This window comes from Schistocerca nitens, chromosome 1 (genome assembly GCF_023898315.1).
Source record: "Schistocerca nitens isolate TAMUIC-IGC-003100 chromosome 1, iqSchNite1.1, whole genome shotgun sequence".
Taxonomy (NCBI): Eukaryota; Metazoa; Arthropoda; class Insecta; order Orthoptera; family Acrididae; genus Schistocerca; species Schistocerca nitens.
This window is the reverse complement of record NC_064614.1, coordinates 360,394,311-360,466,399: the sequence shown is the minus strand read 5'-3', so window position 1 is coordinate 360,466,399 and position 72,089 is coordinate 360,394,311. Positions and strand designations below refer to the sequence as shown.

The 72,089-nt window shown below is 44.7% G+C and overlaps 1 protein-coding gene across 1 annotated transcript; it reads left to right on the top strand.

The window, feature by feature from the left end:
• The first annotated feature begins 37,041 nt into the window (after window positions 1-37,041).
• On the top strand, window positions 37,042-69,219 carry LOC126248880 (bromodomain-containing protein 4). Its single transcript, XM_049950334.1, has 2 exons — window positions 37,042-40,720; window positions 65,515-69,219. The coding sequence occupies exons 1-2, from the start codon at window positions 37,428-37,430 to the stop codon at window positions 65,570-65,572; spliced, it is 3,351 nt and encodes a 1,116-aa protein (XP_049806291.1). The 5' UTR covers window positions 37,042-37,427; the 3' UTR covers window positions 65,573-69,219.
• The last annotated feature ends 2,870 nt before the right edge of the window (window positions 69,220-72,089 follow it).

Genomic DNA, 72,089 nt, shown 5'->3' with positions numbered 1-72,089 from the left:
GACCAGCCCGGTATTCACCTAGCGGGATGTGGAAAACCGCCTAAAAACCACATCCAGGCTGTCCGGCACATCGGCCCTCGTAGGTAATCCGCCAGGCGGATTCGATCCGGGGCCGGCGCGCCTACCCGAGTCCAGGAAGCAGCGCGTTAGCGCTCTCGGCTACCCTGGCGGGTAATCATTCTAGCAACGATAAGTGGTGCAAATACGGGAATCCGCCGACTTAAGCGACTTTTTCAAAAGCTAGATTGGTGTGGCCCAGTGCCTGGGAGCGATCATCTCGGAAACGGTGAAGATGTCGTCTGTTCTCATGCTACTGTCGCGACAATCTATCCTGAAACAACAAGTAGGCGACAGGAAACTGGAAGGCCGTATCCCACCCATCACAGATCGCAGGGATCAGAGGCTTTGCCGCTCTCTAAAGCAGGAAAGGCGCTGATCTGTGGCAGATCTAACGACCGAGTACTGCGCTGGCGCGGCACAAGCGTTTTGGAGCACACTGTTCAGCACACAGTGTTGAACATAGCGTTCTGCAGCAGAGGACCCCTACGTGTTCCCGACAACATTGTCAATTATGATTACAATCGACTCGGGATCATCGAGATAGGACCGTGGATCAATGGAATCGTGTCGTGTGATCGGATGAATCCCGTTTGTTGTTAAACCAGGTCGATGGTCGTGTCCAGATACGCCATCATCCAGCCGAACGGATGCTCGAAATAGGTATTGTGCCACGGAAGCAGCCGATGGGAGCAGTATTATGTTATGGGGGACATTCACCAGGGCTTCCCTGGGGCCTGCGGTAGTAATCGAAGGCGCCATGACAGCTGTGGACTACGTGAACAGCCGGCCGAAGTGGCCGCGCGGTTCTGGCGCTGCAGTCTGGAACCGCGAGACCGCTACGGTCGCAGGTTCGAATCCTGCCTCGGGCATGGATGTGTGTGATGTCCTTAGGTTAGTTAGGTTTAAGTAGTTCTAAGTTCTAGGGGACTAATGACCTCAGCAGTTGAGTCCCATAGTGCTCAGAGCCATTTGAACCATTTTTGAACTACATGAACATTATTAGGGGCCACCTGTAACCCCTTACGCTTCATGTCTTCCTCAACCGCGATGGCAGCGTCCAGCAGGATAACTGTCCGTATCTGAAGGACAGAATCGTACTGCAGTGGTTTGGGGAGCATGATAATGAACTCACGTTGATGTCTTGTCCGTCAGATTCGGCTTATCTGGATCCGATGATGCCCAGCTGGAACACTATCGGGCGACAGCTCCGCACCCACAAACCAACCGCCCGGAAATTAGGGGAAGTGTGTGACACGTGCGTAGGCACCTGATGCCACTAACCTCTGAAAACCTGTGAAGTACTTGTCGAATCCATGGCACACACAATCACTGCTGAACTGCGTTCCAGAAATGAACCAACATGCTTTTAAGTGGGTGGCCATAATGTTTTGGCTGATCAGATCTACATCTACGTCATTACTCTGCTATTCACAATAAAGTGCCTGGCAGAGGGTTCAATGAACCACCTTCACGCTGTACCTCTACCGTTCTACTCTCGAACGGTACGCGGGAAAAACGAGCTCTTAAATTCTTCTGTGCGAGCCCAGATTTCTCTTATTTTGTCGTGATGATCATTTCTCCCTATGTAGGTGGGTGGCAACAGAATGTTTTCACAATCGGAGGAGAAAACTGGAGATTGAAATTTCATGAGAAGATCCCGTCGCAACGAAAAACGCCTCTGTTTTAATTATTGCCATTCCAATTCACGTATCATGTCTGTGACACCATCTCCCCTATTTCGCGATAATACAAGACGAGCTGCCCTTCTTTGTACTTTTTCGATGTCATCCGTCAGTCCCACCTGATGCGGATCCCACGCCGCACAGCAATACTCCAGAATAGGGCGGACAAGCGTGGTGTAAGCAGTCACTTTAGTAGACCTGTTGCTCCTTCTAAGTGTTCTGCCAATGAATCGCAGTCTTTGGTTTGCTCTACCCACAATATCGTTCCAATTTAAGTTATTTGTAATTATAATCCCTAAGTATTTGACTTAATTTACTGCCTTCAGTGTATATTACCCGTCTTTCCCTATAGCATACCCCCTCTCACAATTTTGAACATCTTGCATCATTTGACATTGTCGCAAGCTTTTCCAGACCGAGAAATCCTATAAACGTATCCTGATTTTTCTTCAGTCATGCTTCCATTATCAGTCGCAACGTCAGAGCCCCTCTCTGGTGCCTTTACCCTTCCTAAAGCCAGATTGACCCTCTTCTAACTGATCTTCAATTTTCTTTTCCATTCTTCTGTATGTTTGTCAGCAACTTGGATGCATGAGCTGTTAAGATGGCAGTGCAATAATTCTCGCACTTGTCGGCTCTTGCTGTCTTCGGAATTGTGTGGATGATGTTTTTCCGAAACTCAGATGGCATATCACCAGACTCACACATTTTACCTACAAAAGTAAACAGTCGTTTTGTTGCCATTCCTCGTTGTACTGTAGCATATGTGTATTATTTTGTCGATTGTTCATTAGCTATTCAGACAAAAGTGTGTGGCCGAGTGATAAAGTCTCAGTCACACAACGAGTTCTCGCTGCAAGATGGTAAAAACAGTCAGCCACAGGAACACAAACTGATTTTTTATTTAGTATAACTTATACAAGTTTTGGTGACAGATCTCAGTTATTACCATTAAGAAAAACGAACAAACGATGCGAACATGTAAAGTTTCCTTTCGAAGCATGGACTGAAATTCATACAATTTTGTCATAGGCGACTATTTACACTCATTGAGCTATCTTTTCAGAATTTCCGACTCATCTGTTTCACAACTAATTCCAGAACTTACTAAAGCTTTGTATGACTTCTTCAAAGACAACTTTTTATACTGTAAGTTCTATGTGTACATCTGAAATTTCCATGTGTGCTTTTTACATTCGTCTTCAGCATCACGAATTTCTTCTGTTTAATTGTTTTTCTTTTTTCTTTTGAATTCATTTTGCATCCCAGATTGTGCAGATTTCTACCTACGTCTCCAACAATTGTCTCTAGAGATTCTATAACAGCTTAAAATGCTTCGCACTGTCGTTTCCTGTCCCAACCTGTGATCATTGGTCTATTTCAGAACTAGGGACGCGACACAACAAGTTCAATCTAATGGTATATTTTCTCATTGTCCCATACAAAACTCATAACTACGTTTTCAAACCTCCACGAGATATCCGCTAAGTGTTCGCAGAGCGCGAGACGCGACAGCTATGTGAGATGTGATACGCACAAAGGTTGCTGTGACCAGAATGCCGTGTGCGGTACGCTTGTCTCTAGCTTTGTCGGTCTAGCTATGGCTTCAGGCTGTCTCCGCGTTTGCACTTGTAAGGCTCTCTGAGTGTTCTAGCGAGAGCATCTCAATTGGGAAAATGTAGTGAAGAGTGCCTTTACTTTTGGCCCTAACCAGTCGGATCACCACTAGCAATACAGAACGAGATGCGCAAGTTCAGACAAAACTTTAGACTTTTGCTGTCTCGCTCAATGATTATAAATTAACCAACACGTTTTAGAAATGAAAAGTACATTCAGAACACTGAAATTCTTCGCCCTCGCTACGAACTTCCCACTGTTAAATAACTATGATGTATGCCTTGTCAGGTAATTGCACAATTCCAAAAGGAAGACATGCAAAGCGTTATAAGTAACAGCAAGAAAGAAAGTATTTCCGTAAAATAACATTTTCCCATCCATCCACCGAAGCTTTCCTGGTATCAGAAACGTAACACTGTCTCACGTTAGGATAATTATGGATTACTTCCTTAACTCAGCTTAGAATTTATCATATGTTAACGTGGAGGAGTATCACAAAAGTCTCACTGCATATCATACTATGCTTCGTCTCGTTCTGCGTTCCTGTCTGTTTCTTGAAGGCGGGCACGGGGACATGAACCTCGCATCACTCACACTTCGCTTGTCTGTTTGCTTATCCGTCAGCTTCGACAAGCGTGCCATCTACAGATCGCAAAGAGGTCAACCGTTAATCTGTCTCAAAAATATCAAAGTTAAATGTATGATGGAGGCAGCAATAAGTGAAATGCTGCTGAACGGTAATGTGATGCAAACAGAGAAGCAAGCTAAGCTACTGTGCGGCCCGTTGTTCGTCATAAGAGTGTAACGTTGGAGTTCGGATGAAGTAATTAAACCACGGCGAAATGAGACAAGTTCTGGATAATGGGATCAGTTTGGCTTCTGTTATTGGACTACTGTAGCGCGGATGCATCGCAATAACATAGCTTTGGGGTTAGCGGCTTATAAGCATGCAACATACCCAGCAATTTTTCAATCAGTGTCAAACAATAATCTGAAAGTGCATCTGTGCTCTCCCTCACCAATTAGTAATAATGACTTAATAATGAGACATAATGAAACATCTCCCAGTAATCGTTCAAACCCCACCTATTCACGACGTTTCGCCTTACATTGGTTCAAAATCTTTGAAACCAGTGGCTCGGCGGCCTGTGAGACCCTTCAGCTCAGGAACGGAAGGCAGTTACGTAATTCCACGTGATGCTAAACGTGTGCTATACGGCTTGTGCAGTGCACATGCATGGCTTCCCACGATCTGGGTCCGGAGCTGGTGGTCTAGTGGCCAGCGTTGCTGGATCACGGGGTCCCGGGTTCGATACCCAGCCTAGGTGGAGATTTTCTCTGCCTGGGGACTGGGTGTTTGTGTTGTCCTCATCATTTCATCATCATTATCATTTGTGACTGTGGCTAGATTGGACTGCGTAAAAAAACTGGACTGTGTAAAATTTGGGACTTTGTACGGGCGCTGATGAACGTGCAGTTGAGCGCCTCACAAACCAAACATCATCATGATCTGTTGGCAGCCTGTTTTCCTCGTGGAGCAGTTTTCACGCCCATGAGGCGGTACTGAGCAAGTGTAAGTCCAGAGCAGGCTAGTGTTTGGCGACATTGATACACAGTTCCCCGATGAGTCATAGCGGAGTTAACTACGGAGAAAATGTAATGTAGGATCAATATATAATATATCTGAGAGGAATTAATGTATTGATGTTGACTGCTTTCATTTTAGATGACGTTTCATTAATATGGGAAAAATTTTTCGTATGTCGTCTACTGGCAAGTTATGTAGCAGCATCCTTTTCATTCTCACATCTCTGTGTCCGTCGATCCCTTGTACATTGTTCACCCCGCCCTTACCGTCTCTGCTGACGTCCCCCCTTCTTCTCTGTGTCCGTCTTCGTCTCCCTCCTTCTCCCTCCCCCTCCCCCTTCGACGCTCGTTTGTGTGTGTGTGTGAGAGAGAGAGAGAGAGAGAGAGAGCAGCCACACTTACACAGCACGCCGTGAGTAAGAGAGGGATTGCAGGTGGTCGATGGGGGAATTACGCCGGCTGCAGGCAATTTGGGCGTCGCGCCGGTGTAATTGAGTTGCGAGTAGGCCAGAGCAGCGGCCCGGACGATTAGGGCGGGGTTACCAGTAAGCCCCCGTGTTACGGGAGCTGCGCGCTACCTGAACGCCGAATCCACAACGCGGGCACGGACGCGTACCCTGCCCACACCGGCAACGGGAGCGTCAAACCGCTGAAACACCAACTTCGGCAGCACACGTTGCTCGGCGCGCCGGCTGTTTGCTGCAGGCTATTCGAACCGAGTGTGTCCAGAGCTTTTCATGCCAATAGGGGCCAACACATTAGTAATTTTGTGGAAATAGTTATCTGCTCATCATTAGCTCCTTTACTTTCTACACTGCATTTCTAGTACACGTTCATTGTTATAAACATTATCAAGCTAGCTGTATAATTACAGTAAAACCCATTTTATATTCTCAAGTTTTACGTTTTCCCATAATTTACGTTATTTTCTGTTGATTCCGTTGTAAGACCTATTCTCTCAACTAATTGTTTTCTTGCTATTAAATATTTCGCATAAATAACATTTTCAACATTTTGTGCTTTTGAACTAATACAATACACTTCAATGTCGAATTTCAAATCGATTTGTGTAGAAACTACGTCGAGTTCCCACTCATACAACCTGAGGGGTAATCCATAACATACAATTGTACCTTTTTAAAGTATTACTTCATTTTTTAAAAATAGTTATGTTTAACTTCCACTTGTGATGCAACAATTCATTCTTTTAATGTTGGCAAAAGCAAACAACGCACACGTCTCCGGAAAAAACGCAGTTGCGTAAGAACATATTCGTACATGTTGTAAACAAACTGATGGCTCATCTGCTTATTGTCGCTGTCGCACCACTTACTGTAGTTAACCTGTAACAGCTACTGGTATTAAAACAAAAGTAGCGACATTGTACCAAACTTTATGCCTGTTCTGGTACTTGAGTGTTTATTTTTTAGTTTCGTTTCTGAAACTAAAGGAAAATATGAAAGTGCACGCTTCACTTGTTTCAGCAAATGTACAAAATTTTTCTAACTATAAGCACGGATTGTCCGACAACGCTTTCGAGACCTCTGCACGCTGACTGTCGTACGCTGCCATAGGTGGTTATACAATAGTTTTCGTACATCGTCAAAGAATGAGTTAAAAAAAACGCAGCGATTTTAAATTAGTTATCTTTTTTGTAATTTCAGTTCCAATTCCCTTTATGGTTTTCCATTATTCAAGTTCATTTATTGGTCAAATGTTTGGATGGAGCGAAAACTAAACTCACCACAAATTACAAAGTGGATTTTTGTACGAGTTTTAAAGCCAAAAAAATGGGAAGCTGACAAATAGGGTATCAAATTGATCAATATGAGGTCTAGTTTTGCAAAACCGAGTTTATTTGCTTGGAAGTAATCAGGAGATAAGAAAACTGAGTCAGTGATTCGAGCTAGATCTGAAATATTTCATAAACAGCTGCCTCTTCAAGGCCTATTTACATTTACACTGAAGAGCCAAAGAAACATCCCCCCCCCCCCCCGAGCATGCAGAAATGTGTCTTATGTAGGCGTTGTCTTATATAGGCGTTGCCGACCGCAGCGCCGTATTCTGCCTATTTGAATAGGCAGGCCTATGCCAGTTTCTCTTGCGCTTCAGTGCAGTAAATATTACGAAGACATGAGAGAGACAACATGGAAAGGAGAAGGCAGTAGGGAACCGAGGAAAGGTTACAGACGGTATTGAAGTGTAAATGAAAAAAAGAGGACGAAAGGGAGGTTAATTTATTGAGCGAAAGAATAGTGAAGGTCCGAATAATGACAAAGGGAAGAAGTATGGTGGTGGTTCAGTGTTTGCCCCTCAAGAGAAGGATAACTTTGAGGAAGAACTACAAAAACAGTTGAATGAACAAAAGATAATAGTCGTAGGAGATTTGAATGCACACCTAGGGAGCGAATGACAAGGGTATGAAAATGCTCTGAGAGTAGAAGGACAGAGAAATAGAAATAAAGAAGGAAAGGGATAGCTAGAATTTCGGAGGAGAAATGGTTGTTTAGTGCTAGGATTTCGGAAACAAGAGAGCGACATAGTATCTTGGTATAGCAGGAATCTAGCGCAGTAATTTGTGGTAGATTACATTCTCTATGATTGGGAAACGAAGAGGACTGTAATGGATGTAAAGATACTAGCACTTGAGGCACTAAATAGACACCACCGATTACTTGTATTGAGCGTGAGAGTCATGAAAGACTCGAAGAACACAGAGAACCACGAAAGAAAAACTGGAGAACGGAAACCGAAGGAAAAGGTCAAGGAAGAGTGCCTGGATATTATAAGCGAAAGGTTATCAAAGGTTGAACCAGAATCAGAAGAAGAAGAACAGGGACAATATATAAATAATATGCTACAACCTGCAATAACTGTAAGCGGAAGGAAAAGTGGCAGAAAATGGTGGAAGGAGACACCAAGGTGGAATGAAACAGTCAAAGAGATAGTGGGTAGTAGAACAAGGCCTTCAGACTATGGCCCGAGAAAGGCCGAATTAGTTAGAGAGGAGTATAAGAAAAAGGAAGAAAGAGGCCATTGTCACCTCACCACTTCGTTTTGGTCTTGGATGAGATAATGACTAAGGTGGCATAAAAAACTGGAGTAGTCAAGATAAAAGCACTGGTGTTCGCAGATGAACTGGGGAAACTGTGGGTCAGAATGGAATGAAATTTATTGTAAACAAATGTGAGATCCTGGTTGCAACTAGAAAGAAAGATAGACCAGCTAGCGGAATAAGGACTGAATATCTGAAGAGGGTGGAAAGCATCAAGCACTTGGGCCGCGCGTGGTAGCAGGGCGGTCTAGGCGCCTTGCCACGGTTCGCGCGGCTGCCCCCGTCGGAGGTTCGAGTCCTCCCTCGGGCACGGGTGTGAGTGTTGTCCTTAGCGCACGTTAGTTAGATTAAGTAGTGTGTAAGCCTAGGGACCATTGACCTAAGCATTTTGGTCCCATAGGAACTTACCAGCAAGCAGTAAAAGAAACAAAAGAAAAAATTCGGAGTAGGAATTAAAATCCATGGAGAAGAAATAAAAACCTTGAGGTTCACCGATGATATTGTAATTCTGCCAGAGACAGCAGAAGACTTGGAAGGGCAGCTGAACGGAATGGACAGTGTATTGAAAGGAGGATATAAGATGAACATCAACAAAAGCAAAACGAGGCATGGAATGTAGTCGATTTAAATCGGGTGATGCTGCGGGAGTTAGATTGGGAAATGAGACGCTTAAAGTACCAAATGAGTTTTGCTATTTGGGGAGCAAAATAACTGATGATGGTCGAAGTAGATATGATATAAAATGTAGACTGGCATTGACAAGGAAAGCGTTTCTGAAGAAGAGAAATTTGTTAACATCGAGTATAGATTTAAGTGTCAGGAAGTCGTTTCTGAAAGTATTTGTATGGAGTGTAGCCATGTATGGAAGTGAAAGGTGGACGATAAATAGTTTCGAAAATAAGAGAGTAGAAGCTTTTGAAATGTGGTTCTACAGAAGAATGCTGAAGAGTAGATAGGTTGATCACATAACTATTGAGGAGGTATTGAATAGAATTGGAGAGAAGAAAAATTTGTGGCACAACTTGACGAGAGGATCACCAATTTAGTGCTGGAGGGCAGCGTGGAGGGTAAAAATCGTAGAGGGAGACCAGGAGATGAATACACTAAACAGATTCAGAAGAATGTATGCTGCAATAGGTACTGGGAGATGAAGAAGCTTGCACAGGACACAGTAGCATGGAGAGCTGCATCAAACCAGTCTCTGGACTGAAGACCACAACAACAACAGGAACCTACCACAAATTTCCAAATTTCTAGCATTTGGCAGAAATGAGAAATAGATCACGGAACGTGGCAGACAGGCAGCAGCAATACGTGGAAGTGTTAGGAGCCTCGACTGGAACAAAGACTTCCCACAAAAAATCAAAGAAGTAATATATAGAACTTACCACATCCCAGTACTGACACATGCATCTGAAACATGGGTAATGAAGAAAAAAGGTGTAAGCAGATTGCAGGCTTGTATGATGAAGTTCCCCAGGATGAAAGTAATAAGGAAAGATAGGCTGAGGAATGAAGGGTAAAGGAAATAGTGAAAGAGGAATCCTTGCAGAGGAGGATAGAAACCTCATGGTTAAGATGATGTCGACACTTAAGGAGACAACAAGAGAAGTCGAAAAGAGATAAACAAAATCGAGGTGCGAAGTAAACGACCAAGAGGAAGACCAAGGGATAGACGGCTGAAAGATGTCGAGGAGTGTGTTAAAATAGAAGCGAGGACTGGATCAGAGTGAACACAGGAAGATGGTAGGAAAAGAAGACTAGATGGCGATACTTGTGTTCCAAATAGACCCAGCCTGAGCGCTGGAAACTCTTCAAGATAATGATTAAGACCAGTCAAGCTGGTAGTGGGGCACAGAACTTTCCAATTGGGAGTAAATGGACGGGGTCTACCGGTTCCAGCATTTGCTGAGCGACTGAGAAGCATCTCACAAAAACCTTCTCCGGAACCAAAGAGCTACAACTATTTTCTATCATTTCTGCGAAAACGTTTTGCTTTGTCCCAGACAAAAACTAAAATTGTGTGTACTGCATTATGTATGTGTGTGTATGTTCCTCTGTACGTTGATCGTGGTAGAACGGGGGGAGGGAGGGAGGTAATGAACAGTCTTCAGTTTCCACGCGCTTTGACTTGTTTGTGTAGTCATCTCGACTGCAGCTGTTCTACCTCTGTGTGCTCCTGTTGCAGTAGGTCATGTCAACTCGAGCGGAAGACAGTTTTCCTCTTTTCGTTTCGTAGCTCACCATAACGGATCCTTCTAGTGACGATTCTGCATTTTATCCACATTTCCCATCCACCTAATCCAGTTTCTCAACAGGAAAGATGATGCATCTTGTCGATTCAGCTGAGAAGAGCCAAAGGAAAAGAATATGTGAATTTCACAGTACTATCAAAGACGACCGCTACGGTCGCAGGTTCGAATCCTGCCTTGAGCGTGAATGTGTGTGATGTCCTTAGGTTAGTTAGGTTTAAGTTGTTCTAAGTTCTGGGGGACTGATGACCTGAGATGTTAAGTCCCATAGTGCTCAGAGCCATCTGAACCAATTTTAACTATCAAAGAATTGTGTTGCTCACTTTCGATAGAAAAAGGGTGATCTATATTAACGACATAGGAGACAATCTGAGTAGCCGTCTTAGATTGTTTGCAGATGATACTGTAATTTACCGTCTTGTAAGGTCATCAGGTGATCAAAACGACTTGCAAAATTATTTAGATAAGATATCTGCATGGTGGGGGCAGTGGCAATTGACCCTGAATAAGCAAAAGTGGGAAGTTATTCACATGAGTACTAAAAGAAATCACCTAAATTTCGATTACGCGATAAGTCATACAAATCTGAAGGCTGTAAATTCAACTAAATACTTAGGGATTACAATTACAAATAACCTAAATTGGAACGATCACATAGATAAACCAAAGACTGCGATTCATCGGAAGAACACTTAAAAGGTGCATCAGGTCTACTAAAGAGACTGCTTACACCACGCTTGTCCGCCATATTCTGGAGTACTGCTGTGCGGTGTGGGATCCGCATCAGGTGGGACTGACGGATGACATCGAAAAAGTACAAAGAAGGGAAGCTCGTTTTGTATTATCGCGAAATAGGGGAGATAGTGTCACAGACGTGATACGTGAATTGGCAATCATTAAAACAAAGGCGTTTTTCGTTGCAACGGAATCTTCTCATGAAATTTCAATCACCAGTTTTCTCCTCCGATTGCGAAAACATTCTGTTGGCACCCACCTACATAGGGACAAATGATCATCACTATAAAAGAGAAATCAGGGCTCGCACAGAAAAATTTAAGTGCTCGTTTTTTCCGCGTGCCGTTCGAGAGTGGAACGGTAGAGAGACAGCTTGAAGGTCGTTGATTGAACCCTCTGCCAGGCACTTTATAATGAATAGCAGAATAATCACGTAGACGTAGGCAGACGTAGACGTAGACGTGCAGTTCCTCCGACTGTTCATTCTCTTTTAGTATAAGATGTGCTCTCTCTGCGGCAGTGTTTCTGTTTGGCATCTTCAACAACGAATCGTAACTTTATGATGTTTCGGACTTTGTTAGATGAAATAAAATTCACAACATGAATGATATGAATGAATACGGGACAGAAAAGCGAGTGCTTTCATTGCCGCTAGGTTGCACATTGCATGCGCTGATATCATACCGGCACAATATTGATTACTGGCTGCACTCACCGGCCCTTGTTACCGAAAACCAATTGGCTAATCAGAGGAGGCGCAATAATCAACAGTCTATTGAAGAGCGTGCAGATGAACATTTGCTTCAGCTACACCAGGAGTATCAATGTCCTCACCAAACAAGTCGCCTGTTCTTTCGTTTCTATAATACGCCTCCCACGTATAGCGGAATTTTCTGCGGACGTGTACGACCTATATGACATACAGTGTTTTTTATGGAAACTACACCGTAACACGTTACCACTTGACGTGCCGTCGATACCGAGAACATTGGAGTCGGCGTATCACGTCAGTTGCATAAAGGCTGCCAGACTCCGTCGTGGTCTCCTGGAAGGAACCAGTCCGATATTTCTCTTTAATTATTTTGGAAAAACGTGGAACAACTAAATAAAATGGCCTGACGCAGATACGAAGGTTACTGCTGACAGATAAGAACTCAGTGCGTTAACCTTTAGGCAACCTCGCTCTCTGAAACTTAATATGCCTGCCGGGTACCACTTCTCTTCTCTGCTCTCCTGTGTCACTCTCTTCATCTCACAAGTCGCACTAACAACCAACATCCTATCACAAATGGACCTTGTAACAGATGACTGTGTGACGATCTATTTCTTTACTCTTCTCGTCAAGAGAGAAATACCATGCTACATGTCATCTGGAGAAGCTGTGTCTGTTCTCACTGTTTTATTGTAATTGTACATCAGTCTTTTTAGAAGGTGTGCGCATCTTACGTGACAGTTATATTGTTATCTGCACCGAAATAACTTTCGCCACTGTTATGACATTACGATTGTTACTTGCTTTCTCCTTATATTTTTTATTCTATTCGACCGTAATACGCAGAATGAACCAGATAGAATTTTAGCATTCACGTGCAGGGTTAAACGAAATAATACCCCGTACTTTAATCTGGTTGTTGGTCAAATGCAAACTGGAAGAGATGGTGTAGGGTGATTCCGCGATGATGGTACAAACTCTCAGGAATGACGGACAAGGGGAAATGTATCATTGTGATGTAAGTAACCGTGGTGCCAAAAGTTATAAATGAAAGTCGTTCTGACACCTCTGACAGTGGAATACACGCATCGATACTGTTGTTTCGCCGGCCGGAGTGGCCGAGCGGTTCTAGGCGCTACAGTCTGGAGCTGCGCGATCTCTACGGTCGCAGGTTCGAATCTTGCCTCGGGCATGGATGTGTGTGATGTCCTTAGGTTAGTTACGTTTAAGTAGTTCTAAGTTCTGGGGGACTGATGACCTCAGAAGTTAAGTCCCACAGTGCTCAGAGCCATTTGAACCATTTGATACTGTTGTTTCGAAGACTGTAGCGAGGGCAATTTTCAGAAGCGGTAGTATGGACCAAATCAAGAAAAAAAGTCGTAAACACCGGCCATAAAATGCATAATTTACAAGCTATTGGCACTTGTTTAGTGGAAGAGATGTGTTTCACAGCAGCGAAGATGAGTAAGTGCTCCTAGCTCTTAAGGTAGACGCTTCAGAACCCTTGTTTACTAAACATTTTTTTCTTGATTTGGTCCATATTAACTCCTCCAAAAACATGCTAAACAAACATCCAGCAGTAGAAGAAATGTGGTCTACGGTATCGAAGATGACCAAGTGCTCGTAACTCCTCAGGCAAGCATTTTAGAGAATTTTGTTTCGGTCCATAATGCCGCCTCTCAAATTCGTGTACCCTGCAGCTTTAAGCCATCGGCAAACAAACCGTGCTGTCGAACGTCAACGTTGCGCGTTCCGACTTCAGCGCTCTGTCGAACGCTCAGCAGCAATGCGACTTATGCGTACAGTACGTGGTCCCCAACGTGGTATACGCGATCTCAACGCACTCCAGCGGCAGTTGGCGATAGTATCTGGCTCGCAAATCACACTGTTTACGAAATGGACATGCCCAAAATACCTATATTAGCTTTATTAAAACGTACTTTCCTCCGTTGTCCATATACTAATCAGGCTGTTTTTCTGTAGCACACATAAATAAAACCTTCAAGGTCCGTGACAGTACTACAAGGCAAGAAGGAAAGTTCCACGTCCAGTCAATAAGGACATCGCATTATAAAAATTCCATTACAAATAATGCGATACACATGTACATAAGATAAAACTTATTTCATCAGTCTCACTTTTTAGTAAAACCCTAAGCTCGTTCTTACTTGACTACTGTTCCTACTCAGCAGCAGAATATGTTCAACATTTGAATTACAAAACTTTAAATAAAAAAGGGCAACATTTCTTGTGCAAGTAGTGCAAGGTGTCCTGTACATTAAGCCAATCGAATGTACTCTCTCTTCAAAAAGAGCACACTTATATTTACATAACATCGAATGTTATAATATATACTTATATTAAACTAATAAGAAAATATCAGAACCTATTAAAAACTCGAAGGTTAGGAAAAAATATTCGGAGGTTGTGAGACACGAATCACCAACATATAATAAAATTCTCCATGGACAGTGACGCTAGTCATTGCGCTTTTTTTTTCGCGAGCGGTCTCCTTAGCTTTTTTATTTTTTTGACGCTACCGCTTTTTTACCGATTTTTTATTTACATGTTTTTATTGATTTTGTTTTGTAAGGAGATGGACCGGTGGGTGCTGAGGGAGCGGAGTTGGCAGGGGTCTGGCCACAGTCAACGCTGTCGAGCCCACGGAGTACACGAGAGTGAGAGACACAGGAGTCAACAGAAGTGGAAGGCTTTGTTTTTGTTTATTTATTTCATATTTCTTGTAATTTTTACTATTCTTATGGAATTAGTGGAACAGACGTCATCCACATAAAAAAGACAAAGACTGGGTAAAAGAAAAGAAAAATAAATAAGATCCACGCATTTATGGCGCGCTCTCCCATCCGTGGAAGTCGTGGAAAATCGATCATAGGCGGCTTAAACTCAGATACCGTCGGAGGACGGGTAGATGCCCTCATCTCTAGGCACTCCCCAACTGATCTAAAAAAGACCCCTCGAAGATAGTTGGCAAATAACGTTCGGTAACGTGGCGTGTTTTCGAGCGACGCATCGTCTGTTTGCAAACGGCTCCAGACGTCGAGGCGGGATTTAGGTCCTTCACGGAATAGGTTACCGATCACCCACCCCTCGACCCACGTAATGGCGTGAAATTTGGCAGCGGGAAAATGTTTGTCCTTCCGGAATAGAAACATAAGCGGTTCTATCGTATCTACTGAAACGACCACGGATTTTAAGAGACCTTAAGTTGCTTGTTATTGTATCCTGAAAGCTTTAATCGGTGCCGGCCGGTGTGGCCGTGCGGTTCTAGGCGCTTCAGTCTGGAACCGCGTGACCGCTACGGTCGCAGGTTCGAATCCTGCCTCGGGCATGGATGTGTGTGATGGCCTTAGGTTAGTTAGGTTTAAGTAGTTCTAAGTTCTAGGGGACTGATGACCACAGATGTTAAGTCCCATAGTGCTCAGAGCCATTTGAACCATTTGAACCTTTAATCGGTGCTGTGTTAGTAATTCAAATTTAAGGGGGGGTTAGGACGTCAAACGGGCCGACTTGGAGCAGGAGAGGCAACACACGACATTTTAGTTTCCAGTGTCTATGCTTTTACAAATAAATTCATAAAACTTTGTCAGCATCACCAGAAAGGATTCAGGATTCACACTCATTGCAGTGGAAGTTCGAAAACGTAACAAATTATTTTTTTTACGTATGAAATTTCATCATTTTTTTCACTTACTAATGGCTGCATTTGTTGCTATAGGTACACTTTTCTTCGTAAGTTAGAGAAATTCTTTGATTAATTTTGCACAGAATACATACCATACTTACAGGTGTATGAAACTCTAGAATTTATTTAATTTATGAAAAAACGAATGATCTATTGTATTTTAAACTTCATGTTTAGAAAAAACACAAATTTTATAGTGAATTACCTCAATTTTTACCACAGTTTTTAATAGATTTGGAAAATTCTAGAGTTTCGTACACCTTTAAGTATGGTTTGTATGCTGTGCAAAATGCATTGAACCATCTCTCTTACTTATGAAGAAAAGTTGACCTATAGCAACAAATGCTACCATTAGTAAGTGAAATGTAAAAAAATTAATTCCTTATGTTTTCGAACTTCCACTGCTATGAGTGTGAATTCTGAGTCCTTCCTGGTCATGCTGACAAAGTTTTATGAATTTATTTGTAAAAGTATAGACAGTGGAAATTAAAATGTCCTGTGATGCCTCTCCTGCTCCAAGTCGGCCCGTTTGACGTCCTACCCCCCTTAATTGTAACAAATTGTACCAAGAACAATTCGTTTTTAATGTACCTCATCATGCCATTACCTTCAAATGGCATACTCTCATAACACGCAAGTTCTAATTCTTTTACGACGAATCTCACGTTTCTCGTCATTTTATTACACTGAGCCACGCAATTCGCGGCAGGATTTCGAGAGCTCATTAGCTTGCTGGTGCTGAGAAACTGCGTATATGCACACGCGCTTCAACTGAAAGTCAGTATGGCTCCCCACAACTATACTCCGAAGGGAGCTGGCGTGCATGTGACTTAGGTGGCGTTCTGCCATCTCACTGGTCAACGTTAAAATGCACGCTAAGAATATCTGACATACTAGATACTGGCTATGCACGTTCGGAGCAAGTCCCCAACGTGCTATTCCATGCTATGACGTCAGAAACTCACTCAGCGCTCAACGCTCAACGTTTGGATGCACGGTCCGTGTGTGGCTTCAGGAATAAGAGTACGGTTTAAGCATTCCCCAGTCAGAGGCATTAGAACCGTTTTCTCTTATAGCTTCCGAGAATGTGCCGCACTAGTTGTCGTTAATTGGACTGAAATATCCTTTTATGCCGTACAAAAATACCTAGGGATTTGCAGAGTCGCAAAATTATTTCATTAGCTATCTATGAGTGTACAAGTAGTTGATACTGTAACCGACAATACAAGGCAAGACATGTGTCTTCTATACAGACTTGTATCTGTGTAGAAGACACTTGTCTTGCCTTGCATTGTCAGTTACAGTATCAACTATTTTGTATACTCATAGACAGCTAGTGAAATATATATTTTTTTAATGGAAATGGAGATGAAACTGAGACTGAAAGGATGCAAATGGAATCATACGAACAGTCCTGGCCTCCTTTATTTCTCCACTCCTGTCAAAATAAATGGCAATATATGTGTGTGTGTGTGTGTGTGTGTGTGTGTGTATGTGTGTGTGTGTGTGTGTGTGCATGTATGTGTACTTTTAAAGAACGTAGTTGTTAACAATTGCAGTACAAAGGGTGAAAATAATGTAAAAGCTTTCCGAAATTCACGCTGATGTACAGCTGCTATGCCACAACACGCTGCTCCCTGCGAATCTTGCAGGCTGCAACCAGTGCGACACAAATGCTGATCGCCCTTCCCGTCTACATCCACGCAGAAACACTGCGTTCCATTCTGCTTTGTACAATGTGTATCCATCGTTCTCCTGCTCGTCAACCCCTTCTCTCGTTCTTTCGTATGTAGGAAGGAGGGAGAGGAGAGGAATGGCAGAAACACGCACTTTATATCTAGTATCTTGTCCTGGTCTTCCTTCTAAATCTACAGTGACAGCTGAAGAATTTTCTTCCGGTCTATCTACGATATAAGTTTTCTAAATCTACACAACAACCTCCTCGGGATAAGAATATCACTTTCGTCGAGAGTTCCCATTTACCTTTGTAAGGCGGCTGCGTATCACTTACATAAGGGTTAAACTGGCCATGTGTGTTTATCTCTGAATTCTGTCTATCGCTGCCATATTCAACAGTCTCTCGAGAGAGATGGCACAGTGATACCGAAACACCCTCGTATTCATGCTGATACAGTTGTTTACTTGATGTCCCTAAATCACCTAGGGCGAAAGGAGAGATGATGCCTATAAGCAGGATACGGCCAGTTCCTGTATCCATTCTATACAAACTGAGTTTTTGCTCTGTCTCCAATACACTGAATCGCCAAACAAACGTACAGGCATGCGTATTCAAATACAGATATATGTAAACAGCCAGAATACGGCGCTGCGGTCAACAATGCCTAAATAACACAAAAATTGTCTAGCGCAGTTGTTAGATCGGTTACTGCTGCTACAATGGCCGGTTACCAAGATTTAAGTGAGTTTCAAAAATGGTTCAAATGGCTCTGAGCACTATGGGACTCAACTGCTGTGGTCATCAGTCCCCTAGAACTTAGAACTACTTAAACCTAACTAACCTAAGGACATCACACACATCCATGCCCGAGGCAGGATTCGAACCTGCGACCGTAGCGGTCGTGCGGTTCCAGACTGTAGCGCCTTTAACCGCTCGGCCACTCCGGCCGGCCAAGTGAGTTTCATCATGGTGTTATAGTCGGCGCACGAGCGATTGGTTCAAATGGCTCTGAGCACTATGGGACTTAACATCTGAGGTCATCAGTCCCCTAGAACTTAGAACTACTTAAACCTAACTAACCTAAGGACATCACACACATCCATGCCCGAGGCAGGATTCGAACCTCCGACCGTATCGGTGGCGCGGTTCCAGACTGAAGCGCCTAGAGCACGAGCGATGGGACACAGTAGCGATGAAGTGGGGATATCCCGTACGACCATTTCAGAAGTGTATCGTGAATGCCAGGAATCCGGTAAAACGTCAAATATACGACATCACTGCGGCCGGAAAAAGATCCTGCAAGAACGGGACAAACGACGACTGAAGAGAATCGCTCACGTGACAGAAGTGAAACCCTTCCGCAAACTGCTGCAGATTTCAATGCTGGGATGTCAACAAGTGTCAGTGTGCGAACCATTCAACGAAAATCATCGATATGGACTTTCGGAGCCGAAGGTCCACTCGTGTACACTCGATTACTGCACAACACAAAGCTTTATGCCTCGACTGGGCCCGTCAACACCGACATTGGACTGTTGATGACTGGAAACATGTTGCCTGACAGGACGAGTGTCGTTTCAAATTGTATTGAGCGGATGGACGTATGGGTGTGGAGACCTCATGAATCCACGGAGCGTGCATGTCAGCTGTTGACTGTTCAGATTTGTAGAGGCTCTGTAATGGTATGAGGTGTATGCAGTTGGAATGATATGGGACCTCTGATACGTCTACATACGACTGTGACAGGTGACACGTACTTAAGTATCCTGTCTGGTCACCTGCATCCATTCATGTCCACTGTGCATTCCGACGGACTTGGGCAGTTCCAACAGGACGATGCGACACCCCAAACGCCCAGAATTGCTACAGAGTGGCTTCAGGAACACTCTTCTGAGTTTACTTCCGCTGGCCACCATACTCCCCAGACATGAAAATTATTGAGCATATCTGTCATGCCTTGCAACGTGCTGTTCAGAAGAGACCTCCACCCCATGGCCTTTTGCGAGGTACCTGACTCCAAATGTCCTTTGCATACCATTCCCTTCGGAACGTTTGCTGGGTTTCTGACCAATTGTCGTTGACGAGGGATAGCACTTTTCACTAGTCAATTAAGATCTTTTTACGATCACCGTTCGTATACCGTGTTTCATGGCTACGAGTGGTGCATTGCTTTTAGACACGTGGGAAAATCCGCGTTGACGCAGCAACAAATCGGCATCTGCGTTCTCGGTGCGGTCATGGGAACGTCCAAACACGTCGATCCAACTTGCGGCACTGATCCCTTGCAACCGGTTGGCTCACACGCTCCACTTCACTGCAACGACTTACGGCAGCAGTGAAAGGTCACATGACCATCTGGTTTGTTCCACAACATCTACATCGCTCCACAGTGACCAGCGTACACTGTTGAGGGATGTGCTCCGTATTTTGTCTGTTGAGCTTGTTTACCTTCTGTTTGCTCTATGTATTCCAACTTCTGTCTTCCTCTACAGTTTTTACCCTCTGCGGTAGCCTCTAGTATCATAGAAGTTAATCCCTGATGTCTTCACAGATGTGCTATCATTCCATCCCTTCCACATATTCCTTCCTTGACTATTCTGCGGAGAATCTCTTCGTTCCTTACCTTATCTGTCCACCTAATTCTCAACATTCTTCTGAACCTCCACATCTAAAATGCTTCGATTCTCTTCTGTTCTGGTTTTCCCACATTACTTGTTTCGCTGCAGTACAATGCTGTGCTCCAAAGTACATTCTCTGAAATTTCCTCCTCAAATTAAGGCCCATATTGGTACTAGTAGACTTCTCCTGTCCCAGAATGCTCTTTTTGCCAGTGCCAGTCTGTTTTTTAAGTCCTCCTTGCTCCCTCCATCATGGGCTATTTTGCTACCCAGGTAGTAGAATTCCTTAACTTACAGTACTTTACGGTCCTCAATTTTAACGTTAAGTTCCTCGCTGTTCTCATTTCTGTTACTTGTCATTATTTTCGTCTTTCTTCGTTTTACCCTTTGGTCCACGTTCTGTACTCATTAGGCTTTTCATTCCATTCCACAGCTCCTGTAATTCTTCTTTACATTCACTCAGGATATCAGTATCATCAGCGGATATTACCATTGATTTCCTTTCATCCCAAATTTTAATCCCAATCTTGAAACTCTCTTTTATTTACATCATTGGCACTTCAATGTATAAATTGAACAGTACAGGCGGTAGACTACAATACAGTCTCACACCCACTTTAATCCGTTCTCCAATGTTATTGTCGCTTTTCCCTATAGTCTTCCCCTACTGTTCTCAGAATTTTGAACTTCTTGCGTCATTTTACATTGTCGATCGCTTTTTCCAGTTCGACAAATCCTGTGCAGATTTTTTGCTTTTTCTTCAATCTTGCTTCTATTATCAAGTTCAACGTCAGAACTGCCGCTCTAGTGCCTTCATCTTTTCTAAAGGTGATATATATATATATATATATATATATATATATATATATATATATATATATAGTGGGCTTTAAGTACCCCCGCCCCTTGATAGCATGCGTTATGAAAACTGCGTTGGTATTGCTATGGCTAAACGTTTTTACTCAGGCTAGAGTCACTGCCTTAGGAGAAAACTGTGACGATCTTGTAAACGGAATTCTTTAAACGTACAGGTTACAGCACAATTAACAGTGAAAACTGAAGAGGTCGGAAATAAATGATAATAGGAGCAAAAGCGATTCAGTAAACGTGAGTCTGAGAACGAACATTTGTGAGATAGTTGCGATTTTGTGGTTCCAGCAGCTACACTAGTATGCAATATCCTTCTAAGCAGTGAGTTACAGATGTATGAAACACCCCTGGATCTTGACAAGGCTGTATAATTTGACTCAACTCGAATGTTGTGCACCTCATAGTTTCGACTTCTCAGTAAGTCGTCATCTCATGAGTTGAATACGTTACATAGAAACTCATCAAAGTACAACTGAACAGCCCACGAGAGAGCGACCGGTCTGGCTTTTTCAGTTGTACTTCGAAGCGCTACTACACTATTTGGCCAAAAGAACTCACCCAGCCCTATACAATGCGTAGCTGACCACTACACGACACGAGCGACAAACCCAAAATTATAAAAGCAGGCGGGAAGTATTTTGTTGTCAGTAGACTAACAACAGAACGGGTCGTTCAGGAGAGCTCAGTGACTTCGAATATGGACTAGTCACTGGACGTCACCTGAGCGACCCGTCAGGGTAGCCGAGTGCGCTGACGCGCTGCTTCCTGGATTCGGGTAGGCGCGCCGGCCCCGGATCGAATCCGCCCGGCGGATGAAGGACGAGGGCCGGTGTGCCGGCCAGTCTGGATGTGGTTTTAGGCGGTTTTCCACATCCCGCTAGGTGAATATCGGGCTGGTCCCCAGTCCCGCCTCAGTTACACGACTCGCAGACATCTGAACACGCTCGCACCGTTTCATTAATTACACTCGACGCAGACAGTAGCGGTACACTAATTCCGTCCCGGGGGGCGGCAGGAAGGGCATCCGGCCACCCCTTTCCACTAACTTTGCCAAATCCGTTCCTAACAACGCCGACTGTGCGTCTGCGTGGGACATGGCACCAGTGAAAGAAAGAAAGAAAGACTGGATGTCACCTGAGCAATAATCCGTCAAGGACCAGGCAGACGTCATGGACTTGTAACGGATCGTTTACGGGCTGCGACCGTCGGCAAGTAATGGGCACTGTTGCGAGTGCCAGCGCCAGTTTCCGAGTGACCGGGGAACTGTGGCTGTTCTCCAGACAGAACATGTAGGTTTGGGTTCCACTACTCCTGCGTGGCCAGGCGCGGCAAGGTGGTCTCTACAGGAAAGCGTGTTCCCACAGAATGACTAGCGTTTCGTAGTACCCTTTGGGGAACAAACTTCTGAAAGTATGGGCAGGCAGCGGCACTTAACGGTAGTACGATGAGCGTCAGCAGGAAGTGGCCAATCGCACGGCATCGTCTCTGCTCTGGAGGCTGATTGGCCGAAACGTCTTCGTGTGAAAAGAGTGTCGCCGGGCTGTGGGTAGCTGTCGAATTGCAGGAGTCGGTCAGTGGCCCTGGTAGGCTGCAGGAGACAAACTGGAGACATCTGAGGCAGAGGTGGTGTGGAGGCGTACTTCGGAAGTTCGTAGTCACGTAGCAGTAAGTTTGTTCTCTAGATGTGGGAAGTTCAGAAGTGTTTGGAAGTACGTTCCCTTTCGCGCGCGTGGAAAACGTCTTAATCTATTGCTAGTTTTCGAATTGAGTGTTGATGTTGGCCAGCTGATACGGACTGTTAAGTAAGTGACCGATTAACAGAGTGTGGAGCAGCTGGCTAGCTGGAAGCATTCTGTATTTATTTTTATTTATTTATTTATTGTTCCGTGGGACCAAATTAAGGAGAAGTCTCCATGGTCATGGAACGAATCAATACATAAAATTATATCACGATAGTAGAAACAGATAAAATGAAATATAAAAAAACATATTTAGGCGACAAGTCGTAAATTTAAATAAAGAAAATCAACAATGTAACACTGGAATTTGCTTAATTTTTTAGCTCTTCCAGGAGCTCCTCGACAGAATAGAAGGAGTGAGCCATGAGGAAACTCTTCAGTTTGGACTTAAAAGAGTTTGGGCTACTGCTAAGATTTTTGAGCTCTTGTGGTAGCTTATTGAAAATGGTTGCAGCAGAATATTGCACTCCTTTCTGCACAAGAGTCAAGGAAGTGCATTCCACATGCAGATTTGATTTCTGCCTAGTATTAACTGAGTGAAAGCTGCTAACTCTTGGGAATAGGCTAATATTGCTAACAAGAAACGACATTAAAGAAAATATATACTGTGAGGGCAATGTTAGAATTCCCAGACTATTGAATAGGGATCGACAAGAGGTCCTCGGACTTACACCCCCATATAGCTCGAACAGCCTGTTTTTGAGCCAAAAATACCCTTTTTGAATCAGAAAATTTACCTCAAAAAATAATACCATATGACATAAGCGTATGAAAATATCCGAAGTAGACTACTTTTCGAGTTGAACTGTCACTTATTTTAGATACTGTTCTAATGGTAAATAAAGCAGCATTTAGTTTCTGAACAAGATCCTGAACATGGGCTTTCCACAACAGCTTACTACCTGTCCGAACGCCTAGGAACTTGAACTGTTCCGTCTCGCTTATAATATGCCCAATCTGTCTGATCAAAATATCGATTCTTGTTGAATTGTGAGTTAGAAACTGTAAAAACTGAGTCTTAGTATGATTTAGCATTAAATTATTTTCCACAAGCCACGAACTTACTTCATGAACTACATTATTTGAAACTGTTTCAATATTACACACAAAATCCTTCACTACCAAGCTGGTGTCATCAGCAAACAGAAATATTTTTGAATCACCTGTACTACTAGAAGGCATATCATTTTAATAAACAAGAAACAGCAGTGGCCCCAGCACCGACCCTTGGGGAACGCCCCACTTAACAGTGCCCCATTGGGACTGAACATCACTACCACTCTCAATATTGCGGAGAATTACCTTCTGCTTTCTGTTCTTAAAGTAAGAGGCGAACCAATTGTAAGCTGCTCCCCTTACTCCATAATGGTCCAACTTCTGCAGTAATATTATGTAGTCAACACAGTCAAAAGCCTTCGTTAAATCAAAGAAAGCACCTAGCGTTCGCAACCTTTTATTTAATCCGTCCAAAACCTCACAGAGAAAAGAGAATATAGCATTTTCAGTTGTTAAACCATTTCTAAAACCAGACTGTACATTTGACAGCAAATTATGTGAATTTAAATGCTCCAGTAACCTTGTATATACAACCTTCTCGATAACTTTAGCAAACACCGATGGCATAGAAATAGGTCTAAAATTGTCAACATTATCCCTGTCTCCCTTTTAATAAAGTGACTTCACTACCGAGTACTTTAATCGGTCAGGAAACCGACCACTCCCAAAGGAAAAGTTGCAGAACGAAGCTGACTAGGTGAGAGTTGTTTGAAGAAGAATAATTTGAGTTTTGCTCCAATAGAAATTTGAAACATGGAGTTGTCATGCATGTCCTTACCCTGTTTGACTTTAGATTGTGTTCTTGTTTTTTTGCAGAAGAGGTGGGGGAAACCGGTTGGTGATGGTGTGTTGACTCATTGCGGTGTCGGTTGTCCAGTCCAGTGGTCGGACGTGGGAGCTTTTGAAGGTAGTCAGGTGGCTTCAGGCTGTTGCGTAGTGGTGTAGCGTGAGTAACTGATTTAACCCTCATTTGGGTTATAGCATAGGTGTAGTAGGGCCTAGAAATTATTCGGATCCGCCAACAGACCTTTGGGAGGAAGTCTACGGAGCAATATCTCACGTGATTTTTCTCGCGCACCGCACAACACCAAGACTTCGCGAACTCTGGCCGCGGCCACGACGGACTTCATCAGCCGCTGCAGGGTCTCCGAGATTACAGACGAGGAGGAAAGTTTCATACTGACGGAGACGGAACGTCGAGAATTTTGGAAGATGCTTGAAAAAATCGCATGAAATAGCGGAAGGACTGAGTTCCGAAGTGGTACCAACAGTCCAGCTAGCACAATGCCTGTTCGGAGGACATTAAAAAGAATGAAATACAATAGTCGAGCATCTCCTCATAAGGCACACATTTCTGTTGCCAATGTTAAGCGACTCTTGAGATGGTGTAAAGAGGGAGCCATTGGACAAAGTACGACTCGAAACGAGTGCTTTGGAATGAGGTATAACGCTATAAACTGTGGCAATCCGATGGAAGAGTCTGGATTTCGTGAATGCCTGGAGTAGGTTACCTTCCATGGCGCCAACAGTGAAGTACGCAAGAGGTGTTATTCACATTATACAGCATTATGTACTGCGTGCAGCATAGGCACAATTCACAGACAATAGCTGCTTGTATCTGTATGACGGTACACCCCGCCATAAGGCAGCATGTATGAGACTATGGTTTCTGGACTATAACATATCTTAAATGGACTGGCCAGCACAGAGGCTCGACCTGAACCAAGGGAACACCTTTTGGGTAAGAGATCGTCAACGTCGCTGCCACCAACGTCCAACATCACTAACTAGTCTGGTTCCGGCTCTACTGTTCCTCGGTCGTGCTGTAGCGTTATCGCTTCCCACGCCCGGGTTCCCGGGTTCGATTCCAGCGGGGTCAGGGATTTTCTCTGCCTCGTGATGGCTGGGTGTTGTGTGCTGTCCTTAGGTTAGTTAGGTTTAAGTAGTTCTAAGCTCTAGGGGACTGATGACCATAGATGTTAAGTCCCATAGTGCTCAGAGCCATCTACTGTTCCTCCATAGACATTAACACACCTCATTGACAATGCCCCTAACGGAGTTTAAGCCGTCGTACAGACAAAGGATGGACGCACCTCATCTTTGGACACTTTTGATGAGAGTGTGTATATGAGATACTCAGATCGTGTGACGATGTTTTCGTATGAAGTCGGAAACGGTAATACCACTATTTATGTTATCCACTCTACTGGCCATTAAAATTGCTACACCAAGAAGAAATGCAGATGATAAACGGGTATTCATTGGACAAATATATTATACTAGAACTGACATGTGATTACATTTTCACGCAATTTGGGTGCATAGATCCTGAGAAATCAGTACCCAGAACAACCACATCTGGCCGTAATAACGGCCTTGATACGCCTGGGCCTTGAGTCAAACAGAGCTTGGATGGCGTGTACAGGTACAGCTGCCCATGCAGCTTCAACATGATACCACAGTTCATCAAGAGTAGTGACTGGCGTATTGTGACGAGCCAGTTGCTCAGCCACCATTGACCAGTCGTTTTCAATTGGTGAGAGATCTAGAGAATGTGCTGGCCAGGGCAGCATTCGATCATTTTCTATATCCAGAAAGCGCCTGTACAGGACCTGCAACATGCGGTCGTCCATTATCCTGCTGAAATATAGGGTTTCGCAGGGATCGAATGAACGGTGGAGCCACGGGTCGTAACACATCTGAAATGTAACGTTCACTGTTCAAAGTGCCGTCAATGCGAACAAGAGGTGACCGAGACGTGTAACCAATGGCACCCCTTACCATCACGCCGGGTGATACGCCAGTATGGCGATGACAAATAAAAGCTTCCAATGTGCGTTCACCGCGATGTCGCCAAAGACGGATGCGACCATCATGATGCTGTAAACAGAACCTGGATTCATCCGAAAAAATGACGTTTTACCATTCGTGCACCCAGGTTCGTCGTTGAGTATACCATCGCAAACACTCCTGTCTGTGATGCAGCGTAAAGGGTAACTGCAGCCATGGTCTCCGAGCTGATAGTCCATGTTGCTGCAAACGTCGTCGAACTGTTCGTGCAGATGGTTGTTGTCTTGCAAACGTCCCCATCGGTTGTTTCAGGGATCGAGACGTGGCTGCACGATCCGTTTCAGCCATGCGGATAAGATGCCTGTCATCTCGACTGCTAGTGATACGAGGCCGTTGGGATCCGGCACGGCGTTGCGTATTACCCTCCTGAACCCACCGATTCCATTTTCTGCTAACAGCCATTGGATCTCGACCAACGGGAGCAGCAATGTCGCGATACGATAAACCGCAATCGCGATAGGCTACAATCCGACCTTTATCAAAGTCGGAAACGTGATGGTACGCTTTTCTCCTCCTTACACGAGGCATCACAACAACGTTTCACCAGGCAACGCCGGTCAACTGCTGTTTGTGTAGGAGAAATCGGTTGGAAATGGTTCTGAGCACTATGGGACTTAACTTCTAAGGTCATCAGTCCCCTAGAACGTAGAACTACTTAAACCTAACTAACCTAAGGACATCACACACATCCATGCCCGAGGCAGGATTCGAACCTGCGACCGTAGCGGCCGCGCGGTTCCAGACTGTAGCGCCTTTAACCGCTTGGCCACCCCGGCCGGCGAAATCGGTTGGAAACTTTCCTCATGTCAGCACGTTGTAGGTGTCGCCACCGGCGCCAACCTTGTGCGAATGCTCTGAAAAGCTAATCATTTGCATATGACAGCATCTTCTACCTGTCGGTTAAATTTCGCGTCTGTAGCACGTCATCTTCGTGGTGTGGCAATTTCAATGGCCAGTAGTGTAATTCGCCAACGGCCTTGCCGCAGTGGTAACACCAACACCGGTTCGCGTCAGATCGCCGAAGCACTGTCGGACTTGGCCAGCACTTGACGGGTCACCGTCCGGATCTGCCGAGTGCGGTTGACAAATGGGATGCACTCAGGCCTTGTGTGGCCAATTGAAGAGCTACTTGGCTGAGAAGTAGCGGCACTGGTCACGAAAACTGACAACTCCCGGGAGAGCAGTGTGCTGACCACATGCCCCTCCATATCCGTACCCGGTGACGCCTGGGGTCTGAGGATGACACGGAGACTGATCCCTGTAGTTGGACCTCCAAAGCCTGTTAGGACGGTGTTTATCTGTTTTATATTATCTACGAGGGCAGTTCAATAAGTAATGCAACACGTTTTTTTTCTGAAACAGGGGTTGTTTTATTCAGCATTGAAATACACCAGGTTATTCCCCAATCTTTTAGCTACACAACACTATTTTTCAACGTAATCTCCATTCAATGCTACGGCCTTACGCCACCTTGAAATGAGGGCCTGTATGCCTGCACGGTACCATTCCACTGGTCGATGTCGGAGCCAACGTCGTACTGCATCAATAACTTCTTCATCACCCGCGTAGTGCCTCCCACGGATTGCGTCCTTCATTGGGCCAAACATATGGAAATCCGACGGTGCGAGATCGGGGCTGTAGGGTGCATGAGGAAGAACAGTTCACTCAAGTTTTGTGAGCTCCTCTCGGGTGCGAAGACTTGTATGAGGTCTTGCGTTGTCATGAAGAAGGAGAAGTTCGTTCAGATTTTTGTGCCTACGAACACGCTGAAGTCGTTTCTTCAATTTCTGAAGAGTAGCACAATACACTTCAGAGTTGATCGTTTGACCATGGGGAAGGACATCGAACAGAATAACCCCTTCAGCGTCCCAGAAGACTGTAACCATGACTTTACCGGCTGAGGGTATGGCTTTAAACTTTTTCTTGGTAGGGGAGTGGGTGTGGCGCCACTCCATTGATTGCCGTTTTGTTTCAGGTTCGAAGTGATGAACCCATGTTTCATCGCCTGTAACAATCTTTGACAAGAAACTGTCACCCGCAGCCACATGACGAGCAAGCAATTCCGCACAGATGGTTCTCCTTTGCTCTTTATGGTGTTCGGTTAGACAACGAGGGACCCAGCGGGAACAAACCTTTGAGTATCCCAACTGGTGAACAATTGTGACAGCACTACCAACAGAGATGTCAAGTTGAGCACTGAGTTGTTTGATGGTGATCCGTCGATCATCTCGAACGACTGTGTTCGCACGCTCCGCCATTGCAGGAGTCACAGCTGTGCACGGCCGGCCCGCACGCGGGAGATCAGACAGTCTTGCTTGACCTTGCGGCGATGATGACACACGCTTTGCCCAACGACTCACCGTGCTTTTGTCCACTGCCAGTTCACCGTAGACATTCTGCAAGCGCCTATGAATATCTTGAGATGCCCTGGTTTTCCGCCAAAAGATACTCGATCACTGGCCATTGTTTGCAACGCACATCCGTTACAGACGCCATTTTAACAGCTCCGTAAAGCGCTGCCACCTGTCGGAAGTCAATGAAACTATACGAGACGAAGCGGGAATGTTTGAAAATATTCCACAAGAAATTTCCGCTTTTTTCAACCAAAATTGGCCGAGAAAAAAAATGTGTTGCATTACTTATTGAACTGCCCTCGTAATTTTGAAATATGCAATAAAAAAAGTCGTTCAACGTTTTCGTTCAAAAAATATTTCTTATGGAAAATTTTGGAGGAATCACAAGCATTAAACCTGATTGACACGGTTGTTTACCAATAGAGTTGTAGACTGTCGCCTTCAGTAGCTGCTTAACAGTGTAAAATATAACTGTACGTCTTACGTGGTTAAACAAATGCCCAGTGCGATTCTGACACATCGATTTATCGTAAAAGTTCAGGTTGTCGCCAAAGCATTGTCACAAATTAGAATTTGAGGATGTGGTGTGGGACAATATAGGACAAGACTGATAGTTAGGACACATCTAGTTGCACTTAACTCCGCATCGAAGACTAAAGAGTGAAAAACAAAATAGCACCTGTACAGAAACATTAGCACCCCCATCATAACCAAAGTTCTCAAGTCAGACGGATTTTGAAACTGGAGTCCAGTTCTGCAAATGGCTGTCCAGTCCAGTACTGCAGTGCTGAACATCGGACTGAATGGTTCTCGGCTGAGGGTTCTTCCAATCGCGATGGTTTTTTCAACTGCTGCAAGCAGCCATGCATACTTCGAATAAAATCGATACTCCATGATCGTCTCACATCATCAGTAGGGATTTTCTATTAGCTTGTTGACAGATGCTGTACAAGTTCGGTTGCCACCGACGTTCAGCAGGTGTTCATTGCAGGTGTGCCACAGGTGGTTTTGGAGTTTGTATCTCTAGTTATCCGAATGAGGATGTGGTGTGCACCATCCCATTTCACTGTTAATGTCCGTGAATGTATGCACAACATATACCCTCAGCGTTTGACTGGAAGGAATTGTTGTGACCTACAGCCAGTTCGATCACCAAGTCTCTCTCCCGCATTTACTCTGTAATTACATGAAGTTCTTCGTGCTACCTAGTCGGTAGCGTCCTAGATACATATATACTATACAACAAACAACAGGTGTATTTGAGAAAGACCGGAAAAAATTATGCTCTTTCGTTTAGACTCGCAGTTACTCACTTAGTTGCTTTATTTTTTTGCTTTACTCACGAAGGTAATAATGAAATCCACAATAACATTTGAGCTTGTTGAGATATGTTCACTCGATGATGAATTCTTTCTCTAGCAAATCACTGCAAATAACTACATTTCACGGGAGACTAAATGGGAATTTCTGTAAAAGGTAACTGGGAAATGCCCTTTCACCCTTCATCGGAGATGGGTCGCACATAGTTCGTTGGAGTGAGCTGTTTAATCATGATGCGGCATCGACACCATGCGGTATTAGACCACAAGGATTTATACTAAAAGCAGTTATGTAAAATATTCCTTCCACCTGATGATGATCATGGTTGTGTAAGTGTCGCAAAAATTTTAAGATTTTAAGTTTCCAGTTAGATAACGAGTCGAAGTCTGTACAATGCAGTGCATTGTGGATGAAATAGTTAATCATAAATTGCTGCCTTTAATATAGTAAAATCTCACACTATTTTCTTTTATTCGGTGGGCAGTTTTTTGAATCTCACGCTCAGAAGCTTAATAGTGTCACAGTATACAAGTGATCAGAAACAACCTGAAAAGCGTGGAAGTGTGTTGCAGGGTAGGTTGGGTTGAAAAATAATTCTTAATAAAAAATTCTATACGTTGCACCGTTTCCGAATTAATTAGCGCAGAAGTTAGCCAGCCTGGCCGTTGCGCACGCAGCTTCAAGTGGGCCGCAAGATGAAATTTGTATCCGTTCTTATTATAGCGTAGATGACAGTGCATGAGATTCCTTTGGGTCGGGTTCGATCCTTGCAACGCCCTATGCCCAGTTTTTGTATCTCTCTCGTGTTTGGTTTCAGGAAACCAAACGAAGTTCACGTTTGGCAATACCGTCTCTGACGGACCGCCTGAATTTGCGTTCGCAACGGCCTGATTAGCTAACTTCAATGCTATTTAACTCGGAAACGGAGTAACATACCAATTTTTTTTTCTAAACAGTTATATCTCAGGACAATCTACACAGCAACATTTGATTAACTGAAATATTAACGTGAAGTTGTGCGCAAAGAACCCTTGCTTTGAGGAAAATAGATAAGCTTTTTACTCGGACAAGGAAAGGATGGTAACGATAAATTAAGGCAAGTTGTTAGAGTTCTTACTGTGGAGCCTATTTGTAACGGAAGTGGCGCCCGCCGCCTCTGCACTGACAGCATTATTCTTCTTGAACGGAAGACCATCAGAGGAGTTGAGCAGGAGGAACTCGTCCTGCCTGACTGGGTCTGGAGGCCTAACACGTGCGTCTCTGAGTAATATGTAGATCAGGGTCAATTGGCGCAGCAGAAATGCTAAACAGCTCCTTTGTGACCATCGGACGAGTCTGGGGCGTACACATAGACCCGAATCAGATAACGCAAAGGAGTCCGTGCTTCGTACAATGGTGAGGTGTTCTTGCGAGAACAATGAGCGCGACCTTCCTACTCCTCAAGGAGGGCGCGCAGTGTCTTCCCCTCCATGAGAACGTCTGGGCGCTGCCCAGTTTTTCTGGATTGTTCCACACCGAAGCCTTTACGGGAGATTTACGACTGTGAAGCAGACGGCAACGGCCTCGGGCGGCGGCGGTACATGCGCTGCCATCTAGTAGCCGCGCGGCGCGCTTAGTGCGGCATTCCGCCGCCAGGGCGCAGCTCCCATCAAGGCGCCTCTCAGGCAGCGTTGTGAGTGTTCTGCTTGAAGTATCTGCTCCCGTAACGACTAGTGAAAACTGCCGGCGTCTATATTCTTGTCTGCGCTTCAGTTACTGCCATTAACTGTTCGAGTTTTCCCAAATGATAGCTTAGAGAGTGCGTAAGTCGTCTGCGTAAACAGTTAATTGATTACTGGACGAAACTTTGTTACAACACTTTGCGAACAGAGAGGTAGGCACCAGGGCACCTCCTTGAAGTTGCTAGATAACCTTATCTCTATGAAACATCATGCAAGGGTCCGAAAATTCAATATAGTTCAAAATATTAAGAGGCACGAAGTGATGTGCTGTACAGTGGTTAAAACACTGGACTCTTATTCGGAAGAAACAGTGTCACAAAATAGCGTTGCTCATGCGATTTAGATTTTCTGCGCTATACCCAGAAAAATTAAGGTGAAAGCTGAGGAACTTCCCTTGAAAAGGACACTCCTGATCACCTTCTTCTCCGATATCAGTTTGTGTGCCGATTCTCATGACATTATCAACTGGACGTCAGGTTTTAAATCTGTGTCGTAAAGACGGCAGTTCGATATTATTTCAAATTTTTAGGCTGTGTGAAGAAGAAAGATCTAAGTGCGGTGTCTCCTGAGAGGTACAACGCAATTACACATCTGTCAGTATGCAGTACGCACTCCATGAAGGAGCATGGAACGTGACTGTCAGTGTACGAAGGTTATTTAAGTATATCAGTGCGTTTTACCGTTGGCTGTATTAAAGCATTTAGCTATTTTCTTCTAATAAGTTTCAGTGGGGCTGGGTGGTTTTTGGTTTACTTGACGCCACAGTAAGAAGGCTGCTACCTGATGATGATGATGATGATGATCAGTTGATCGAAATGTTTATTTCATCAACAGCCGGCCGGGGTGGCCGGGCGGTTCTAGGTGCTACAGTCTGGAAACGACCGACCGCTACGGTCGCAGTTTCGAATCCTGCCTCGGGCATGGATGTGTGTGATGTCCTTAGGTTAGTTAGGTTTAATTAGTTCTAAGTTCTAGGGTACTGATGACCTCAGCAGTTAAGTCCCATAGTGCTCAGAGCCATTTGGACCATTTCATCAGCAGCTCTTAACATTACTGAAACAGGACTTTCTTCAGTTAAAAATAAGAAGTTGATAAGTCACATCCGCCAAACAGGCCTGGATGGAACTTGTAGTAAACCATCCCTTACGTAGTAAATTCTCGAGCACAGCCGGTGACAACTTGAAAACTGGAACTAGATCATTTTCTACATTGGAAGCGTCAGAGCTCGCGTGTGTTCTGGTGAGAGGGGGGGAGGGGAGAGGAAGACGTGGACCGTTCAAGGGCGCCCGTAAGAGAGTTCGTAGGGGAGCAGGAGCTGGTTTGTACATTTTTAACGTTTTGAAAGACGAATGGCACCTTTAAGTAGTCATAAAAAATGTTTCAAAAACTTTGGTAATACTGTCTTTAAAATCGTTGTCTAGAAAGAAACACACGTGTATACACCATTTTTTTTTCATTTCCCTCGGAGCTAAAGGGGAGGGGGTTGCTTGCCCATAGGTATGAGCGCCTTTGGAGACGTTGTGTGTATAGTAGTAACTGGTCAGTTGCTTCTCGCTTGGGAATGTCACTGCCCATGTGTGTTTTTCTTTAACATCGGCTCGAAATCGGGGTTTTGTCGATGTGACAGTGGTTGTGAAAGGCTCTCTGTCAGTGTGGAACGTGGCGACAGGTTCGCTCGAGGTGCACGGCGGTGCCTGGCCGAGCGTCTTCAATCAGACGGGAGTCCTGCAGCGGCAGACTGAGGACAATGGCGGAGGTGGAGCGTCCTGCGTCCAAGGACACGAGGCCGCGCCTCCCGCCGACCTCTCAGGACTCCGGCCAGCCAGCGGCGGTGCGCGCGCTGCGAGCCACCGTCTCCACATCTCTCCTGTTCGTGCAGCAGGCGTCGCCCCACATCACCCACGTATAGCCAGCAGCAAAAGATATTTTCAGTTATTCGACGAAAACAGCGTAACGCCTGTAACAAAGAGAAATACGAGATTAGTAGGGAACGTTTTGAACACGCCACAGCTTATAAGTATTTAGGGGTAATGCTAAGAGGATATATGAAATGGAACCATCGTGTAAAATCAGTATTAGTGGTGGCGAATGGATTTGTCCAAAGAGTTGTGGGGAAATGCGATGCATCTGTAAAGGACAGCGCCTGCAAGACGCTAGCGTGACCGAATCTGGAGGGTTGTTCTAGAGTTTGGAGTCCTTATCAAGCAGGCATGACAATAGACATTAGACGATTCCACAGACGCCGTGCTGGATCGTTATTTGTCGGTGTAGTCCATGCGAAAGGTTAACAGAAATGCTCGGCGAAGCCGGCCAGAGTGGCCGAGCGGTTCTAGGCGCTACAGTCTGGAGCCGCGCGGCCGCTCCAGTCGCAGGTTGGAATCCTGCCTCGGGCATGGATGTGTGTGATGTCCTTAGGTTAGTTAGGTTTAAGTAGTTCTAAGTTCTAGGGAACTGATGACCTCAGATGTTAAGTTCCATAGTGCTCAGAGCCATTTTTGAACCATTTTGCTCGGCGAACTTAAATGGGAATCCTTGGAAGAAAGACGGCGCAGTTATCTAGAAACGTTGTTTGGCAAGTTTAGGGAATAGGTGTTCGAAAAAGCGGCATTCATGCTACTTATCTAGAGTAGGGATCGTGACAGTAAGACAAGACAGACGAGGCACGAAGGAGTTGTGTACACAATCGTTTATGTTTCGCTCAGTACGCGAGTGGAATAGGAAAGAAAAGTGATGATATTGGTAGATGTACCCTCCGCCATGCACTGCACAGTGGCTCGCGGAACATGCGGGATGTCCCAGATTCAATGGTCAATATGCAGGGATACGACAGGATCAATCACTCATAGCAAAAAAGGCTAGAAAACATGGGCTTTAAAATGTGTACTTTAAGAGCTATGAGCGCTTCTTCATCTTCGAAACTGCTTAGCAAATCTCTTCTACTCCAAGCTCTTTGCTTTCCATAGTTTGGGTGAAATATGGACCACAACAAGAGAAACTGCCTAATAAACGTGGGCTTTAAAACGCATACCTTAAGTAATCCTAGGGCAGATGTGTTTCACAGTAGCGATGATGAAGAAGTGCTCATGATTCTAGGGTATGCATTTTAGAGCCCATCATTACTGGACAGTTTGTCTTCTTTTCGTCCACAATACCTTCTCCCAAAATGTGGAAAGCAGAGAGCTTGCAGTAAAAGCGACCTGATTCACAGTATCGAAGATGAAGAAGTGCTCGTACCTCTCGCATTTTAGAGACTAGACTTTTTTGCTCCCCATGATCGTTTCTGTCATGTCCCTAAAGATGGAACATTCCTACTGGATCACCCTGCATACGTAGATGTAGGTAACCAGGAACGATGTAGTCAGACGAACTCAGCCGGCCGCTCTGACCGAGCGGTTCTGGGCGCTTCAGTCCGAAACCGCGCTGCTGCTACGGTCGCAGGTTCGAATCCTGCCTCGGGCATGGATGTGTGTGATGTCCTTAGGTTAGTTAGGTTTAATAGTTCTAAGTCTAGGGGACTGATGACCTCAGCTGTTAAGCCCCATAGTGCTTAGGGCCGTTTGAACCATTTGAAACGAACTCCGTATCTATTCATGAATGTTGTCTACTGGGGAAGTCACTTGGATACACCGGCAATGCAGAAAACGGTGTAATATCTTAACCTGTCGTCGACATGTACATCATTAGAGATGGAGCTTGAGCGTTATCGTGCTTTTCATACTCTGCTACAGTTTTCCGGCGGTCCTATCCGATGAATATTGTTGACGGTACCAAGAGACGAGCCTTACGCTTTGGCAGAAGATGGAACTGCTTTGAAACAACTTATCAAATATCAATTCACTGCTTACACTACGAGTGTGTCTTCTGATGCATTGTGAAAATGATTAGGACTAAGGACTTATTCAATCTTCCATAAGTTTAGTGCGTCTACTGACCGTAACTGTGCCAGGCACTTTATTGTGAATAGCAGAGTAATCACGTAGATGTAGAGGTTATGTGGTTTTATTTCCTTGTTGCAAACTGTAGGCGATAGCTTAGAAGTGACTAAGTGAATGCGAAAATATGACGTATAATTGTTTTCTTTAATCCAACTTTACGTACTGTCGTGTTCGTATCAAGTCAGTGAATGCATTGAACACTTGGGTGCACAGACGATGAACAAAAGTTCGTAATGTTTTAACAGTTCTTGACATCGAGGTCATTCGAGCTAAACGGGAGAAGAATATCGAAGGAATTAGGTTGTGGTCTCGTTGGCGGATCCATCCCCGTATTGATCTGAAGTGTACTGGGGAAATATCTGATACAGGACGGTCGTATGAGGCTTACCCTGATCTATTCAAATGCAAGTACAGAGTAGAGTCTCACGTAGATCGATTAAGTCATACAGCCCGAAATAGTGCCTCCCCCCCCCCCCCCCCCAATGAACTTTTGCAGTTATAAGTCTGCATAATAAGATTCACAGACGAGAGGAAAGCCAAAACACGTAATCTCTAATAGGACCACGCCTAATATAACACTTTAGAGCCCAGCTCAGTCATGGAGTTAAGTGCGAAATACGAGACGAACAGATGAGTTCGGTTTATGACACGCACAGTATCTTTTTTGCGTCTAACTACCTATTCGACATATTAAGCGACAAGATTAGTCCTCTTCCGAGGTGTACTCATTCGCTCTCTCATCGAGTGTCCAGTATTACTCCTTCCGAGGTCTAGTCAGTCATTCTTCCTTCGAGTAACAGCGGCTTAACTCCTTGTTACTTAAAAAAAATTATTTTTTATGCTGGTCATGGGACCTTAGATATGTTATCGCTTCTTCAGTTTTTGGGCTTTGTGTGAGAGAACGTCTGCTCGAAAGAAGGGCACAAGTGACTGACTAGCTGCGCTGCAGCACAGGCGAGACGGGCAGCACTCGGCACGAGACGTTAACAAAGGACGACGCCAGGACTCGTCCCCGTGCCGGGCTGGCGAGATAATGACCTGCGCCCCACCCCAGCGCGGCGCAGCGCAGCGCCCCGTAGAAAGCGAGGCCACCGTCGCCGCCGCTGCGTTGGCAGTCCTGTTTGAACAAATACAGTGTCGGCCGGGCCTGTGTGCGCGCACGGGGCCTCACACACACCCGCCGGACCCAAAAAAAGGAGCCCGGGTTGCTGCCGCAGTCGGGAGTGGGGGTGCGAGTCAAGGCCACCAGCGACGTGACGCGGCCGGGTGGTGGGGGCCGCGCTACACCACGCCTCCTCCCCCCTCCCCCGCCAGAGCGCCGCACGAGGGGGCAAAGTCCTCACGCGCTCATAGGCCTGCGACTCCGTGACGTCACGGGCGTCGGTGCCCCGCTCGTAGCGCGCTCGGCGGCACCCGTGCGCGCTCGGCTCCGTCCGTACGCCGTCGGGCCGTGCCAGCAACGCGAGGCGCGCCGACAGCCGCAGTCGTTCCCAGGCAGCGACACCGCGAACAACAGTCGAGCCGACTTGGTGTAAAGGCCGTGCGCGCGCTCTGTGTGTGTGTGGCACAGTGCTTTGCCAGTGCCGCGAGTGTGACAACTGTAAACTCGCCGCCCGTTCGCGGACGTCGACGTTCCGGTAAGTGAGATGACCGGCCACGCAGGCCGGGCCGCGGTTGCAGTGCGTCTGTTGCAGCGTTTCGCGAGTCGCGTGTGATACCGGCGGAATCCTCACAGGAGAGTGTACTTTGTGCCCGTAAATGTGCTGCGTCGCCACTGCTCTACCCCGTCTGGGATTTGACGGTGGAGCGAGTGCGGATGATAGTAGTGCGACAGTGCCGACAGTGTGTGTGCGAGTGTGCGCGAGTGTTGTGAGTGCGCGGTCATGAGCACGACGCTGGGCGTGCAGCAGTGGTTCCCGCCGCCGGCGGATCCCGCGGCCGAGCTCAGCCGGCACGCGGAGGAGTTCGGTTTCCAGTTCGTGGCGGACAGTGAGGACGTGAAGGAGGAGCCCGAGCCGGAGCCCGAGCACGACCTGGTCGTGGCTGAGCAGGACCACGACCTCGACAGCGACGCGGAGGGCGAGGCGGCGGCCGCGCGCTACGGGGGTGTGATAACAGTGCGCGGCAGCGGCTGCGCGGGCGGCTCTGAGGACGAGAAGCTGCTGCGCCTGCTCGGAGGCGACAGCGCGGACGAGGACGACGACGTCGACGACGCGGACGACGACCCGGAGGAGCGGCCGGGCGCGAGCGCGTGCTCGGTGGTGCTAGACCCGCTGCCGCGGGGCGTGCTGCGCTCGCTCAGCTGCGAGGGCCGCGTGAGCGCGACGCGCGCCCAGACCGAGGTGAGCGGCCTGCTGCGCGAGCTCGTGGAGGCGGTGGCCGAGCCGCCGCCGCCGCCGCCGCCCGCTGCCGCCTGCGCGCTCTTCGCCGCCGCTTGCGCCGCCGCCCCCCACGGCCGCAAGGCCCGCAAACGCCGCCGCCGGAGGTCCGCCTCCGCCGCCTCCACGTCTTCGTCCGGGGCGTCTTCCTCGCACGGCCGCGAGCGGCGGCGCCAGCGCAAGCGGGAGAGGCGGAGCGCGTTGTACGCCGCCGCCAGGACGACGGAGGGCGGCGCCGACGACAGGCGCGAACCCAGCCCGACACCCACCCCGCGTGTCAACCCCATTTTTGTGTGGATCAAGCAGGACGACACTCGCATTGTGGAAGTGTTGTGTGAAGATTACGACAAGCGCAATCGCATTAGGATTACTAAGACGGCGCACGGGTGGCGGGCGATACCTCACACCGAGAGGTTAGCGTCGGCCCTCAGTCCCCCTGCAGTGCAGAAACAATCTCTCCCTGCCGGCAAAACACAGTCGCCGCCGCTGTCGAGGACTCATAGCAGTAGCAGTGGTAGTAGTAGTTCGGGGAGCGGCCGCAGGGAGTCGTCGCGGAGCTCCACCGAGTCGCGGCTGTCGCCGGTAGGTGGCAGCGCGCGCATCCCGACTGTGGCGCCAGCCGTGGCGAGTCTCGCTACTCGCGAAGAGCGGATCGATATCTCGCAGAGGATCGAGGACGAAGACGCCGAGTCTGGCGCGGAAACCAAAGAGGGGAGGCTGGAGGACGAAGACGAAGGGGCGCACGAGGAAGAAGAGGACGAAACGGGTACTCATCTCGCAGAATACGACTGCGAGGAAGAGATGGAGTACGAGGAGGACGTCGCAGAAAGTGACGCCGGCATCGAGGGAGGTGACACGTGTTGCGAAATGGAGGAACCGGAAGACGATCACGAGATGGCTTCGTTGAAGGCGGAAGATGCGGACGAGTTTTGTGATCCCGAATGCTACCAAGAAATGCATCAGGAAGAAGAAACTCACGGAGGCGAAGAAGAGGAGGAAGAAGAAGAAGAAGAAGTGCAGCATTTGGACGAGGGCGAAATAGTGGAGGGTTGTGAAGAAGAAGGCGAGCTTTGCCAAGAAGAAGAGGAGGAGGAGGAAGAGGAAGAAGTTTTGCCCACTGATCTCAGCCTGCCCAAACTCCGGAAGCGAGAAGAAGACGAAATGGAGTGCAAGCCGAGAAGGTTGATGCTGTCCCGGTCGCCGCCCATCACGATACCCAAATACTCGCCGTCGTGCGGGGCCGGAGTACAGCAAGTGGAGAAGCAGTATCAGGAGGCGCAACCGGCCCACCAGCAACCTCCTCGGTCCGCGGCCAAGTCAGCATTCCTAGAGTCGCTGCTGTCGAGGAAGGTGTCCGCAGTGGTGCCTACTGAGGCGAAACCAGCGTCGGAGCGCACCTCCCCCGCGGCCGGAGGTGGCGCGGGAGCCATCGACCTCGGCACGCGGGCAGCGGCGGCCGGCAGCCCCACCGTGAGCTGCTCCTCCGACGAGAAGGCGGAGCGCGAGAGGGACGACCTGACGCTGCGCGCGCTCCTGGCCGGCGGCTGCCACCAGCAGCCCGTGCAACACCCCATGGCGGCGCCGCCGCCACCACCACCACCACCCGCGCAGAAGCACCATCACCACCAACAGCACCACCGGCACCAGGCGGCCCCAGTGGCGCCGCCGCCCACGCTGCCCGCCGTCACCGCGGAACAGAGCGGCCGGTCGCGGCTGCTGGAGCTGCTGACGGCAGAGGAGCCGGTGGCGCAGTTGCGCAGACTGGAACGCGACTTTCCGGACCCTCTGGTCGTGCCGCGGGACAGGCTGCCCGCGCTGCTCGCCGCGCCCGCCGCGGAAGCGCCGAGGCTGCTAGCGTCCAGGCCCGACCTGCGGCTGCCGGCGGCGCTGTCGAGTCCGGCGCTGGTGCACGACCCGGACTTGTTGGTGGTGCCGCTGCGCCAGCTGTACGCCACCCTGCAGCAGCAGCAGCACGCCAAGGACGCGCCCGCCGCCTCCGCCCCCGCGCCGGTGCCGGACTTCGCCACGCTGGCCGCCTTCGCCGAGTGGCAGCAGCGCCAGCAGGTGGCGGCCGCGGAGGCGGCGACGGCGGCGTCGCTGACGCAGGTCATGTGGCTGCCCTACCTCACGCAACTGGAGGCGGCGTCCGCTCTGTGCGGCAACTACGCCGAGTTCGTCGCCGCGGTCAACGCCGTCTTCCCTCCCACCGGCTTCGGTGGCGGCGCCGCGGCCGTTCCTCCGCCTCCGCCGTACCTGCTGTCACCCACCGCCGGCGTCGATTACAAGGCGCAGCTGGAAGCCATCGCCGCCAGCTTCTGGCAACAACAGCAGCACGTGGCACCGACGAAATCGAAGGCGCCGTCGGCGGCGAAGCGTTCGCCGCGCGCCAGCCCGCTGTCGCGGCCGCAGCGCCACCACGCCGCCCCCGCTCCGCAGGCACCGCCCCCTCCGCCCCCGCCTGCGCAGCCCGCCGCGGCGGCCAACAGGCCCCCGTCGGTGACGTGCAAGTCGCTTCTCAACCTGCTCAGCAGCAGCGGGGGGCAGCGGCGGCCGGAGCCCGTGGCGCTCAAGGTTCCCCAGCCCCCGGGGGCGGGACCCATCGACCTGTCGGCGACGCCCAAGCTGAAAGTGAAGCAGCCGCAGCACCTGGTGGACCCACTGCACACGCCGCGCCTCCTCAAGGAGCCGCCCCCAGAGTGCGCGCCCATTGTCAGCTCGACGGCCGTCAGCCCCGGGCCGCCTCCCACCCCCGACAAGGTGTCCGGCGCGCAGAACCTCTGGCACCCCCTTTTCGGAAGGTCAGTATCTGCAAAGCGCTGCGCTCTCCTCTCCCAGTCCTAAAACGGGAGAAACGTCATCGTAACTGTCACCCATCAACCTCGCCACACCAAAAGCGCAAAAATAACAATAAATTTCCATTATTTTTTCGTATCATTTTCTTTTCATCCCTATTTACTTTCCTTCATAGGGGACGACAGTCACATAATTTTTTAAAAAATAAATTTCCGCCATTTGACTGTTAATTGTTCATTTATTATACTCAACCATTATTTCGGCTAAATATTTCTCTCCTGTCTCTGACGTGTCATACGACAATTGGTCTTTAAGTCCAGTAAGATGTAATTTAGACATGTGAAAAACAGGTTACAGGTATTTTAACATTTCAACATGCACACGAGAATGGCTACAAAGACGAAATCATGATTGTGTACAATAAATGAACAATTAACAGTCAAATAGCGGAAATTTCTTTCGGAATAAATAAAAGGTCCCATTCAGCCTGTGAAATCCTAAAACAATCTGCTGCTCACTAATATTGGTCGTTTCCATTACTTTCATATTTCACCTCGTTTCCACCCTTTTAACACAATGTTAATGTTATGATTGTATGTGAGTTATGATTGATGTGATGACTTCCTCTGGTCACAAATACAGTTGCTGGAGGTATCTTACCCACGCATTATCTTTTCGTAAATAGTAAGCAATATTTGTACTAAGTCGGGCTGAAAAATGTTACTCCCTTCTCTTCCCGACCTCCACCCCATCCCCCAAGAGAGAACTAGTGGCGTGCTAATCCAACTATTTTATTTTCTTTTTTCCCCTCAGATAATAAGTCATATTCATGTCAGAGGCTGTTGAGATTTTTCACTGCGTTTCAGAGTACTCCTAGAAATTGCAAATTTGACACTAAAATAATTCGTTTTATATTATTTTTACAAGTCACACCCCCACCCCACCACTAAAGTTCCTAGGGGTGGTTTACTCGAACAGTAAACCAAGTAGAAAGTCGCATGAGGTTACCAATTTTGGTTGAAACTGTTTTGGTTTTTCATGAGATACAATTCACGTAATACAAAGACAAGATGCCCCTAAAACTATAACCCTTCATTACATACTCTCGTAGCTCGGAGAAGTGCGGTTGAGTCCAGTCTGAACGGTGGCACAGTACTGTAACATGTTTCTCGAAATTAACTTTAATCGTCGATATTTAAGATAAAAGCAGCTGGATAGTTGATGATAATACCTTGTAACTGGTTGAAAACTTACCTTAGCAATAAATCAAGCATCACATGAGGTGTCCTCTTAATTTTTAATCACAAAATTCGTTTAAAGTGATTGTTTAGTATGCTATAGCCAGCGGATGAAATACTTCGCCAAGCCTTGTTGCTTAGTATTGTGAAAGTATCAAGCTTTTACGGAATTAGCAATAGCATTGCGCATTAAAAACGTATTCTATCTAAAAAAATCTGTGAACTGATAAATATTCAGCCCGTTTCTCTTATAAGTTTGTTCAGGCGTCTTTTGTACTTGAAACAGGTGTTATTCCATTATCCGAGTGTATCCGAGTCTACAAAGGGCACGTAGAAAACAATAAAAACCGAAGTGTTTATTTCACCTTTTTCATGAATGGCGTCATCTCAATTGACTCTTGAACAGTTTGCATTTCATACTGCATGTTTTCGCACCGAAATATTTTATATTTGATCTTTTTTCTTGTGTTAGACTTCATGTCTGATGCCAGAACAAGAACGTCAGTTTGTAAGATCTCTGACAGCAAATGAACGTTCATTTGCTCCGCTATGATTGATTTAAGTCCAAACGAGCTGAAATCACTCGTGTTAGCGTTGCTCCCTCGAGTTGCTGAAGGAATACTACGCCTAATAATGGTCACCACATTCCTGTAATTAAGAGGCAGAACAAACTGAAGAAAATATTCCGCTAATCTTGATAGGAAAGTCTCTTCTCCCAAGATTCTGCTTTCTTGCCACTTACATTTCGCTCATGTGTAGCTTACAGACGGTCACCTGTTAGGAAATGGGGAGTAATGAGTTTCATCGCCAGAGGCAACACCATGAACGAAACGAAGGAGGTTCGCATCACCAATGAGTGTGGCAGTCTTTGATTTTCAATCTAAATACCAGTTCATCTGCGATCCCAGACTGCATTGTTACTACGCCGTACTGACAATACACTTCTCTATTGTGAAGTCTGGCTCGGGTTCAGGATGTGCTGGTTGTCAGTTATAAACACGGTAAGTGAAGTCAGAAGCGACAGCGGAACGCAGAAAGGCACGCTGGTTGTTAGCGAAGCCGCGCTAGCGGGGAGAGAGGTTCATTGATTGGCGCGGCACGCGGCCGCCGACAGCGACATCTATCCCAAGGCCTCGCCGACCACGTGGTCGCTATGTTTGTAAACACAGCGGCTTGGCGCGTGGAGCCGCGCCTGCGAGTTGCGTCATCGCTGCGCACCGGCTGAGTGCTGACGCAGCCGCAGCCACTGCAAGTCGGCGCCCAGCGTACACTCGCTAGCTAGCTCTAGCCCTCCTCTGCATTCTGTTCAGACAACAGCAGAAAATATTCGATAGGCCTGATGACGAACAGACAGCTATCGAAACTGAGAAAGATGCTGTTGCTACCGTTACACCTCACTCCTAAATGTTAGTAGACGCATACATATTTCCGCACGAATGCTCTACCATGGTAAAAGAAAGGGCGTCACTGAGTAACATATCCATTAGGAACAGTTCAAACCTTCTAAAGCTGCTCAACTCAACTTTTGGTGACGTGAGCATTCCAAAGGATGGTTGTAAAAAAATCACATGAAGTCTGCAACCTGAGTAGCACTCTTAGATTGTTTGCAGATGATACTGTCATCTGTCATTACAGGCCTGTAAAGTCATCTGTTGATCAAAACAAATTGTAAAACGATTTGGATAAGTTTTCTGTATGGTGCGAAAAGTGGTAATTTACTGTAAATAATGAGAAGTGTGACGTCATCCAGATAAGTATCGAAAGGATCCGCTAAATTTCTTTTAGACATTAAATCACACACATTGAAAGGCTGTAAATTCGCCTAAATACTTACGGATTACAATTGCTAATAACGTAAGCTGGAACGATCATATAGATAATGTTGTGAATAAAGCAACCAAAAACAACGATTTATCGGCAGAACACTAAGAAACACTGAAGAGACTGCCCACACTACGCCTATACGTCCTCTTGTGGAGTACTGCTGTGCGGTGTGGGATCCTCATCAGATAAGGTCGACGGAAGACATTGAAAAAGTTCAAAGAAGGGCAGCTCATTTCGTATTATCGCGAATTAGAGGAGAGAGCGCCACAGATATGATACGTGAATCGGGGTGGAAATCAATAAAAGAAACACGTTTTTCGTTGCGTCAGGATCTTTTCTTGAACTTTCAATCGCCAATTTCCTCTTCAGATTGTGAAAATAGGAAAATATTTTGTTGGGGTCCACCTACAAAATGGTTCAAATGGCTCTGAGCACTATGGGACTCAACTGCTGTGGTCATAAGTCCCCTAGAACTTAGAACTACTTAAACCTAACTAACCTAAGGACAGCACAAACATCCATGCCCGAGGCAGGATTCGAACCTGCGACCGTAGCGGTCTTGCGGTTCCAGACTGCAGCGCCTTTAACCGCACGGCCACTTCGGCCGGCGGTCCACCTACATATGAAGGAACGATCATCATAATAAAATAAGAGAAATCAGAGCTCGCACAGAAAGATTTAAGTGCTCGTTTTTCCCGCGCACTGCTCGAGAGTGTAACGGTATAGAAATAGCTTGAAGACTGGTTTGATAAACCCTCTGCCAGGCACTTAATTGTCAGTTGCAGAGTAACCACGTAGATGTAGATGTAGATGAATAGTGCATGGAATGATTCGTGAGCTCCGGAGTACCCATAATCCAGCTAGCATAGTTGCTGTGTGTAGTCAGTTTAAAAATGTGATATAATATTTAATTATGTTTATTTACTTATTGGAAATTTAGAGGCTTGTTCCGTGGCATTTTAAAACAAGTCGTCTTTCGTTTTCTATCTTTTTTGTAGTTTTTTATCTGCATTGTTTGACACGGAATAAATACTTTGAAAGTAATTTGAGTTTGAAATAAAAATAAAATTTTATTGTTTTAAAAAGAATATGAGAAGATGATAGGATAGAGGAGAGATTTGTTAGTGCCATAACCGATTCTGAATGGGCGTGAATACCACCGAATGGTTTCTTCGAGCTGTTGACCGCCAGTCACAGCAAAATCGCAAAATAGATTATAGTTGGCAGTAGAGAAATGGTATTGCAAAACCTATGCATTAACGTTAGGTATTCATCCACGTCTGAGTGCTCCCTTGCTAGATTGCCAGCACCTTGCACTACATTTACTTTAGAATTCGCAATGCTTAGCTGTTATTTTATTGATAATGGATATAGGATACGACGGTCGAACATTCATAAGCCACGCATTTCTGCAGCCCATGCCAAGCGACGATTGATTTGGTGTAAAGGGCGACGCCACAGGACAATGGGTGACTGGAAACTAGTGATTTGGAATGATGAACCATGCTATACCCTGTGGCAATCCGACGGAAGGGATTACGTTCGGTGAATACTTGGAGAACGTTACCTGCCATCTTGTGTAGCGTCAACAGTGAACTGCGGAGGAGGCGCTGTTGCGGCTTGGCGGATTCTTTCGTGGTTAGAGCGTGATCCCTTTGTTGAACTTAAGAAAACTCCAGATGTGGAACGATATGAACACATTTTATAGCATTGTGTACTGCGTCATATTAGGGAAATAGTTCGGAGACGATGGTTCTTTTGTATTAGCATCACACTGCACTTTTCGTAAAGCAGCATCAGTGAGGCAGAGTACTGTCGACAATAACATTCCTGAAATCGAAAGTTCTGCCCAGAGTTCCTACCTGAACCCAGCCGAACACCTTTGGTATGAGTTAGAATGTCGACTTCGCTCCAGGTCCCAACGTCCAACATTGCTGTCTTCTTCAGTTTTACCTCTTGAGGAAGAATAGACTGCCATTCCTCCACTTTCAGAAACTTCATTGAACGTGTCCAGCGGCAGAGTTCATGCCGTCATAAGTCCGAAGGGTTGACACAACCTGTATTGAGGTCGACTAACAGGAATCCGCATACTTTTGATCAGATAGTGTACATAACGAGAATAGGCTAAAACAAGAGTTACGCTCTGGTCTACTGAAGAAAGGAAAGAAAACTAGGTTTGAACTCCCGCGGACGATGTCATTAGAAAAAAATGGTCCTAAGCACTATGGCACTTAACATCTGAGGTCATCAGTCCCCTAGAACTTAGAAATACATAAACCTAACTAACCTAAGGACATAACACAAATCCATGCCCGAGGCAGGATTCGAACCTGCGACCGTAGCAGCAGCGCGGTTCCGGACTGATGTGCCTAGAACCGCTCGGCGACAACGGCCGGCTGATGTCGTTAGAGCCGGAGCACAATGTTCCTTCTACGAGTAAGGAAATCGGCTGCGCCATTTTCAGTGCAACAATCCCTGCGTTTGCCGTAAGCAAGTTAGGGAAACTATGGAAAATCTAAATTTGGATGGCGAACCAGGGAACTGAACTGTCATCCTCCCGAACGCAGGGCCTCCGAGTTACCACTGCACCACCTTGCTTGCTTTTTGATCTGCCGTGCGCTGGAAGTACAGAACATGTCAGCTGCAAGGAAATGCGAAATGAAATCTCACTTTACGGAATCGATCGCTGAATTAGTTTCCAGTCAAGTGTGAACTGACGTTGTGAAACAAAATCACAGATCAAAAAATTGCTAAATTCTCAACCGAAGGACTCATGATGATATACACCTTCAATAGGAGTACTGGGTTGATAGATGTGTTTGGCAATTATTGTCCTGCTTACTTCCAGTAACGGGAAGCATTTATGGTGGCAAGCAAGTTTGAAAATAGTAGCGTTGCGTTGTACGAGTTGTTAATGTCAAAATTATCGACCTGTTACGAGACTGTGGAAGGCACTGCTAGATAATAATACAAGATATGATCGCATCTGATGTGATAACAGGTTTGTAAATAAGAAGAATCAAATATTCAGAACTGTGCATAAGAATTTTTCTGATTCCTTTCTTTTTCATCGATGCTAATACTCAATTCAACCGCTCCAGCAACTGTTGAGGTAACACCGTGTAAGCTTCCATGATTGTCTGACCAGGTACCATTACTTATATGGTTTAATATATGCCTTCGCATGAAATATTTATTAGCCCTTCGTGTAATCTCGCGTGCCTGTGAGAGTACCAGCGGTATTTAAAATAGAAATAGATATCATCCAGTTTACTGTCTTAAAAAAGTTGAAGTCAGCTTCTACTGCTGTTTCTCGAATGTAGCACATTTCACTTTTCTGCTTCCTGTTTCGTGATGCCTTCAACCACAGTGTACTAGTGGCAGTGCGAAGCAGTAGCAGTTTTGACCAGCAGATGAGCTGCCAAGCATTTTCTTTTTCACGATTCACAACGTGGAGCCGTCAACGAAACCCTAGGGCGCGTTGAAAAGTAATGCCTCCGAATTTTTTATGTACAACTCTTAAAGCCTTAAAATAAAACAGACTTCATTCTTCACATCTGCATATTTATTTCTCAACGTAGGCACCATGGCGACTAGCACATTTCTCGCAACGGGAGAGCAGTTTGTTGATACCGTCACAGTAGAATGTTTGTCTTCGTTGGCGAAGCCCCAAGCTCATCTCTGTTTTCACCGCTTCTTCACTATCAAAGTTAAGTCCTCGAAGGTGTTCTTTAAGTTTTGCAAACATATGAAAATCGGTTGAGGTCAATTCGGCACTGTATGGACAGTGATTGTTGCTGATGTCACACACAGCACTCGTGTGCGGTTTGCATTGTCATGGTGAAGGAGACTGTGCTCCATGTGTGGACGAATTCATCGAATTCTAAATGCGATTACAGCACTGTTTCTCATCCACCGACATAGTTACATTACTCACCGTTTTACACGCTACATTTCGGAGCCATCTTGCGGCAGAGGGCTGCAAAAATGTAGAAATTATTTTAAAAGCTTTAGGAGTTTTCACAAAAAAATTCACTAGTATTGATTTTCAACACGTCCTCGTAGAACCTCTCGCTCATCGCGAATAGCAACGGAACTGAAAAGTGCCTTCCATGGCCTGGGTAAAGGCAGATCTTAATTTTGTGCTGTGGAGTCATGGGTGCGTACTGTATTTTTGTCCTATAGAAAGGAGGAAATCCCGTCGTATTTACAGTTCCAAGACTTGAAGTATCGCTTAATACGAGGGGCGTTCAGAAAGTAAGCTCCGATCGGTCGCGAAATGGAAACGACTACGAAAATCCGATAAAGCTTTGCACAGATGTGTTGGGTAGTGTCTCTAGTATAATCCCAGTTAGCATCACGTCGCTCTTCTCATTTCTGAGCTCGCAGTGAGTGCGTAAAGATGTCTAGAAAATAGTGTCTGCCGCCAAGTACGAGGGCCTGGTGAGAAATTTCGCCTCAAGCTATGCAGCTAACATTACATAACTGTCGTGCTGTTTCTTCTTCAAGACAATTCTCAGCCGCATTCTGCAGGGGCAATGAAGATGCTCCTGCATCGTTTTCAAATGGAAATGTGAGATTACCCACAATACAGTCCGCAATTGTCTCCCCCTGGGTTTCATCTCTGGTCACATGAACCGCTGTCTTTGAAGACAACATTTTGACACAGACAACGAGGTGTAGGCCAGCGTGGAGAATTGGCGGAAAGCACTGGCGGCTGCCTTCTATGATGAGGCTATTGAAAAGTTGGTACAACGCTATGACAAAAGTCTAAGTCAGAACGGCGACTACGTAGAGAAGTAGCTGAAAGGTGTAGCTAATTGTTACAAGTAAAACATTTCTGATGTTCACTGTGGTTTCAATTTGGCAATCAATCGGAGCTTACTTTCTGAACAGGCCTCGTACAATAAAGTTACTAGTTCAATTACAATGCATTTGTCAGCTTTTCAAATGTGGTTAATCTTCTATAAAGGGCTTCGAATATCTCATAGAAAACGTCGCTAAAGAACCTTCCTGTAACACAGTTTATTTTTTAAATGTTGTAGCAGCTGACGTTAACTTCTTGCGTAATTACAGGCATAGACATACATCTGAACCGTACTACCCAATACCGTCTGACAAACTGTTGTAGGACGGATGCTGGTTAACAGATGTACGCAATCGTAAGTCACTAATATTGTGAAATCATTTGTCAGTTGCTAAAATTAATCTTCCGTTGGCTGATCTTGCTAAACCACCGGTATTACGAATTGCCGAAGTCCTCTGTCACGAACTTAGGTCTTTAGTGATCAAGTCACAAACCAGTGAAGTTGTATGAAGTAGTGACTGATCAACCCAGCCTGCAGCTATGATTCTACCCGTAATACACTATAAAAAGAGGCAATTCTGAACCAAACTATTGCGAACCTCTTGCCTAGCGCTGAAATGTAACGCTGTGGAACGAGTCTTTAGCGTGTCGAGATGATCTGCCCCTGGTATACACGCCACCTGCACAACGCTTATGTCGAGTGGGAGGCCGGTATGCCAGAACCTGTTCTCTCCGATCTGTAATAGTTCGCTAATTGTGAATTTACAAATCAAATGACACTATTGATACAAAAGAATATTGTTAATGCTTTTCGAAGCTCCTGTTACAGACCGGACATTGCGGTAACGCGTTCGCGTTTAGTAACACGCTCACTGCTACAAATCTTAATAACTATTTCGAAGTTCAGTTTTTCGGAAACTAACACAGCTTCAAGTGCCCTGTTGCTCTGTAATAATTCCGTATTTTACTCATAGAAAATTGATAGACCCATAATTTAGGCAAAATGCAGATCAATACTAAGCGGAAAAAGTTTTGTGCTTGTTGAACAACTTTTCTTCGTTCGTCATGTGTCTTGGGATGTGTTAATTTGAATCTTTGTTTTTCAGTATTATAGATATTACACTCAAACAAAGCTAATGTCTAATCTGTTAATATGTCATTTGAACTCTTGAATCACAGTCGAAAAAAATCATAGTGGCGCGTTATCGACTTGTTTACCATTAGGGTCAGATGCTTTTTCCTCTCCTAAAATACAAATGAAGTTCGGTTGTATTAAATGTCACAGCATTCACACTGCAATAGTTTACGAATATTGCCAGTATTAAGCTTAACTGTTTTCGTTCACGAATCCCCACACGGCCTCCGAAAAGGCAGATTCTTTACAGAACGTATTCATTCAAGAGTTCGGAAGCTGCCATTCTTTATATGATTCAGGAGTTTTACTAATAATCAGGTGCAAAAAATGCACATCTCTGATCACAGTGTTGAGAAGCGCAGTTTCTTTTCATTGTGCACCAGAGTTGCGGAGAATCTCTCCGACGGATGAAGTTCTTTGCTTAGATCATACCGGACGATTTATCGGAAAGCTTATCGCGGGGGGGGGGGGGGGGCAGAGAGAGAGAAGTGCCAGAGGGGAGATAAGGCTCTCGTGGCGCAGTACATCGCTGCTAATGCACAGAGCAAACACCACTTGGAGTTGGGAGGACGGGATAATATTTGAGATCTGTAAAAGCCTAAAAACGACACGCTTCATATATCATTCGGTGAAGTGAGCACGATCTGTGATTTGTGCTTTGTTGTATTTCCACTTATGTAACCTGCTCGACAGACCCGCTCGATGCTACTGTAGTCCGCAGCTCGTGGTCGTGCGGTAGCGTTCTCGCTTCCCACGCCCGGGTTCCCGGGTTCGATTCCCGGCGGGGTCAGGGATTTTCTCTGCCTCGTGATGACTGGGTGTTGTGTGCTGTCCTTAGGTTAGTTAGGTTTAAGTAGTTCTAAGTTCTAGTGGACTGATGACCTTAGATGTTAAGTCCCATAGTTCTCAGAGCATTTTGAACCATTTTGCTACTGTATGGCGTCGCCATATGTAATTCAACTTCAGCGCATAAAAGCCACCGCTGTTAGAGAAGTAAAACGTCCCACAGTGATTAAGTGTGGACTCCTCATTACAGCGATGAATGCAACTGAAAAACTGCAGTCGTAGAAATAAGTATCACTGTGAAGAGAAACAGCTTTCTGTCGGTTTGACATTCTGGCGTAGTACGACAGAGCAGAACATAAGCTTCGTGATGAACAATTTTAAAGAAAAAAATGTTTGCTTTAGTCTGTAGTCGCACTTTTGTTTTGACGCACCTACTCGGATAAGCTAGTTTGTCGACTGAGCGCTAGGATGTAGCCTGATGATGTTACTTGGAACGGAAACATGTAATGAGAAGACTAAATAAATGTGCTACTATAGACTACATCAAGTAAATTTTTTCGGATTGTGTTGGTCACTGTTCCAACCGACAGATGTCGCGAATACGTAACTTCAGAGAAATTAAGGGTATTTTCTGTTTTCTTGTTAGTGGCAGAATGATGGACGACCTAAATTTGCGCATATTGTTGACATATGAACCGTATGACACGATCTTGTAATGACCCTTCAAAGTGAGATATAGTCTTCACCATCGTTTTATTCCATGTGAGATAAGAACTTATGGAGAAGAATAAATACCACAAAAGTAATAAGTAATAACTGCGGAGTAATAGGAAAAAAAATTTCTCAACCTTGGTTCGAACATCCGTTTACTAAGCATGTCAAGTGAAACGAAAGTATCGTGTGCGTCATACAGGACTGAGAGATCAGATTGTCACCTGTATTTGGATTGTAGAGCGTGCACGACGAATGAAAGACATGCGGCCTTTGCATAGCTGTGGTAGGCACAGTTTTAGTCATTAGCTTGTGAAGATGTGAGTGACTGCTTCCATTAACCGTGCACAAAGTCACCAGAACAAACAAATATTCCAGAGAGAAATGATTGCATGATATTAGATGACGCATCGATATAGAAATTATCAGGGAGGGACCTTTTCGCTAGCTTACTCTAAACTCTATACACATATGTGGTATTTGATAGTAAACCTTTACTGCGTCCATCTGGAATAACGCAGGCAAACGAAGCGCCCTCAAATTTAAAGTAATCAGATCAGAACCTGAATCACTGTCCTTCAGATTTCAAGCGCTGAGCAGAATCGTATTGTTCTATCTTTGAGAAGGTTGTTGTCAACTCCTTTAATACTGCAGTGAAATATATTTTTAAGGAATGCTACGTTTATTCTATGTACAAACAGGACGCAAGGACGTTGACGCATACTATTGCCTGGGTTTTCCCCTTTGTGGCATGACCGAACTAAGTGAAGATGCATCACTGGAACTCATGAAAACCAGAACTGCTCAAATGTTGTGCAAACTATAGCTAGTCTGTTTCTACAATCCGTAATGGAGCATTGCATAAGAAACAAGCTGATGCATGTAAATGCTCTCCATTCGTCAGTTCATATGTATGCTCAAAGAGCCTCATCTTCTGTCTCTCACAAACACTATTCCAGAATAGATCGTACACTCACTTTGTAAGAAATCGCTTTTGTAGTCAAGCTACAATTTCCCCGCATCCTACCAGTGACTCGAAGTCATGTATGTCACTTGCTTTATCAACGACTATACCTATAATAAATCATTCTTCATCATGATGTAATAATACTTCAAGTAGCTCAATGGCCTGGTGGAAATCTTTCTTTTGGACGCAACCTCGGCGACTTATGTGTCCCTAACGCACTCCAATTATCCAGGCAGGGAAAGGAAACCTACAGTTCCACGTGGAATCCGAGTTACGCGTTTCTTTCCGACGACTCCTCACATCCTTGAGAGATGAAGGCTAGTATGGCAGCGATATTTTAAATAAAAAGTCAAGAAGCTGTTATCAACCGGAAGGCTGGTCTGAACACTGCAGTGCTTTATTAGGCATGATTCTATTGGAAGTGGTGTACAGTTGCTTTCTCCCGATCATTGAAATGAGTTACCCAGCCAGTTACAGGAGGATCTAGAGTTTAACGTAAGTTTCGAACCACAGCGCAACTCGGCGTTTTTCACATTAACGATGAGATAAGTATCATAAAAAGCTTCGGATTGGCCACGGATCCTTAGTAGTCTGACTTTAAACCATGAGCCACGCAAGCCGCACAGATTAAATATGACAGTACAACGGAGAAATACTCGTATGTTTGTAAGTTTGTAGGCTTTTGCGGCCGGAGTCAATATCCGCAAAGTTGTTGTAAAATCATTTATCGAGGTTTCGGCCATTATGGAAAGTGGTCTCCCTCAGCTTATGCAAGGGTAATACACTGATAAACGCCATTTGCAATACTGAGCCTAAAGATGATACATCATTTTACAACAGACGCTAACTAGAACAAAGAAGAATTTTATGGAAAGTGGTACGTATTTATAGAGAATATACATGATACACTGGTAAGGGTCTGAGACCACTATTTGGACAAAAGTATTCGACACCTATTAGTGGACATTCATATGGTGTGTGTCCACCCTTCGCCACGATGACGGCTTAAACTCTGCTGGGGACACTTCAGTTGGCAGTCTGAATGCCTGTCAAGGACTGGCAGCCCATTCTTCCTCAACAGCCGAAAATAGGAAGTCAGTGACGTTGGCGCTGGGGTCTGGAGAGAAATCGGCATTCTAACTCATGTAAAAAATATTCCATTGATTTGAAGTCGGGACCCTGGATAGGCTATGAATGTTACTGTCCACAATCCATTGCTTCACAGGTGCTGCTTTATGACAGAATGCACTGCCATCGTCTCCGACATGTTCCTATACTGTGCGTAGTACATAGTGCTGTAAAATATCCTTCCGCACTTACCGTTTCTTTAAATACAACAAGGGGATAACGCCCTAACCACGAAAAACACCCCATACCGCAACACCATCCTCCGTATTTCACTGGTGCCACTACCATGGTGGTAGGTCACGTTCTCCAGGCATTCGGCAAACCCAAACCGTTCCGTCGAAATCCCGTTGAACACAGCGTGATTCATCACTCCAAATCACTCGTTTGCAGCAGTCCACTGTCCAGTGGCGTCAGTCTTTACGCCACCTGAAGCACAGCTTTGCACTGAATTCAGAAACGTGTGGCTTATGAAGAGCTACTCGACCATTTTACCTCGTTCTTTTAAACTCCTTGCGGGTCTGGTGGTAGCACTTTAGAACTTACGAGTGACTTCCGCGAATTTTTACAACCACCCTCTGTAACGACCGACAATCCTGTCCGCCAATACATGTGATCTGCCTCGTGGTTTAGCTGTGGTTATTCCTTCGTGTTTTCACTTCACAAACACGTCACCGACAGCAAATTTGAGCAGCTTTAGGAGGGTTGAAATGTCTCTGACGGATTTGCTTCTCATGTGACATCCAGTGGCATGTTCTCCTTCGAACGACCCATTCTGCAGTTCCTGCTTCTCTCCTGACAACAAAATACTACCCGCCTCCATTTATATTATCGGCCGCGCCTCCCGTGTCGTCTTCTGGTCAATTCAGCATCACATAGGGGTGTCCGGATTACTGATCGGATAGTATGATTTACATTTTCGCAGATTTAGCTTCAAGCTGTGAACTGTATAAGGACGCCGTCCGACCATAAAAGGTCCGTCAAATAACACAGCCTGATCTAGTTTGCGCCTTTATACATTTACAACCAGTGTTTGTAATAAAGGCAGGTGTTTTGTTGTAGTTCCCTGGCGTTCCGTCTTATTTCGTATGCGAACGGAGTCCGACAGAAGCCGTACACGTGTTATCAGGATTCTGCGGCAGCAGACAGCTTTCCGACAATGCCTCGGAATTCCAGCCACGGTTTCGCTGCAGCAGCTTCGGGCTTACGTACCGTGTTGACGGTGGCGCCGCTGTCGAGTGCACCGACCATGACACCCTCGCCGTGTTAATCCTATTTATCTGCGCTGCTGCAGGCTCCGAGTTTTCCCCTGTAATAGCATTAGCGCAGTTGGAGCTTCACGCGGATTACGCTCAGCCGGCAGGCACTGCTGCAGCGCCTAGACGCGCAGAGAAGCGGGCGGTCGCCCTTCTCCAAAGGGAAAACGGCGCTGCGGAACTTTCGTGAAGTGCTGCGATGTTTCCACCGGAAAAAGCGCGGATTCAGACGGCAGCTAGAAGTAATCTATTCGTATGCTTGACTCTACGTGCACATTTATACTCGGCGAGTCAACCAACTTACATTATCACATTAGGAGTATCCAGAGATCCAATGTAATGCGGAATTGACTACTAGATGCCAGGAGAGACGGATCTGTCAGTATAAAAGGAGGGGGGGGGGAGATATTGTATTACCGGGAGGGGAGCCTACTCCCAGATAAGGCTGTGTTCTCAGTGGCACCGACAATAGACGCCGTCTCCAGAAGTCGACCGATAACATCGGTCCACCTCTTGGTCACTGAGTGTCTGATCACCTCCGTTAGTTTTTGGCTGGGCCAAAGAGGCTAGCCTAGAATCTATTCTATGTATGGAGTGGGTTAGACTTTAACCTCCTAGAGAGAGACGGGTACAACGACGCCTCTGTATTTGCAGAGGAGTGCTGCAATTCGGTTTGTGCTCTTAAAAAGACGCCAGAAGCATGTGAATGAGCTATATCTGTTTTGAAAAGAACGTGGCGAGTACTGTGCACTCTGTGTTATATTATTATAATAACCAGATAAGTTTTATAAATATCTGTGATGAAGGAACAGTCATTCTATTACATACTTGAGATGATTTCTGGTGACCTTGAAAAGCAAGACTGCAGGCACTGTTTTGTTGTATTTATTCGAAGTTGTACAGCCATACATTAATTAACCTTCAACGACAATCGTTCACCATACATGTGAAATACAAGCATAAAGTTTAGAGTAAGATGCTCTGAACACCTAAATCTCGAACAAATGGAAACACATATACCTTATTCGCAAACCAGTTCACGTAAGAGAAACGCCATCATACTAGCATAAAAACGCCGGTAAACAGTAATAATAATTTGTGGACGGCTAATGCCCATCTGCCACAAGTCAAAAAGAGATCCACTACAGGAACTATAAGCGTATGATAAGCCACCGTTCTAACTTGAATAAATTATTTTTTGAGGTTACAATTTATGCCTAAAACTTCCGATAAGGATTTTATCTATTTGTGGTCCCGAAGAAACCTGCGATTTCAGTCCACAGCTTCCGAACTACACTCCTGGAAATTGAAATAAGAACACCGTGAATTCATTGTCCCAGGAAGGGGAAACTTTATTGACACATTCCTGGGGTCAGATACATCACACGATCACACTGACAGAACCACAGGCACATAGACACAGGCAACAGAGCATGCACAATGTCGGCACTAGTACAGTGTATATCCACCTTTCGCAGCAATGCAGGCTGCTATTCTCCCATGGAGACGATCGTAGAGATGCTGGATGTAGTCCTGTGGAACGGCTTGCCATGCCATTTCCACCTGGCGCCTCAGTTGGACCAGCGTTCGTGCTGGACGTGCAGACCGCGTGAGACGACGCTTCATCCAGTCCCAAACATGCTCAATGGGGGACAGATCCGGAGATCTTGCTGGCCAGGGTAGTTGACTTACACCTTCTAGAGCACGTTGGGTGGCACGGGATACATGCGGACGTGCATTGTCCTGTTGGAACAGCAAGTTCCCTTGCCAGTCTAGGAATGGTAGAATGATGGGTTCGATGACGGTTTGGATGTACCGTGCACTATTCAGTGTCCCCTCGACGATCACCAGTGGTGTACGGCCAGTGTAGGAGATCGCTCCCCACACCATGATGCCGGGTGTTGGCCCTGTGTGCCTCGGTCGTATGCAGTCCTGATTGTGGCGCTCACCTGCACGGCGCCAAACACGCATACGACCATCATTGGCACCAAGGCAGAAGCGACTCTCATCGCTGAAGACGACACGTCTCCATTCGTCCCTCCATTCACGCCTGTCGCGACACCACTGGAGGCGGGCTGCACGATGTTGGGGCGTGAGCGGAAGACGGCCTAACGGTGTGCGGGACCGTAGCCCAGCTTCATGGAGACGGTTGCGAATGGTCCTCGCCGATACCCCAGGAGCAACAGTGTCCCTAATTTGCTGGGAAGTGGCGGTGCGGTCCCCTACGGCACTGCGTAATATCCTACGGTCTTGGCGTGCATCCGTGCGTCGCTGCGGTCCGGTCCAAGGTCGACGGGCACGTGCACCTTCCGCCGACCACTGGCGACAACATCGATGTACTGTGGAGACCTCACGCCCCACGTGTTGAGCAATTCGGCGGTACGTCCACCCGGCCTCCCGCATGCCCACTATACGCCCTCGCTCAAAGTCCGTCAACTGCACATACGGTTCACGTCCACGCTGTCGCGGCATGCTACCAGTGTTAAAGACTGCGATGGAGCTCCGTATGCCACGGCAAACTGGCTGACACTGACGGCGGCGGTGCACAAATGCTGCGCAGCTAGCGCCATTCGACGGCCAACACCGCGGTTCCTGGTGTGTCCGCTGTGCCGTGCGTGTGATCATTGCTTGTACAGCCCTCTCGCAGTGTCCGGAGCAAGTATGGTGGGTCTGACACACCGGTGTCAATGTGTTCTTTTTTCCATTTCCAGGAGTGTATATCCGGATTACGATATTTTTTACCCCAAGAATGCCACAAACACACTCTTTCTTGGCCTAAACTTACCAATTTCTCAGTCTCACAGTGGTGGAAAGTCGGCTGATTTGACCGAAGGTTCAAAATGGCTCTGAGCACTATGGGACTTAACTTCTCAGGTCATCAGTCCCTAGAACTTAGAACTACTTAAACCTAACTAACCTACGGACATCACACACATCCATGCCCGAGGCAGGATTCGAACCTGCAACCGTAGCGCTCGCGTGGTGCCAGACTGTAGCGCCTAGAACCGCTCGGCCACCCCGGCCGGCTGGACCGAAGGTTGGTTGGTTGGTTGGTTTGGGGAAGGAGACCAGACAGCGAGGTCATCGGTCTCATCGGATTAGGGAAGGAAGTCGGCGGTGCCCTTTGAAAGGAACCATCCCGGCATTTGCCTGGAGCGATTTAGGGAAATCACGGAAAACCTAAATCAGGATGGCCGGACGCGGGATTGAACCGTCGTCGGACCGAAGGTAAGAAGCTGATCTGAATTTCGCCAGTTGTCGTCCGAAGTCAGTAAATTCGGGCGACGAAATCGGCTACAGTCTTACCACGCAATTAGTGTCGTACTGATTCGAAAAAATCGGTCGTCTTCGGTCGATATCGGTCGTCGGTGAAATCCACCGATTTCGGCGCCACTGTGACCGCAGCTTAAATAATGACTGAGACCATTTCCTATGGTCGTTCGGTGATAATCGTGTATGCAAACAATAACGATCCTTTCCGCCTACTTGTGCGCAATAAGTTACATTTGTTTATGTTCAGAGTCAACTGCCAGTCGCTACACCAAGCTTCGGTCCTCTGCTGATCTTCCTGCACTTCGCTACAATTTTGTAGTGTTGCAACTTTTTTTATATACATCACCGTACACGTGGAGCGTCAGATGTTTTCCTATAGCACCCTTGGGGTGGGCCCGAAGCTACTTTTACGACCACAGTAGATCGTAATAAGGCAGCAAAAATTTTAATTGAAGACACTCCCATGGAATTTTCTTCAGCAAACACCTTAGCGTTACTATTGCTTCGGAGCATAACGTTGCAGCGACTATCTTTCGTGTTCATTCAGATATCGTGTCCGAGGAAAATTCGCTCCATTCCGTCTATTTAACCGACCCCTTTGAGAGGCGGCGTAAGAGCTATTCATATCGAAATGAGATGAAGAGAAAGCATAGGACTTTGTGAAGCAATCATCCTGCTCCACGCTATTCGATGTAACTATATGATGTAGTAATAGCTGTGTTCTGGGGAAGGATTTTCAGAAAATTATTTTGCACTTAGCGACGTGACAACTTTGGTGCATCTGAAAGAGATCAAATACGTTGTGGATAGTCGTGCGTGTGCGTGATAACGGCCTTGCCCCAGTGATAACACCGGTTCCGGTCGAGCACTTGGATGGATGACGCTCCGGGAATGCCGGGCGCTGTTCCTAAACTCGGTGCACTCAGCCCTTGTGAGGCCAGTTTACGAGATACTTGACTGGGATGTAGCGGCTCCGGTCACGAAAACTGACAACGGCTGGGGGGCAGCGTGCTGACCACATGCTCCTCCGTATCCGCATCCAGCGACGCCTGTCGGCTGAGGATGACACGGTGGTCGGTCGGTGCGTTGGGTTTGCTGAGGCCTGTTCGGACGGAGAGCTCAGACGCAGTGTGTGTGCGTATTTGTGGGCACATTTCATTAACGCTACCAACACCTACAGTGTGAGATATGCAGGACTAGCATTCCAAAGAAAATGGAGTGGTGCTGTGCTCCGCAAGCCACTATGGTATGATACAGAGAGTTTATTGTATACTAGCATGATACCTCTCCCACTTTCCATTCCATAGCACATGATGACTGGGAAGAAAGACCGCTCAGTGTACATCATTGATGTCTTTAGACGAAACATAAGCTGAGTAGATTAATATATATGTCTCTGACACTCACTGGAACTTGGACTCTTGGAACTTTTAGACTGAAGTTCATCGGGATGAATGTCTCCTTTCTTATAAAGCATCCCTTTACAGTTTGTTGATAATTACAGCGTCGCTCTCACGCGTAATAAACAAACTCTGTGTTGACGCGCACAGGTTTTCTTTTGATATGCGAATAATGGAGAGAACGTTAGGTGCAGAATATCTTGTTTCGCCCTGCAGTGGAGTGAACCGTTTATTTATCGGGCATTCGTGCGCACCTCTCCGCTCCCCTCTCCAATATCTATCTCGATCTCTTCGAAGAATAGTTAAATTGGCAACGGAGTACTGTGAAACCTTTCATTAAAAATACGAGGTTTCCTTAAGACTGAAGGACTTGTTATATTACCTATAGTCGTCTTGTCGAATACAGTGTCTCGATGGGCACAGAACAAGATTTAATTTCAATAGGTTCTTCATAAGGAAATCTTTCTAATACAGGTGGTTTCCCTTCAAAGGCAGCATTTCATTTTTTCTAGATTGGTCATGTGCTGTCACCAGGAAACAGAGCAAAATAATGAAATTACTGTTTCAGCGACTTATGTTCAGATGAAATTAAGAGCGTTGTTTCTTCCCTTCACTGATAAAAGAAGGAAAGTTTTCTGAGCTATGTGTACTGACTGTATTATAAACATAAACTGCTACTTAGTGACGAAAAGAGTAGTAATGTGCAGGAGCTCCTGATAGTAGCTGGTGCTCATATTGGTAGATGCGCCAAAAACTGAACGGATCCGAAATAGCCATTACTACACCAAAAGTCTGAGAGAGAATCTCATCAGAGATGAATGAAAAGAGTAGAGTAAGCAAAAAAAAAAATACAGTTGATCCAGGTGCAATGGTTATCATACCTTGACGATATTTGTAGATTTTTATCGCGTTTTCTTTCCCTACGTTTTTTTCTCTGTGCCGAGTCCGCAGTTCGTGGTCTAGTGGCTAGCGTTGTTGCCTGTGGATCACAGGGTCCTGGGTTCCATTACCGGCCGTGTTGGGGATTTTCTCTGCCCGAGGACTGGGTGTTTGTGTTGTCCTCATCATATCATCATCATCATTCGTGATAGTGGCTAGATTGGACTGCGTCAAACCTTGGAGTGTGAAAAAATTGGGACTTTGTGCGGGCGCTGATGACCGCGCAGTTGCGCGCCCCACAAACCAAACATCATCATCATCGTCACTGGACATGCATTCGGGAAGGTAGTGATGAAACTGTCGGACACGCTTCTGACCACTCCAGGTGAATGCCTCTACCAAGACTATGGTTGATCCGCCACTGTTTTAGTCCAGTTCACTTACTAGCGCCTCTGACATAACTCATAGATGCCCACGGGATGCTACACTCACGCTTCATCTGCTGTCTTTAAAAAAATGCGTAGAATCAAGGAGAACACTAATCTACGAAAGAAACAGTGACATTTGCAATAAAGAATACTGTGGATAATTAAGTCTGTGTTTAAACCGACTACCTGCTATTTCGATTGACCTTTCGAGGAAATCTCGAACACAAGTTTAGAGAGGACTTACAGCAAGGGAAACGGATGCGTATTCCAGCAATAGAATGGTGCCATGTGCAACATTGTCAGATAGTCATCTTTCTTGCGAGGTAAAAACTTCCTTTGCTCAGTACACGGGATATTTGTCACTGATAATCTGTTTTCTTTTTTTTTTTTTTTATCTTGGCTAGCTCTGCGAACTTGAAATATACCACAAAATGAAAGCCTTCAGATAATATTGATTAGCAAACTTCCGTACCAAACTAGTGATTACAATCACGGTTGTAAAAGTAGGAAACAAGTACGTACAACACTGTACCGCAGTTCAGCAGAGCTTGGGAGGTACACTTTGAACAACAGTGAAGGCTGCGACTAGTAAGCAGACAGAGGAAAGTAATGCTGTCAGATACGAAAATTTATAAGCTATAACATTCCGCAGAAACGTATGTATGAACTGAGGAAGGCTTAATGTCATTGTGTTATCTTTTGTGTGAATTATGTCGTTTTACCGAAACCAGTTCAAGTTAGTTTAATCTGCTACGCCATTGTCCTCGGAGCTACTTATCCGTGAAGCAGGAAGTCGTAGTTCCATCCTTACTAGACCTAAAGACCTAAGCGCTCTGAAGACCATGGACTCGCATTACGGAAGAGCTTGATTCCGAGTAAACAGACCATTTCGGTCACCCAGATATGAGCATCTCGTGGTCCTCCTGCGTCGATTCAGGAGAATACCGCAGTGGTTCCTTTGAAACTGACGCAGCCGATTTCCTTCTCACTCCTTTCTGTATTTGGGTTTGTGTCCCGTTTCCACTCACCTCATTGTCAACGGGACCGTAAAGTCTAATCGCAAATCAGTTTCCCTTCCTTGCTGGGACCGCTGTCAGTGGGTAACTTCCATAAAGCTCCAGGTGTCAGATAAATGGTTTGGCTGTCTGCCTGAATGTCTCCAGGACACGACATTCCTGTCCATTTTGCAGGAATGTTTGAGGACAGTCTGCAAAACATTAACCACTTACACATCCAAGTCAGAGCATGACAATACCACTTCTAACTAGACCCGCTTAACATTAACACAGTTTTTTCATAGCTCAAAGTTGTGTGTGTGTGTGTGTGTGTGTGTATGACAGAGAGACAGAGATTGTTTTTGCCTTTCGACGATTTAGTTTTCATACAATTTTTGTTATTCTGTCCATTCTGTGCTCCAATTAGCTTCTCCAAGCCGTTCGTGGTATTTGATAGATAACTTTTTCAAAAAGAATATGAGGTCACACACTCATTAAACGACAATCAAAACAATGCCTACTTCTACATGTATCGATACGAAGTATCTCTACAGTAGTTGGGACCAGTGACATTGAACAGTACCCTCCTCCCCCCCCCCCCCCCAGCCAGCTGAACTCAACAGTGAACGCTGCTCTAGCAACAGCGCTGCAGGCTTACCTTCTCTGTTTCCAAACCACATTTTTTTGACGAATTCTACTGAAAATAAAAGTGCTGATCTAGAGGCGCCCTTTTCCTCTCAGCGCCCTAGGTCCGGACCTACCTCGCCTGCGCCTAAATCTGATCACCAGTGTCATTTAATGCGGCAGAGATTCCGCTCCGAGAGTAGTGCTATTCCCGCACGCACTTTAAGAGAACTTCTGGTAGTTTGAGGTAATCATAGGTGGAAACATCAGTGATAATGAAAGTTTGATTTACTCCCGGAGGTGTTTTCAGATAGCCTGATGGTTAAGGCGACTGCTCGTGGTAAGCATGAAATACGTGTTCGAGTTTCCCTCTGGCACAATTCTCAACTGTCATTAAATCGAGATGGATGAGGCTTAAACTTAAGAGAGATAAATGTATAATCGCACAGCTCAAAGCCAAGTTGCCTCAGGCCTGGAGACATCGCTTATACATTTAACTTACTATTTTCACACATCTAATATATTTTTCATGGGATAGTGTACCTTACTTTAGATACAGAAAAAAAATAGTCAAGTTCATGCATGCACTGCTTCATGCAGATACTGTGGTGTGCACTGCAGAAATGTAGAAATGCATTTCTTCTAGAACTTAGAAGCTCGTGCGATCACTAATACTCGGCATACTTAATTATGTCGATCATATTCTCGATGGACTTTCGTATGAGAGTTCACACTGGCCGGAAATAGCGACGAATGTTTGTGTACGGTACATTCTGCACGTTCGCAATATCGACCTTGCCTACGAACAGTTGCCATGGCTACAAGCCGATAAGGGTAGAGACTACCACAGCCTGTGTGAGCTCTATCGTCTTTTCAGTCATTTCCCTCCCTCTATAAATCTTAACAGCAGAAGAGAAACACTAGCCCTCGACAAATTAAAAATCTCCCTATCCCACTACGTAACACAGCCATCTTTTCAAAATCATTTTCTGTATCAGGAATCCGATTTTCGAACGATCTTTCCCAAAATGTCAGATAAATATATTTCGAATTTCAAAAGACAGCTAATGGTGCACCTTGTATCTATCTCTTCCACATACTTATCTACTGCTCACGCTTGTCAACACCCCTTTCCCCATCATTTCTCCTTCCTGTTTGTGACACAATCATCTACTGACAGGCTATTTTTTCTTCACAACTATTCGCATTGTCATATCAGCGTCCATCTTCACCTTTTCCATTACCCTTCTGTTTCTGATGATACAAAACGGTGCGTCATATTTGCTCAACTTATCAATATTATTGTTTTTCTTGAAGTTCATCATTATTATTGTTGTTATTATTATCATATTTCGTTTCAGACCAACTAAGGAATACATCAGGATAATTGCTTGTTCCCTTTTCCTTCGTTCTTCTCCAAGACTCTTTCATTCTCTCAAAATGAGCCCATGCGCTCTTATATTGCCATTTGTTACCAGTTGTTCTTCTCTTTGTTTTTATTTTCTTTGAAAACCTTTGTAATTTTTCACTTCTAATCTGAGTTTGCCTCTGTTGAATAAGATCTGGTATTTGATTTGCTCTTCCTTATACATCTTGTTTGTTTTGCCTCCCCAATCATTTTCTTTCTCTGTTTTCCTGTTATGGAAGAGTATGCGAATCTTCTTTGTTCAAAAATGGCTCTGAGCACTATGGGACTTAACATCTGAGGTAGTCAGTCCCCTAAAACTTAGAACTACTTAAATCTAACCAACGTAAGGACATCACACACATCCATGCCCGAGGCAGGATTCGAACATGCGACCGTAGCGGTCGCGCAGTTCCATCTTCTTTGTTAGTCTATCTTCCGTCAATATCTCCAATTTCATCCGTTATTTTAGGGCAGGATGAGTATATTCCTTATTTGGTCACAAAATCCAACTGTCATCTTTGCTCAGGAATAAGCTAATTTTTCTGTCCCTATAGCGATCCAGAGCTGCGAAAGTGTTGCCGGGCTAGGATTTTGTGCACGAACTCACCCCTCGATTATGTTCCATAAGTGTTCGATGGGATTCATTTCGGGCGACCTATCTGGCCAAATCATTCGCTCGGATAGTTCAGAATGTTATTCAAACCAATCGCCACCATCGTGACTCGGTGACATAGCATCGTTGTTTGGTCAACAAACAGCCGAACACAACCATCTCCAGTCAATATCTGTTCAGTTGCACCAGAGGACCTAGTCCATTCCATGTAAACACAGCCCCCGTCATTATGAAGCCATTACCAGCTTGCACAGCGCCTTGTTGTCACATTAGGTCCATGGCTTTGTGGGGTGTGCGTCACATTCGTGCCCTACCATCAGCTCTTACCAACTGAAATTGGGTCTTATGTGACCAGGCCACGATTTTCTAGTCGTATAGGGGCCAACCAGTATGGTCACGACCCCAGGACAGGCGCTGCAGGCGATGTCAGCTGTTAGCAAAGGGCCGGCCGGAATGGCCGAGCGGTTCTAGGCGCTACATTCTACAACCGCGCGACCGCTACGGTGGCAGGTTCGAATCCTGCCTCGGGCACGGATGTGTGTGATGTCCTTAGGTTAGTTAGGTTTAAGTAGTTCTAAGTTCTAGGGGACTGATGACCTCAGAAGTTAAGTCCCATAGTGCTCAGAGCCATTTGAACCTTTTGTTACCAAAGGCACTCGAGTCGGACGTCTGCTTCCATAGCCTATTAATGCCAGATTCCGTCTTATGCCCACTTTGATTTCTGCTGTTATTTCGCGCTGTGTTTCTTGTCTGTTAGTTCTGACAACTCTACGCCAACGCCACTGCTCTCGGTCGTTAAGTGAAGACCAATGGCCACTGCGTTAGCCGTGGTGAGAGGTAATGCCTGACATTTGGTGTTCTCGACACACTCTTGACTTTGTGGATCATGGAATACTGAATTCCCTAACGATTTCCGAAGTGGAATGCCCCATGCGTATGGTTCCAACTATCAATGTGCGTTCAAAGTCTGCTAATTCCAGTCGTGGGGCCATAATCACACCGGAAACCTTTTCGCACGAATCACTTGAGTACAAATAACAACTCCGCCAATGCACTGCCCTTTTATAACTTGTGTACACGATACTACTGCCATCTGTGTATCACTGCCAAACGACTTTTTTCACCTCGGTGTATTCACTATTTTTGTTTTTGTTTGTAACTGTAATTGTTCTCATAATAATTTCCCAGATGTACATAGCTGATCCAGAAGTGCAATTAGAGATTGAGATTTTGATTTGTGATTTTTTGGGCATGTGCCATGCTAAGTGAACCATAAATTAATAACGTAACGATGTGGCCTGTAAATATAACGTATTTTGGTTTGTTTCAGTCAGAAGAGCTACAGCAGCCCTTGGCAGTGGACGACGGTGACAGCGACCGGCGAGTAGCGATGGGCCTCCGGAACACGGCGCATGCGCGGACTGTCCATGTGACCGAGTACAACATATAGCACGACGGCGGGCCGCCGCCTCGCCCCTAGTGCGAACATTGACTGACACACACGACAGTACTTGCACATTTCCTTCTAGATGACTGATTTCGGGAGTCGATATCGTTTCAGGTAGTGTTGCTTCTGTATATTGTTTCAGGTGAACTGTTTTTACCTCTTGTTTCGTTCGTTAGTGCAATATACATATTTGTCAAGTTTGAGTCGAATTTCAACGCGTTTTGAATATTTGAATGTGCTCAGTGAGTTTCCTGATATATTTTTCGACTAAAGAGTGAAACACATCGTCTTGTTATATTTTCGAAAGGTTTTATACTGCAAAATACTCTTTTAAAGAAGCCTCCACGTGGGAAAGATTTTCTAGAGCCGTTTACAACTTGTAATGTTTTGTCTGCGTCACAATATTCGAAATCTTATATTGTCTATCGGGACAAAACAAAATGTAATTTGTTCACAGAGGACTTTGCAGGTGCAAGTTTCAGCAGAGAACTGTGTTTTGTGTAGTGTGTTTATGTATGAACAGAATCAGGAATGACTTTGAGTGCCACAGTATTACAAATGTGCACACTCATTACGATGCAGATGCTGAAAATGAGCATACATTCTTTACCCTTCAGTTATCTCAGGAAACTACTGACACTGTGATTTTTAGAATCTAAATTTTATATAGATTAACTGATAAAAGGGCTCTCAGCAGTAAAGTAGTGATTTGTATAACTGCATTATGCTTTTGCCTTGTCATTGCCCTTCACCTGTGTGCCATTCGTGAGATAATTTCGTCAATGAAAACTACATTAGTTTTCAGTTTTCCGCATTATTGTACAATAAAGAAGAACATATCGCAATGATGAGCTATTGTTTACATATAAAAATAAATAAATAAATATATATATATATATATAATCAGTATAAGCGGAATTACATTCCACATTATTGCGATCAGTGATAGAGGTTTTAATGAGTAATTTGAACCATAAATATGTTCCTTTTTTTAAGAATGTCTATCTGTTGGTTCTTGTTCTGAGAAATTGATCTAATATTGTAATGGAAGTTTAGATGAATGTTTCACTGAGCTGTTAAAATATATGAGAGTTTTTCTGAGTGATACAGCAATAGACTGAGAGTTCATGGTAGGAAGCTGTATGTATAACCTGATTGCAACTATTTGTGAATACATTTTGTTTGTTTGAAGTAACAATCAGTATGATAGTTGCTTTATATTATAGTTAAATCTCTTCGATGTTTGACAATGTGCAAGCACAATAACATTACAAAAGTGAATGATTATTTTATTTTGTTAAGACTATTTGTGGTTTATAATAGAGTTATGTCTGTAGATATTTTTAACATAGAAAACTAGTCCAGAACTTCTGTATTATATATTTAAAAATCACAGTGCTGTGAGATATGATCTTACAAAACCAAACGTTATGGAACTGAGTCAAGAGTAGAAGAGTACTGAAAACAAATTTACCTGTTAGTGCAACAGTAGCATTAGAGCTTAAAGAATTATTTTTCAAACCTGTGATGCTTAATACTGTATGTTATCAAAACTTTAATGGCTTGATAACAGGTTTACAAACTTAATAATCTGTACCCTGATATCCATGTAAATGGAGTCAGTATCATCATGCTATATAACTATCATTTTATTACTCCATTGTATCTTGTTAACAGCACATTCTTTTCATAGTATTGTTGTTTGCTTGAACCCGATATTGATTGTTAAGTTTGTAAATTTTTTCATGAGGAAATGAAAAGCATTTCTTAAAATTCTGTTAATACTGTTATGTTTCTGATTTAATTTTCTGTTATTACATATTATAACAACTTATAAATAACTTGATCCTTGTAGTCCTCTCCTTTCAAAAAAGTACATTATGCTAACAGACTTGTACGACAGTTCCTTGCAACACCAAGACCTAATCTGCCTACTAATTTCTGCTTTCTTTGAATAATATGCTTCAGAAATGTTGCTATATGTGTTTTAGCAAAATGACAGACTACTTTATTGTATATTGACAAGTATCTAAGAATAAATGACTGACTGTAGACCATTATCACATCTTTGCATATTATGATCATCAATCTGAAATTTCACATTCATTTTTCTTGCCACATTTTATGGCATAGTATATTGAGTTACATAAAAAGAGCTGCTACGACCTAAAAACGAAATCAGACTGTAAAAATCTTTTTCTCATTTTTAATTATTTAAATGCAAATATACACATATTATAAAATAAGGTCTTTGATTTATTTTGCCCACATTCACCAACATACTACACTCTAATTGTTCTTCTTTCATTTATGTAAGAGAATGTGAAAAAATTGCCTAGAAGAATGATAGTGAAATCTTGCCTTTTATGGAGGGATCTCTTTCCCTTTCAGATTATTTCATCTATTGAAGGTAACCACATACTACAGGGTTCAGAAGGTAGTACTCTCTGTGGAGAGTTGCTGCATAGTGGAATGTAACTGGCAAACATATAATTTTTTTTTGATGGGCCAAGAATGAAATTAATATTAATGACCTGCCCATTAGAATTTCCTTGATATTAGCATTTCTCTCTCATTCATTTTGGTTTGGAGATTAAATGAGTTAAGGACCTAACCAAATCATGGCATTAATAATAGACATATTGTTTACATTCTTTTTAATTTTGTGAGCAGTATTACAAGGTCATGTATTTGTAGCACTATACAATCATTAACTCAGGAATTTTTTCTTCATGTGGAGCAATAAATGTGCTATCATAGAACTACAGTACACATTAAATATCTAAAGAAAAATCCAGTGTTTCTCAGTGATAAGTACTTGTAGTAACACAGCATGCAACTGACACATGTGCCAATTGTCAATGTACTAACTGTCAAAGTATTAACATCTTGTTGTTCTTGAGTGGCAATATTTCCCTGAAAATTTAAAAGAAAATGGGGTACTTGTAATGGTCTGACTAAACTAACTTCACTATAAATTATATCCATTATACATTACTACATTTCAAACATAGAGCTGCATGCCTGACACAATTAGACTGTTGTGAAGCAAAAGGAGAAAAAGAGGATTTTCATTGCATGAGACTGTTTCTGTATATAACATACGCTTGTAAGTTAATAATCATGCAATGAACAAAATAGTACCAAAGACTATATCTGAATCAAGAATTTTTATTGTTGTAATAATAAAATACTGAGTGAAAGAAACTGCCAAATTTTGTGAGGGATCACAAATTATCTAAAAACCAGTGGCACATGATCAGTTTTATATATGGCCAAAAGAGCTGAATTATGCAATCTGAATCACTTGTTTAGTTTCAGCATGAAATACCTAATTTATAAACCACTAAATGTAAGAGTAGGAAATCCTGTAACAAAATATCAGATCTGTGATCATCACATATTATATGACAAAGCTGTAGCTGAGGAACTTAAGACCCTTAGTGACTGCTGACTATAAAGTATTCCTTTACTTTGTGTATATTCTATGTAAAAATTATCATAAGATGTGTGAATATATATATATATATTGTGTACATATGAATAATAATTGCATTTAAGAATGATTTAAAACATGGAATATGTTCAATCAGTAGCCTACATCCCTTCCTACACTCAGTGGTTCATTAATTGCACAATTGAAATCTCTTTCTCATTGTTCACAGAAGTCAAAGAGTTTTGACGAATTTTACAATTATCTGTCTTATAATTGCATTACAAATTCGTAACATTTTATGCAAGACCTATTTCGATTATATGGTCAAAAGTTCTGCTGACACTGGATGATATAACCCAGATGAGTGCACGACAACATGATGCCAAATATATGATATAAATTATCAGTAGTTCATATTTACATTACATGTGGTACACAGAAGAGACACACACGGTATTTTATACCTGAAAATTTGGTTTCTTTCCAGACGTGTAAACTCCTTTCCAATTGACATTCCTTTCTTTTGCTTTATCTTCATTTAAAAACTTAACAATTTATTTTGTGTAAATTGTGAACACAAGATACACATTGAGTATCAGTGTGAGATATTCATACTTAACATACATTACATTAGGTGTTAGTAGTTAACATAAATGTTCTTACAATTGTTAGGACTTGTACTGGCAAGAGTTACAAGAAATGTGTCACTGTAATTACCTCTTTTTATTAGGTCCTAAATGCATTTGGGTTCTGATATTAGAAAGTCATTGGTGCTTAGCTGGTTACCTTTCACACATTTACTACATGAAACACTCACAAGTCACTCATTGTTAAATTTTGTACACTTGAACTCAGCAGTGGATTACAACTTGGGGGTACATGTTATTTCTTCACAGCACACTCGTCTTTCACTTCATTTATTTTCACAGTTAATTTATCTGTGTGGCAAGAATTAGAAAGTTTGAACACTGTGGAAGCTTTAGGCAAGGACCTGTGGACAGTGATATTCAGTTGACTTCATCCAGTTTAGAACCTCATATTTAATCTAAAGCACTGTAGAATCTTGGTGTATTGATGGAATCAAGCGTACCTGTAGGATACAGCCACAATGTCATTGGATATACATAAATTTCAACTGCCAATTGACTCAACCAGGTACAGAACACTCTGCATTGCAAGAGGTAAGAAATCTGATGCTGTGATTCACATGCAGTCTGATACTGAAAATAACTGTTTACATATTTGGAAAAGTCACAAATTTTTATTTTATTGTTTCTTTAGACTAGCTACAATTTATTGTGATCTTTAAGAAACATTTTCAAGTAAAAAACTATTTGACTTATGATTGCAGGATACATTGTTGTTCATCATGATTTCATGGCTAGTTTATCACTTTTTTATTTGTACAGACTAGTTTACTCATGTGGGATTAACATTATCTAATATTAATTTCCTTTTCTATCAGTTTTTTGGTCTTTTGAATAACACACACATGCAGATATAGTTATAAACTTTCTGGTTTATTAAATTACCTTTTCCATCAGAATATTATCAGCATTAAAAGTTCAGTCACGAATGTATCATTCATTTGACTTTCACCTACTGTTGAAACAATCTCTTGGTATTAGAAATGAAACATTACTGTGTATATACACTACATTGTAGATATACAATGGAGATCAATTAGTTTCACCACAAGAAAATTGAAAAGATATCTCGAAGGCAGAGAAATTAAAGTGACAATTGTTTACCTAAACATTGACAAACTTCATGTTGATCAAAGTCCCAAGCCTGGACTGTCATAGTCCACCATCATCATCAGCACCTGAAAAGGTAAGATTACTGTACAACACCACAGAAGTACATAACGATATAACATATGATTAAGTGCATTATACAATAGTGTTCTTGGTGAAAACCTTATACCTTTTGTCTTAAACAAAAATTCAGTCAGATGTGTTCTGAATCAGTTAGCCCAGTTTGAGGTCGAGGTTCAGTCACACTGGTAGTTCATGCAAAAAAAGGGAAGGATGAAATTTAGTGTCTATAATCCAACATGTCTGACTTTGATATCAGCACATTCACTACGTTCACCATTGTAGGCAATTTACAACAGAAAGTTATAATAATTCAGTCTAGACAAGGTACCGAGTCAACAGTAACAACCTAAAATTTCAGAATGAGACAGCAAAACTGAAATTATTCCTTTACTTTCAGCAGGATTTCTCAATGTTTATCTACCATGGATCATAAGCTATTAATCAGCAGCTTTCACCTTCCTTGTAATCTCAACCAAAATTATTTACCACATCCCAACACTTATTATTCAGTGGTACCTCCAGCATGAACATGGGTGATGTTCATTATTTACATGAGCTCAAAATGAAGAAAGGCATCTGGAAAAAGCTCAGCTCACCAAATCTCATATAAACAAAGGGGATTGAAAATATCACAACTTTTTAATTCAGAGAATATACACTATTAAAATAGGTAACATTTCATGTTATAGAATTAATGCAGACTGCAGGCAGTATTAAAGTGCTCACCAGTCTTTATGGTCTCTCTGAACTGAATGCTTTACATGGGTGCATGCCCAAGATTCTCCAGTTTGAAACAAGTGCCACACACATGTCAAATTCATTTAAGGGAGTTCTCAGGTGCACTGGTCAATATCACTGCATGTCAGTCAGTGAGCCAGTCATGATATGTTGCAACACGTTATTTTGTTAAACACGAATTTATATCAAAACTTTTACAACATGTCTGTTAAGTGCTATGCTGACAAGATGAAACACAGGTGCGAGCGGAACTTTATCATTTGTGGAAGGAAGCTAAGCCAAAAGTTCACTGTAGGAACACCAATGATATTATAAATCAAGAGATTGAAAAGCTACATAATTATACAGTTCAAAGGAAGGTACACATAATGTTGTCTTTTATCCACGAAACAAGTAAAGATTCAATGACACTTAATGCATACATTTTATACCAAAAGGGTTACGTATTTAGGGAAGCATCAAAA

What these genes read in the sequence shown, in the direction of transcription:
- LOC126248880 (XM_049950334.1), top strand. Translation starts at nt 37,428, where the DNA reads ATGAGCACGACGCTGGGCGTGCAGCAGTGGTTCCCGCCGCCGGCGGAT. An exon ending in TGGCACCCCCTTTTCGGAAG is followed by an intron (nt 40,721 to 65,514) that starts GTCAGTATCTGC and finishes GGTTTGTTTCAG; the next exon opens with TCAGAAGAGCTACAGCAGCC.